Source organism: Spodoptera frugiperda, chromosome 25 (genome assembly GCF_023101765.2).
Source record: "Spodoptera frugiperda isolate SF20-4 chromosome 25, AGI-APGP_CSIRO_Sfru_2.0, whole genome shotgun sequence".
In the NCBI taxonomy this organism is placed as follows: Eukaryota; Metazoa; Arthropoda; class Insecta; order Lepidoptera; family Noctuidae; genus Spodoptera; species Spodoptera frugiperda.
In genome coordinates, this window is record NC_064236.1 from 10,111,465 (window position 1) to 10,167,863 (window position 56,399).

At 34.8% G+C, this 56,399-nt stretch overlaps 3 protein-coding genes and 1 long non-coding RNA gene across 7 annotated transcripts; 2 read left to right on the plus strand and 2 right to left on the minus strand.

Moving 5' to 3' along the window:
* Positions 1-588: 588 nt before the first annotated feature.
* LOC118262002 (sodium/potassium/calcium exchanger 4) lies at positions 589-19,646 on the minus strand. The gene is made up of 11 exons (XM_035573088.2): positions 19,247-19,646; positions 19,049-19,173; positions 17,332-17,434; positions 13,452-13,639; positions 9,788-9,935; positions 8,583-8,684; positions 7,330-7,434; positions 5,085-5,303; positions 4,295-4,396; positions 3,994-4,115; positions 589-3,516 (listed from the first exon to the last, which is right to left on the minus strand). The coding sequence occupies exons 1-11, from the start codon at positions 19,398-19,400 to the stop codon at positions 3,304-3,306; spliced, it is 1,581 nt and encodes a 526-aa protein (XP_035428981.2). The 5' UTR covers positions 19,401-19,646; the 3' UTR covers positions 589-3,303.
* Positions 7,482-16,586, plus strand: LOC126912357 (uncharacterized). The gene is made up of 2 exons (XR_007706999.1): positions 7,482-8,000; positions 16,407-16,586. It is a non-coding gene; the product is annotated as an uncharacterized LOC126912357 (long non-coding RNA).
* A 5,091-nt stretch (positions 19,647-24,737) lies between the features above and the next one.
* Positions 24,738-32,829, plus strand: LOC118261974 (sodium/potassium/calcium exchanger 3). 4 transcript variants are annotated; one of them, XM_035573069.2, is made up of 10 exons: positions 24,738-24,960; positions 29,338-29,526; positions 29,722-29,909; positions 29,982-30,168; positions 30,228-30,317; positions 30,521-30,765; positions 30,855-31,017; positions 31,094-31,195; positions 31,339-31,460; positions 31,709-32,829. In XM_035573069.2, the coding sequence occupies exons 1-10, from the start codon at positions 24,942-24,944 to the stop codon at positions 31,934-31,936; spliced, it is 1,533 nt and encodes a 510-aa protein (XP_035428962.1). In that variant the 5' UTR covers positions 24,738-24,941; the 3' UTR covers positions 31,937-32,829. The 4 variants fall into 4 exon arrangements, with proteins under 4 accessions (XP_035428962.1, XP_035428970.1, XP_035428947.1 ...); XM_035573077.2 differs by having other exon boundaries at positions 30,246-30,317; XM_035573054.2 differs by having other exon boundaries at positions 24,739-24,960; positions 30,416-30,765.
* A 406-nt stretch (positions 32,830-33,235) lies between these two features.
* On the minus strand, positions 33,236-45,838 carry LOC118266425 (sodium-coupled monocarboxylate transporter 2). The gene is made up of 13 exons (XM_035579882.2): positions 45,357-45,838; positions 45,114-45,273; positions 44,849-44,966; positions 44,702-44,769; positions 44,354-44,508; positions 44,143-44,283; positions 43,734-43,952; positions 42,998-43,125; positions 36,422-36,564; positions 35,623-35,804; positions 34,534-34,654; positions 33,792-33,935; positions 33,236-33,381 (listed from the first exon to the last, which is right to left on the minus strand). The coding sequence occupies exons 1-13, from the start codon at positions 45,536-45,538 to the stop codon at positions 33,319-33,321; spliced, it is 1,824 nt and encodes a 607-aa protein (XP_035435775.1). The 5' UTR covers positions 45,539-45,838; the 3' UTR covers positions 33,236-33,318.
* Between the last annotated feature and the right edge of the window lie 10,561 nt (positions 45,839-56,399).

Sequence of the window (56,399 nt, forward strand, 5' to 3'; positions counted from 1 at the left end):
AGAGGCACGGAGGGCTCAGTTACGTAATTGAATAGTCCCAATCTTATTTACTGAGTATGAAGATACTTTTTCGAATTGGGAATCAACTTAAGGATCCTCTGGCTCTAGTTCTATTTATAACCACTTGAATTTGATAAAAGTTGGTATCGAAATTAGGCTTATCTTCTATTGTTTAGATGAGAACGATGCGTTTCTGTTTCTCCAAATGACTATGTAAATGAATGAGAGAGGGATGAGATAAACACTATGGACTTTTTATCTCACCCTAGAAAAGGGTGTGGTCCCTGTTTGAGTCCATGCAGACGAAACGAAGGGCGTTGCAAGCACCTACTCAGTTATAGGTACTAAGTCTGACTCGGTAAACGAAATGGACTGGTTCAATAACATTAATATAAAATATAGAGTTAAATAATATGTGACTCTTTATGTGTTGTAAGTTTCCATATTCGGAAACGGCTTTGTCTATACACACAAAATGATAAGTACCTACGTATATAAGCATTTAACTATTTCTCTAATTGAATCTTAGTAATCTACTACAAAACATTTTTATGTTGATATTTAATTTTAAAACCAAATAAAACACAATTGTTAGACGCAACAATGCTCATTAAAAAGTATTTTTAATTAACATCAATAAATCAATAAGAAAAATACATCAGTACTTATACAATATCTATATACCAACGCACTAAAAACAAGCAAACTTACGAGTAAGAATAAATCAGAACCTAGGTATTTAGTAGACAATATAATCTTCTATTATATAAAAATAAGTCGGGTTTTCCTTCCTGACGCTATAACTCCAGAACGCACGAACCGATTTCCATGGTTTTGCATTTGTTGGAAAGGTCTAGGGTTCCGTGAGGTTTATAGCAAAAAAAAAAATTTAGGAAAGAAGACATGGTGGCGAAACGGAGTTCGCCAGGTTTGCTAGTATATTATATATATGACATCAAATACATGCACTCATGATTTTTCTGCTTAAGCAGGTAACTACACGGTAACTACACGGAAACACATTTAATTTATCTGAATAAATGTTTCGTGCTGAAATGATTAGACAAATAATAATACAGATTTGATTACAAATTATACAATGATAGGTAAGTTCAAATTCTAAGGAGTGTCATGTGTTATTGTAACCTTCTAACCTACTTACTCGTATTATTTGCCTTGAATAATGATAATTTTTGCCGATAAACTTTATTATTTATTATTACACCTACATCTTACTCTCTATAATACACTGGCACATAATCAATAATTATTAAATTTATATAATTATTTCTACAACCGCACCTTAAATACACTTGGGAGCAAACAACAAGATAAATATTATCTGATACAAGTACTTTATTAATAGGTAGCGTATGTCGCATAAAAGGCAATTTCATTATCTTTAAAAAGAGTGTTTTGTTGTTATACGAATATATTATTTAAAGTTACAGAGGGTTCTTTAAAATTATCAAAAATGCTATGGCTCCGTTGCTCCGCTCCTAAGTGTATAATGTAGGTAAATATTTATTACATTTTCTAATTATTCTTACCTACTTAAAACTAAACAGATTTCTTAACTATTGTGATATTCAGTTCCTTTAACAAAATTAATGAAGTTTTCTGTATATTTTTGTAAATAAATAGATAAGTGTAGAGTTGCTGGATTACAAGTACCTACTTAACAAATAACATTGGACCTTATGACATTTGATTATTTTCATATTTAAATTGCTAGAATGTCACAAGAATTTTAAGGTAGGTTATTGATTGTACCCACCTGTAGATGGCTATCGATTTCCAACATCTGATCCCTGTTCACAGTTGAGAGAACACAAAAGGGTGATCCTCACGGAAGGTGCTTGAAAAACAAGTCACCAAGCTTACACGCTCCAATAAACCTTAACAAAGGTTCAAGGCCATTGAGCCTGAATTCTATTTTTATGAACATTTCAACTATTTTTACCGACTTCACAAAAAGGAGGAGGTACTATGTTCGGCTGTTTGTATGTTTTTTTTTTTTTGTATGTTTGTTCATCGAATACTCCGTCAATTGTCGACGGATTTTCAAAATTCTTTTTTTGTTCGAAAGTAGATAGTTCTGAGGTGGTCCCATTGTCACCAAGTTAGGATCTGATGATGGGATCTTAGAGAAATCGAGGGAACTCCTCAAATATTATAGGGAACTATATAGTGATTTTGGTATATTCATCTAGAATTGAAGCATTTACAGTCAAAAAGTAACCTTTGAAGAGGTGGAACTGATGAAGAAGACCAGAAATGGCCAATGGAACTTCATACTCACATAGAAATCACAATAAAGTTAATTAATACTCCGTTAATTGTCGACGGATTTTCAAAATTCTTTTTTTGTTCGAAAGTAGACAGTTCTGAGGTGGTCCCATTGTCACCAAGTTAAGATCTGATGATGGAATCTTAAAGAAATCGAGGGAACTCCTCAAATATTATAGGGAACTATATAGTGATTTTGGTATATTCATCTAGAATTAAAGCATTTACAGTCAAAAAGTAACCTTTGAAGAGGTGGAGAGACTTTTTTAGTTGCGATACTGAGTATCGCAACTAAAAAGTGTGAAATAAAATACTTTTTACAAAAAAATAAACCGACTTCACTAAAAAAGTTAAAAATAACTTTAATTTCGGAAGTCGGTGTAGCAAACAAATAATACGGTACCGAGAAACACCGACTTCCGAAATTAAAGTTATTTTTAACTTTTTTAGTGAAGTCGGTTTATTTTTTAGTATAAGTACTTACTGTACGATTTTAGTTGTAAACTAAGCAATGATTGGTAGGTAGATTAAATATATTATTTCTGTATCATTATATTATTCAAGATTTAATTCTGTCTAGTAAAATTATATATATATATATATACATACCAATATTATTAAATATAAGTTACATAGAAGCGGTTTATTTTTCCTGCAATTTATAGCAACAGCCCCAATAAGACAAATAAATTATACAATCACGTTAAAAAATCATTATTAACGATTTAAATAAATATTTTCATAAAATTCTTTAAAACATTTTTGATACATCACAATAGATATTCGAGAAACTTATAAGTACATTATAAAATATCAAATATCTGCCATCGCATGCTTGATACACAATAATAAAAAAACTAAATAGTTTAAGTACAAGAAATACAGTAAAACCCTCGTACAGGATATCAGGATCACTTCCATAGCTAAAGTTTTTTTTGCACCTTCAAAAATAGTATCCTTCGACATTAGAGGAAGGGAATTTACTCATAACATAATCAGATATTTGTTGTGATTCTAATGAGGGCAAATTGGTAAGTTGACAGTGAAGAATACATTCATTTCTATAAGCGCTGCTAAGATTAAATAGCCGATGTATATGAGTCCACACGTGATACCGATCTTCCAATCCAGCTGGAATTTATTGAGGAACAGGCATCCATATAGTGTGAAGAGTGTGGATAGAAGAGATATAGCGCTGTACGATAAACCACTGGAGTTTATTGATACCTGCAAATTAATAGAACGAACGTTTTATTACAACAAAAGAAAAGGAAAGATAGAAATATACCGATGTAGATGCTACATTTTTTTTTGTAAGATACCTCAACGATTATTTACGGTACTACTATATTTGACACCTTACATTTCTCACCAATTCGCTATGTAAGTACATCTATATGTGACAAACAGCAAATTGTTTAAAAAATATAAGTGTATATAGCGATAGCACTTGCAGATTAAAAAAAAACTCATAATCGTGGAAGAAACGAAGAAGGAATCTTTTAAACCTGTAATGTGTCTTTGGAGGGGTAAGGTTATAAAGTACCACTTGTTCAAAAGGCCGGCAACGTACTTGTAACACCTCTGGTGCTGCGGGTATCCGTGAGTGTTGCTGATTCTAATCACTGGTGAGGTGAGGTGACTCGTCTGATGCAAAGTTTTGTTAAAAAAAGTATTGCGTGAAGTACTGTATGTTAGACTTACGTAATGATGACCAGGAACACTGGGGTAAGCGAGCGACTTTATCAACCAGGGTAAACCCAGGCATAGTAGGATGTCGAAAGTATTTGATCCGATGGAATTACTCAAACCCATAGTGCCGTGACCTGAAACATAATGTATTATAGACACTGAAAAACATTAGCTAGAGTAGGACTACTTTCGTATAATGTAATATTATTTTAATAACTATCGTGGGTCTTACTAAATTAACTAAAAACAACGATTTATACACGAAAATGTATAGAGAAAACATAGAAAAATACATTTCTTCATAATATTTTACCTTGTACTGTGACTAGGACGCTGGAGACTGCTTCTGGAAGACTGGTGCCTGCTGCTAGTATTGTCAGTCCTGTGATGCTGTCTGGTACATTGAGGGTGTCACCTATAGACATGCATTGTATTATTGTAGTGTATCCAGAAAACAGTAATAAAACTATAAAGTAATACAATGTAAGTAATTATTGCCATTGGGCCACAAATCTTGGCTACAAACGTAGGTAATTAAAAAAAAATGCGGTTTCTGTAGCTTGAATTTACATTAAAATTATTTATAATATTGTATAAAAATCTCTTGGTTATAGTCAGAAAGTAATGCTTGTAGCCAAGGTAAATATCTAGCAGGTTTGAAATTCATATTCGTATGGTACGAATAATTACGAGTTATTTTAACAGCATAGCGATAAAATAAACTCAAACATAGCAGTAGCATTTACATATCAATAAACAAATATTTAGAATTTAACTTTAATTTCCTTACGTATGTATGCTACAACTTGATAACGAATGTATCAAATTAGTTAGAACCTAGATGTTTTTGTTACTTTCTGTGAAGTTAAACCAAGATGTTTATAAAAGATATATTTTAAGAACAGCAGCTAGGCTATTCTGTACCTACATTGTAATGTAACTTGAGTAATTGTAACCACTTACCGCCGTACTCAGACTGATTTATTGATTACTTAACCCAGTTTTTATCAATTGTTTTTGGTACAAAATCGTTATTAAGGAATAGTTTAAGTATTCATTAAATGTCTGTGAGAGCGGTAGTTAAATATGTAAAAGTAGATTACCTAGGACGGTGATCATCCAGGCGACCAAGTAGGAGACACATCCTATCCACGTGACACACATCGCGAAGGTCAGTGGGTACAGGTTGGGTCGACGCTGGCAGTCAGGGATGGTCAGCCAAAGTACCAAGTTGATGGGCCAGGAAAAGATCCATAGCAGTTTCTTCATAAACGACACTTTTTCTCCAGGCCATGACCACATCGAGTATGTGCTGAGTTCATCTATAAAATTATCGGTGTAAGAAATCTTTAAATGTCTTTTATAAACAACTAACTTTTACAACATTATAATACAACCTCTTTTAGGTTAAAATATGAGTCTTCTGGGTACCCGCGTATGGTATTCGAGATTCTGAGTATCCTTACTGAGAATGTTGAATCCCGGAATACTAAAACTACGTTTTTAATATAGAAATAAAGTCAACCGAAAGCTACTAGAAATATTATTGCTTTTGGTTCTACAGGAATCAGGAATTGACATATTTTTCTGTTCCACTATACGTCTCTACAAATGATATTGCTCCTTGAAATACAGAGGGGCTCACTGGAAGAAATAAATAATCGAATCTATTCAACGTTCTCAATCATGATATGGGTTATGGGTCTTGCCCTCATTGATGGGTCTCGTTCGGTAATAGTTTTTAAACTACCATCGTAACCTTTTACTCATTCATAATTTAATTTTGATTGTACCAATTAAACATTGTTCCTAATTGAATACGTGAACTTGTATCCATTAAACCTACTATACAAATATTTTTTTTTATGTTAACTCCAGAACTTTCGCCTTTATACAAAGCAGTTCTAATATTGTTTTAATTATTTGCTTGTCACTACCAATGTACCCGTGAGAAAATTCCAAATATCGTAGCGAATAAATACTTGGTGGTTTGAGAAAACAGTGAAAATTCCCGCGTATTGAGCGTCATCGTCATTGTTTCAAAATAGATCGGTAATTAATTGAGTGACATACTCGGTTCTTCATTGCGCGCAGGGATGTATGGCAAACAATGTGAAGTCATTGTCTTCGTAAAATTATATGGTACTACGTGGTAGCCACTGGTATGCATAATAAATTATATATATATATATATATATATATAATTTATATATATATTGTAAATATATATATATATATATATATATATATATATATATATATATATAATTTATATATATATTGTAATATATATATATATATATATATATATATATATATATATATATATATATATATATATATATATATATATATATATATATATATATATATATATATATATATATATATTGTATTATTGGTTAGCAACAATGGCTCGCGATAGTCCACTGCTAGACTTTAGGCCTTTTCTAGTTAAGAGGGCTTGCCATAATCTCCTCGCGCATAAGTGAGTTTAAGATAGTACCATGATGATGTTTGTTGTTTTGTTGCCCAGTATCTTCAATTAATTAATGAATGAATACTTTCAAGAAAATCAAATGGGTACGGTAACGTTTGTGTTCGAACAAATTAAGTTATTCAACACGTTCTTTGAATTTAAGTCAATTGTAAATATATTCGTTTCGTAATTTTCATTTAAACTGTGTATTTTCTTTCTTTTTCATTTACTTCTGACCAGCTAAACAAGTGAGATTTTACTTGAAATTCTTGTGATTGATATTATGATTAATTAGCCATTATCAATCAAGTTTCATTGCAACTGTATACGAGTTCTCATGACAAAGCGTTTGTAGGCAGGCGAGCGGTCAATTGAGCAAGTGGTAAGCGATAATTTCCGCTGTTTTTCTTGAAAATTCACTAAGGTCTAGGCAACGATATGGTTAAACTACAGGGGTTTGTAACCGGAAGAAAACAAGCGGCCGCACAACTGATTATTCCCGCGACTAGTTTTAAGCCGAAGTATCACAAAATGGTTCCCCGCGTGACGATATAGTACGCATCTGTGAGGCTCATATTGTGGAAAATCGTTTGGATTTCCATGTAAACTGTTTTATATAGCAGTGTGATCGATGTACAATTTAAACATTTATATATATAGTTCTGTTATTTGGCATTTTATGTCTTTTCATATCTGCATACCTAGTGTCCATTTGATTTGTAATTTTATTACTCTGTACCTTATAAGTGAGGGCTTGTTATTGGCTGACAGTCCAACTTTCTGTTCCTAATTTGTCGTCTTTCAGCTGAAAGTCCTCCATGTAACCTTGTGTAAAATGTTAAATAAATAAATATTAGTTGACAAATTACCTGAGTCGGTGGAGTCGTGTCTCTTGGACTGCACTGCTGCTTCCACGTCTGTTGATTGAACACTGAGGCTGATGCGTCGAGCGGACATTAATGAGTTATTTTTTTCTAGAACAAATATTGTTGGTTAAAATTGTGTTTTTCTTTTACGCCACACTAAATGTAATCCAAATCCATTTTAGCATTTTAAACGATACTGATCGTATAAGTTTAAAATATTGAGTTCAGTAAAATAACATTTGACACGTGAATCGAACCCACAACATATATGTATAGATATGAGAATTGTTTTTGCACCCAAAATTATCATATCGGCCACCAGAATACTCCTGCTTAACGTAATCCTGCAATCAACGACTTAAAGATCATCCATGACTGAAGTATAATAGGAGAGTATACTTTTTACCCGACTGCGCCAGAAGGAGGGTTATGTTTTTCGAGTGTATGTATGTATGTATGTATGTATGTATGTATGTATAATTGTTTGGCACGCTCTGCAGCCTAAACGGCTTGATGGATTTTGGCTTGAGAGGTGTCGTTGGATTCGTATTTACTGTGAGAGTGACACTGGATATATCAAAATAATAAAAAAACAAAATGGCGGATTTTTGGCGCCAAATTCGAATATTTCTCACTCTCTAGCCTAAACGGCTTGATGGATTTTGACTTGAGAGGTGTCGTTAGATTCATATTTACTGTGAGAGTGACACTGGATATATCAAAATAATAAAAAAACTAAATGGCGGATTTTTGGCGCCAAATTCGAATATTTCTCACTCTCTAGCCTAAACGGCTTGATGGATTTTGAGTTGAGAGGTGTCGTTTGATTCGTATTTACTGTGAGAGTGACACTAGATATATCATAATACAAAAATAATAAAACTAAAAAAAAATAAAATAAAAAAAGGTAATTTAAAAAACTAAAAAACCCGACTGCGTTTCTTTATAATATTAAAATGAAAAAACCCTAAAACAAGAAAGTAATCGTAAAATTTAAGCAGTCGGGACCCATTCTAAATATAAAGACTTTGTGACATACGGCTTGCTTTCTAGAATGGGTCCCGACTGCTTAAATTTTACGATTACTTTCTTGTTTTAGGGTTTTTTCATTTTAATATTATAAAGAAACGCAGTCGGGTTTTTTAGTTTTTTAAATTACCTTTTTTTTGAAATCCATTTAATTCAAGTAGTACCTTCTACAAACTCTAACTCCGACTTAGTAACGTTAATTATGTGAGTGAGTTCACTATACTGACCACTATTCAGAAGAGGTGTTATTTCAGTGTACGCTTTAGGTTTCTTGAAAGTACAGCATCCGCTCCTGAAAAATGTTCCCAGACAGCCGTTGAACGCCATCGCTGAAACATAGACCAACAACTTTAAGAAATCTCAACATCATCATCATCAACAGTCATAGTTCACAGCCGGACGATGGGCTTCCTCTCTAACGAGGATTTTGTCTTAATCTTAAGTTTGACAACCGGGTTGGAGATCACAGTTTTAAAACAACTTGAGATAATGTAGGAAAATCATCCAATAACTTCTGTTGCCTTGGGTGGGGCGAGAGGGAATGTCTTACTGAGAGGCTGCTGCCGGGTCTCTGTTCAAAAACTCTCTTAGTTGACGCTTTCGACACCCGGGCGAAGAACAGGAGTGGTCTTACCGAATTAAAACATTGCATCAATTTCCTTGATTACCAATAAGTGTTTTTTTTTAAGTGATGTTGTTATCGCCCACAGTAAATTAAATGTAAGGAATTTGCCGTCATGAACGTGTCATTCAAGCATACAACTGTAAATCAAATGTTACAATTTGTAGTTTTTACCGTAATGCAAATGTTTACTTGTCTACCAGTAACCCAGTGAGTAAGTATGCAAATAAACGTTATTGATATCAGATATGATACTTTTTTTCTTATCAAACAAATAAGCGGTTAGAGATTGCGTCAGAGAATCACATTTTTTATCCCCCCCCAGGATGAGACAAGAGATAATATAGGAATAGTTTAATGGCTCTTGAATTTTTAAAAATAAAATTCAATGAATGTGAAGCCAACCATCTCTCATGTAAAACATCAAAGATTTTACAAAATATTGCTATTACTCATAAATAATTGATATAAAAGTATGTAAAAAACTTCACGCTGTTTGCCATTACAATTCAATACATGTACCAGTTGAAGCGACAGATAGTTTTCCAAATAAGTATAATATATTTTATCGTATGCAAATTCAGACACTTCTTGAAGTGAATAGCAGTAAATTGCAGATATACTATCAACTGAGGACATCATGAGATTTTACATAAATACACATCAAGGAAAAAACATGTTTAACGCATGTAACAACACGTCAACTAGGTACATTTCGAATTCATACGTTCATTGTTGACTAAACTTGATTAACTAGTTCATAATGAACTGATACATATATTCATAATTAGTGCATTCCACATAATTTACCTAATATGTAGAAAATGTACATGAGCACAAGTAGCAGTGCTTCGTGCCAGTAAATAACGTCGTCGAGTAGCGTGAGGATGAGTGCCACTACCGCCACGGCGTACATCACGCAATCCCGCGACACTGACCACCAATCCAAGTCCACCACCTGCGAATTAGCGAGCATTTATCAATATATCAATCTACTAAATTGTGCAAGTCTAATGTCTGTAACATATCAGTTCCTTTCTAAATAATAATGCAGTTTATACACATCAGGATATAATAAGCATAAGAATGTTTATTTGTACGAAGCATGGTAATTATAAAATATCGCATTATACATCTATACTAATATTATAAAGCTGAAGAGTTTGCTTGTTTGATTATTTGTTTGTTTGAACGCGCTAATCTCAGGAACTACTGGTCTCAATTGAATAATTATTTTTGTGTTGGATAGTGCATTTATCGGGGAAGGCTATAAAACATCACGCTATGGCCAATAGGAGCCGAGCAGAGCGGGTGAAACCGCGCGGAAGCAGCTAGTTCATATATAAAATACAGCTCACATTGGATATATCTGAAACAGGTTCACAAAGTCGAATATACTTTTATTTTTAACATTTTACTCCAACTATGCGTCTATTTCATTACCTTCATTTAGGTAAGTCCCCGATAAACTTCTGTAGCAGATAGTTCATACAAATAACATTTTTACATAACTAGTGGTCGCCTAGTGGTCGAAATTCGACCATATACGATTTAATTTGCAATACCACTTAACATACGTTCAAGGATAATTTTTATTTAACGAATTGCTATTAGTTTTGTGAAATTCAAATTAATATATTCCGGCGCATCATGAATAACCAAACCTCCTTCAATGAGAAACCTCTTTCCATATGAGACGTGAGAATGTCATCGCAATGTCTGTCAATTTTGACGTTTTGTCAAAAACATACTACACAGATACTATGCATGTAATGTTTTATTTATTGATTTAATGTACTTTATAAGCATTATTTTTGAAAAATATTAGCGTTCTGCACTTCTCCTACACATAAACTATAAGCGTACCAAATTTTATGCTCCTACGTCCGCGCAATTTTCGTAAAAAATGGTCCAAAGTTTTTGCATCACGTATTAATATATAGATAAAAAATCTGGTACATAGCGGCTATAGGAAAACAGGTCCTAATGCGACATATTATAATGAAGGAGTCTTCAACACAGTGATACAGTTTCTTGTTACAATATTACTATCATAACATAGTTTCCACATTTTATGTAATCTGTGTACATATGTGGAGATGTTCCTTTGTTTCGTTGCTGTTGCTCCCACGGTTCAAAGATCTACATATTTGTCACGTCCCAGTATCTAATTACGCAGTAAGTCAACAACAATAGGTAGCATATAGCGTTCGTAAGTTAAATTAAACTAAAGTTCGTTAAATATCGTGGGTAACCCCTAATTTGTCAAGTTATATTACGCCAGAAAAACATGAAAAATCTAATACAGGGTATATAAAATAATAAAATTAAACAAATACTAAAGTGTATCCTAAAAGTAACTGTTGTAATGTATTTTCAACAAAACTAATTTCTTAACAAACAGAAATCAATATTAATTCATAAGTATAATACGTGAAAATAACGCAGATACCTGGCCGCTTTTGACCAAAGCGCCTTCTCACACGGAGAAGGTTTGAGTATTAATCACCACGCTTGCTCAATGCAGGTTGGCCATTTTAAAGTTATAATTAAAAATTATGAGCCTAGGTTTACTTACAATGGTTTCCTTCACCGTTTGGCAGTGGTGTCTAAATAATCTTACAAAATACATATAACTTGGAAAAAGTCACATTGGTGCTTGCCGTTGGTAGGTTTCGAACCCGCACTCACAAATTCTCGATGTCTTTAATTTTTATTGTCATAGCATATCTAGTATCTGATACAATAAAACTAGTGTTTATTTCTAATTAGCTTTTCCGTGGTTGGTTTCTTACATTGTTAGTATACAAGTGAATGTATGTATTAAGGTAGATACATAATGTGTTCACACAGTTCATATCAGGAGGCGAACAATTTGCTTAGATTCACTTCCGAATGTAAAACGTGTGTTGTAGCCATAAAAGACATCTTTGAGAGTTGACAAAGGTTGCGTACCACATAGTTTGTAAGATATAATGTTGTTAATAGAATATAAGCATATTTTTATTTATATAGAAGTATATTTTAAGTTGTTACTTTGTTAAATTAATCCTACTATCTGTAATATGTGAAATAAAATGAAATATGTGAAATAAATAAATCTTGAATTTTAATTGATAGCAGTGCAAATATAAAAATATATGTTTTTGTATTCTCAGGTTAGGTCGTAACAGCATAAATTGTATTTTTAGATTTTTAATGGCTGGATTTATATTACATCGATACAAATTAAGAAAATTTATCTTTTTTAAAATATTATGCTATTATAATCTCTCAAATCCGATTATGCGCTAGTAATTTCCTTGTTGGCTGATTGCTTATCATACATCAGGTGACTTGTCACTCGTCTGCTTTTCCCCATCACAAACAAAAGTGAGTTTCAAACACTCACTTTTACAACCTAGGAAAACAACTACATCGTTTACACTAGATTTGTGAAACACGTGAATAGTGAATTACTCGTAATAATGACATCATCACGTGTGAATAAATACAATATTTAGATGATACGTAGAAAGTGTAAAAACCTTAGAATCCCCTGAATGCAAATATGTGAAGCATATTGTTTCCTTGTGCCAAGACTTTGTTGTTTACCTGCCATGGTTTGTTATCAAATAGATAATTATATTAATTGTCTAACTCACGCACTCGTGTCACTTAAAGATTAAACAGATAAAATGATAAGACATGGTATTCTGACGATTTTATACGACAATGCATTTCAAATGAAATATATTTGCGTGCACATAATTATGTTTTGTTATGCGACGTCCTGCGCGAGTGATCTAGACGCGATGGCGTTGCGGTGCGGCGCGGTGCGGCGCGAAAACAACAAGCTGTCAAAATCTATTGACGTGGCCTACGTGACCAACCGCACGTCGGTTGCGGTGAGGCGCGGTGCGGCAACGGCGTCTAGAACGCGGTGCCGTCAAGTTTTTGTCTTAATGTCGGAAATAAAAGCAAAACGAAACGATTCACATGCATGTAGGACGTACGCCTCACGTTGCGCCGTGTCATACCGCATCGCATTGAAATCGCATGGTACCGCACCGTTTCGCGTTCACTTCTAGATTGCTCACGTATGACATCACGTTAGTCCAGTTGTAGAGAATGTAAATGGAGAGCGTAAAGACCAACTAATATTCTGTAACTCCTTTGGTTTTGCATGTCTATAGGCGGCACCGCATGCCATTAAAATAATAATTAATCGAACTTAAGGTACTAAATAAATTTCATATAATAATCAATAATCCCGACTCGATGCTTGTTAGTTGTAGGTATATAATTATTTACCTGTTTTATAACTTATCTATTTATCGAAACGAATGAATATTTCATCATGCAAAAATAAATAATACTCCTTTAGGGGCGACTACAAAATTTACAAAAATATATCGGAAAAAAATTAAAATGATCATTTTCAAATTTTTATACCTTATTATCTAGGATCTTGTAATACAATACATGCACTTACTTTGCCTGCAATGAGAGCGCAGAATGCCGGTACAGCCAGTACATTGAACACTGCTGATCCCACCACGGTTCCTACTCCAATATCGCCTTCAGTGACAAATGTACCGACACAGTTGATGAACAGCTCAGGGCTTGAACTCGCTGCAGCCATAAAAGTAGCCCCAGCTACGTCCATACCTATATTTAAACCTAAAACAAATAAAATGAAATTGTAAGAAAAGTTAGGTAAGTTTTCTTCATTACAAAAAATGTCGTAGGCTTTCGTAGCGCTTTCTACGCCGTAGCCAAGGCTGTAGCAATTGGCTACGAAGCCTTTCAAAGTAAGTTTAAAATTTAAAAGTTTTATTTTGTTGAAGTTTGTTTTGTAGAAATGCCAATTAAACTGAAATTGGGTCAAGAAAGGAATGTATAGGCGTAATTACAATATGGATGAATTTCATAGCAATAACTGCAAAGTCTTATTGTAACTTTCGTGAGACATACTAAATTAATTATTATGTTATCGGCTTACTCACGTACTGTTTTGACGAGGAACTCGACTAGTTTCAAGCCATGCTAGAGGCTCATATTCATGAGCAGCATTCCGCGACACTAGTCGAGTTCCTCGTCAAAACAGTACGTGAGTAAGCCGATAACATAATAATTAACTGCAAAGTCGTAATTTCAATTTTCGAATGATCTAGAAAACTCTGGCATGAGACCGTCTATCGCTTTTTATTGCTCAAATCCAATCGTAATCCCATCGTAATTTTTTTAGATTCGTAGACGAGTTAAAGGCACATAAATAAACAAACGAATGAATTTTCACCCTCGAGACTGGAGTAGACGTCTAGTGAAACCGCAATCAGTATAACTAGTATAGGTACTTGTACCTGAGTTCCTAATGGAAAATAAATCCGTCTGGGTACCGGAGTTACAGTGAGATGTACCTCGGAAGGAGAATTTCGTGCCGACGAAAACTAATTTAACTTGTTAAGCTCGACGCTTTCACTGGGGTTAGGTCTGATTATCATTGCACAATATTATGCGTGTAAAATCTTAAGACACATATTATGAAAATCATTGAGCATCAAATAAATTATAAGTTTAAAAGAAAGGAAGTTTTAAGTGAAGTTACAGAAGACATTTTAGATATGTGTATAATAATATTTTCGCGTTAGGAAATCCGTCATTGATTGTATTATAGCTTATTGTGCCTATGAGTTTGTATATATTTAGTAATGATTTCTGCTATTAGTATCAGGGTGCTTTCTATTAGAGATGTGCTATGTAGCTAAGCTACGAAGATGTAATAGTTAAGCTGTGAAACTATGTGACCGTGTTGCACATCCAGGGTCTAAAAACACTGTTAAGTTATTCAGTACCTGTTGGGGTACCAAACATTTTGTACTAAAACTACTAAAAATAAATTACCGAAGTCTTTGTACTCATAATGGGTATTTAACTAATCCTGGGTATGGTCGTTGGTAGACATTATTTTCCTCCTATAGATTATTTTATTTCGAATTATTTCGTCCCCTATCAGATCTGTCCAGGCATCAATCGTGGGATGTTCGTGCCGATACATTCAAAAACAAATGTATAGAATGTTGATTCATATTTAATTTTGTGAGGGGACATGGGCGAGAGTAGTCTAGACAGAGTCCCGTCGTATCGATCTGTATTGCTGATTGTATAAACATTTATTATACATTGGTACAGATGACAGCAGGTACACCTTCTCCTATCTGTCTCATTTCTTTATTCAATTTTCAACTTTATAGTTATGATTTATAAAGTCCAAAATCCAATGAAATAGTCGATAGATTGGCGTAGGTTGATATACTGGCTACTGTACATTGCACGTCCTGCTCTAACTTTAATTTTATGCTGGCGTGGACAGGGGAAAGAGTCGATAGCGGATTTTCATGTCTGCTACCAATATATTTTGCTCCATACCCATCGGTTTTATTTAATATTTAGTATATGGGTATATTATGAGACATATATGTAGAAAACACATTGCGTCTTGCGGAGATCTGCACTCCAGCTTTCTATGGGTTAAGAGATTGTTACGATGAAAGAGATATTTACATTGAATTGTAGAAAAACGTTGTGATAGCGTTAAGTAAAAAGGATTAGATCATATTTCGTTGATTTTTATTCACTTTATAGATAGTATACGGCTAAATGCAGTACGCATCTGAAAATTAAAGTTCAGAAGCAAATCGTAAAACAGTGCTTTTAAGCAAATCCGTATCTGTGGACCAGTTCTATATAGAATAAAACTAACTAAAACTTTGACAGTTAACAAAGTGCATTCGGTGACAGCAGTAAAACCGCGGATGCAATTTAGTCTTATTACGTCTTAGTCTCAGTCTTATTACCGTGTCAGAAACAAAGATGGTGACGGTACTAAGGTAGATCCGTCGTACGCACCTTGACCTGAGCCGTCAATGAAAAGATTGACACCGGCTTGTACCGACGATTTGACTTATAATTCTATTTGGCACGTTAAGGCGGCTCGTTTCGCCGGCTGATTAACCTCCTTCCTCTCTAATTGATCTGGAAGCTACGTGATAATATTAAGCACGCGAGGAAACATCGGATGGATTGACCTGTGGCGTGTGATACCTACGGTAACGTGAACATTGTTAGCTCTTAGTTAAGAACTGCATGGAATTGTGTAAGTAGGTGCACATTGCACATACCTACTCGTTGATGAGACGTTTAATAGGGCAGGTGTGACAGCACTCAAGGGTGTGGAGGTAGCTTAATATTATTAAAGAATTTTGCGAATCTCTAATAATTTACTATTTATTACCCGACTGCGCCAGAAGGAGGGTAGTTCGAGAGTATGTATATATGTATGTATGTATGTATGTATGTATGTATGTATGTATGTATGTATGTATGTATGTATAATTGTTTGGCACGCCCTGCAGCCTAAACGGCTTGATGGATTTTGGCTTGAGAGGTGTCGTTAGATTCGTATTTACTGTGAGAGTGACACTGGATATATCAAAATAATAAAAAAACAAAATGGCGGATTTTTGGCGCCAAATTTGAATATTTCTCACTCTCTAGCCTGAACGACTCGATGGATTTCCGCTTGATAGGGGTCGTTTGATTCGTATTTACTGTGAGAGTGACACTAGATATATATCAAAATATAAAAATAATAAAACTAAAAGAGCATAAAATAAAAAAGGTAATTTAAAAAACTAAAAAACCCGACTGCGTTTCTTTATTTATAATATTTAAATGAAAAATCCCTAAAACAAGAAAGTCATCGTAAAATTGAAGCAGTCGGGACCCATTCTAAAAAGTCAGCCGTAAATATGTGCCCGAACTAAGTCTTCATATTTAGAATGGGTCCCGACTGCTTCAATTTTACGATGACTTTCTTGTTTTAGGGATTTTTCATTTAAATATTATAAATAAAGAAACGCAGTCGGGTTTTTTAGTTTTTTAAATTATTTGGTTTAAGATAACTTAATTATTTGAATTATCTGGTTTAAGATAACTTAATTATTTGAAAAATTGGCTGGGTAGGCAGAGAGGTGCTCATACTAAATAATACAACAAGTCTTCACCGCTTATATTAATCCCGCGTGACAGGTAAGTTGATTGCTATAAAATGGGCACAATTTCGGATGCCGAAAACTTACAATTATCCAAAAAAATTATTAAGTAAAACAAAGAAAATCAAAGACAAGCCTGAAACGTAATTTCCGTCGCACTGAACATTAAAACTTTCGACAAAAATGTAGTGTGTTATTAGCACGTCAAATTACGTTTCAAGACAACGTTTATAATTGAGAACCTGTATGCATTACGAGTAGCATTAGCATGCATATATCATAAACTCATTATCATTTACAATAGAAATGTACACTTACGTTCGCATATCATCTCGATAGCCGGCACGAAGTACTGCTCACACACCGTCCCCAGCAGAAAGAAGCAGTATATAGCTAATACACAGTGTATTGCTATGTAACCCTGCAATATATAAAAACAATGTAACTACGTATTATTTTTAAACTTTACCTATACAATATAATAGGTCGATGAGGACTCAGTAATCAGTACTAAAGTAGGTACAGAAAAAGAAAAAATATATATCTTATAGTCAAGAATGAAGTTGGGAGCAGAGGTTAATTAAAAAAAAGTATAAATAATTGTGTAAGTGTAGGAAACTTCAAACGATATTAAATTGCAAATTAGCACGGAAATTATTTTCAGTTAAGCGCAATTTAATGGTCTATTCTAACCAACAGCTTTGGTCAGATCAACCACATCATAATATTATAACATCAGTCCTAATTAAAAAGATGGAAAAGTGGCATAGCATAATTTTATTATTATTAATCTTCGATCAACTTACTTAAGTTATTTATAGTAACTATACAACGTATCACTAATAAAAACACGTCAAAAGTATTGAGACACTCACACACCAAAATATTGTGTGTACAACATTTTGATATTTGAAAAATATTTCAGTAAACCATTATAATAAGATTAGTTTATTATAAACCTTTTCTATAAAGAAACAAAGTCGTATTATAATCTGGTTTTAAGTGACGACTACGACGTTTATCATCGTGTAATATATAAAGAATTGTCAGTAGAAAAAACTAATTATTATTGCGTCTAAAGAAAAAATATTTATTCAATAATTTCTCTTACGGCATGTGAAATAATGGATTAACATTACTGTGTCAACCTAAATGGTATTGTAATTAGTTATTTTTGAAGTTTGTTTATATAGAACAGGGATAGCCATGGAATTGTATACCTAATTGATTTAGTAATATTTATTTGGTACCTGGCTTGTGAAATAATAGGACACGTGTGAATGAATACGAATATATATGTATTAATTCAATTTAATTCTGTAATTATTATCCTGGCACTATACGTAAATTAAATCATGATCTTGTTATTCTGTGATCAAATAAAAATAAAATCCCTAAAGATAAAGACAAAACAAACAATATTCTCTGCGTGAGTCGTGGTATAAAAAAATCATCAAAAATCAAGTCGTCATCAAACGTTGTTCGCGCATTCAAATAAGCACCTGCGTATTATTTTAGTTAGTACGTTTTTTGTCGCCGATAGTCTAGTTAGTTATAGTAGATCGAAGTTATTAAGTAGGTATTCAATTTTCACCGGATAAAAAAGGCACCGGTTGATCTCGTTTTATAAATCCTTAAACTCTAAAATTGAACGATTCTTTATAACAAAAATTAATTGGTTACCATTTTCTATTGCAATATTTATATATGTACTCATAAATCAGAAAATTAATTAGACAAAGGCGTTTTTGCATTAAAATTAATTTATAATTGAATAGTATGTGCAGATAATGAATATGTACTAAATCTCTTATTCCATCATTTTTCTTATTAAGATTTTCATGTCACTTGAAGGTATAATCATTATGAATTATATGGCAATGCATGCATAATTATAAAAAGGAAAATAACAATAAAAACTTCGCCAAAACATTTGCAGCAAGAATGTGTGATTCAAGGTAAAAAGTCGCTGTCTGACTTTATTACATGTTACTTGCATAAAAGCAAAATTAAATATTTACAGATTCGACCTTACATGTTGCCGTTGGTACCGGCTGAGGCCGTCAGAGGGGAACTCCAAAATTGCTGCGGGCGTGCAGTTCCTCTCTTCCCTTTCAACGATGCTCAGCAACCTACGTTGAGATACAGCTCCATCAAAACCTGAATACCACAAACGAATTTTATAGAACACTTATCAACACAAAATTCACTAACACCCTGTCTAGTAGATTACCTGAATTAAACGTGGATTTTAACATTTCCTCCTCTGAACGTGTATTACCAAACATTAAGTAAACTAAAGGTATCCCCAAAACTAATAGCACTCTGATTACAGTAGCAATCCTGTAGCACTTGTACCGTCTAGTCCTTATTAACATGTTTGCCATTTAGACAATCAATCAACTGAAGGGTATTATAAAAAAAACTTAGAAGTTAGCGCGCGACAATTGGTGGAGTTTACTACCGATGTGATAGAAACGTTTAGTTAGGTTGTACTTAGACTTGTAATAATTTAAAGTATATTGTTATGAATAAACATAGACGTGCAGTTGCACCAGTAGTCGGGAAGTTACTGCTCACTGTGGTTTCTTACGATCCTTGATGAAAATAAAATGATTTATCAATAAATATTATTATTAGTAATATTGTACCGTGTACACATTCGTATCACTGTTATCGAAGGTAATGTCAATAAAATAGGTTCTTTTGATGACTGTAGCTAATCTTGAGTGAGATTATTTTAAATTTCTTTGCTCACATGTGGAAATGATTATTAGATAACTTTTTATATGTACATAGATAGTGTTGCAAATAGAAGTACAATGTCAATATTTGAGGAGACGGCAGCGGCACTACGTACGTTGTGGTGCTACAATGTAACAAACAAGGTCCAATCGAAGGGTATACAGGTACATGAAGTGCTGTTTCACACATTAACATAATTAATTCATGAAATAATTGTTTATTGTCATTTATCTAATAATAGGAATTCCGTGTTGATACATAAGAATGTATACAATTTTGACATATTGTGTGGAAATTAACAGACAAATTTATTTAGATGAATAAACAGTTATAAGTTTATTATGTAATAGGGTATATCAATGACAATACTTCTTAATTAATAATTTCTACGAATCACTGGAAATAAAAATATTTATTTATAAAACCAGTTTCCTCCAGATTTTATTTACTAATATTGCAGCATTTCGTACCTATATTAAAACTCAACTCACTTCTAGAAAGGTCTGAACTGATACATGTATTGACCATCTAAATTTCGACTATAAACACAAGAACATAAGGTTAAAAATTCTACACATATAAAATTAAAAATATACCATTAGTACGTACACCAAAGTGTACACACGTTTGTAAATATGAGTATTTATCTAAATCAATATAATAAGCCAAGTAAAAGTAGGACTTGCGAACGAATGGTTCTGTACCATTAACAATAAATTCAAGTTTTGATAGCTTACTATAGTATCTATATAGTTCACGAGGTACTTGGACTGTTTTCAAGTCACAATAGGGGCTCATATTTAGTTGATGTGGTTGCGCGATGTTAGCTGCAACGTATGTCGAGCAATACTGTTCTTGATTATAAGTTGTCTTGAATATAAGATGAAGATGAATATTATTAAGCAAAAATCACGTTTCTTAAGGCATCCTTTGCCTTTTGACTTTATCAACTTTGATACTATAATAAAATAATCTAATAGGTAATCTTACATGTAGAAACTCGAATACTATTATTTCGAGATATTATCAAATTGTTTTAGTGTTTAGTATTTAGGTACCGTACTGTATGTCAACGGGAATGCAAAAAGCATATCAGCAGAAGATCTAAAAATCTTGAACAATCTTTATATTTTATGGTATAAGCCGGTAAAAGAGCAGACGGATCACCTGCTGGTAAGCAACCACCGCCGCCCTGGAAATCCGAAACACAAGTGCGTTGCCGGCCTTTTGGGGGTTAGTAATTTAAGGGTTGTTGAGGAATCGGGGTTTAGGAAGATTGAGAAAGGGGGTAATTGGGCCTCCGGTAACCTCACTCACACAGCGAAACACTACGCAACCGTTGCTTCACGTCGGTTTTCTGAAAGCCCGTGGTACCAGCTCAGTTAAGCCGACCCATGCGTGCCAAAGCATGGCTCTCCAACACTTATATATTATTATGAAAGCGATTTATTCATTACATATAAGTGGAAAACTTGGCTTACTTCAAGTGACTTTCCAACGCACTAGAGATTACCGGACACTTTCTTACGATAGATAAATCAGATAAAATAATCTACGGAAAGTTATAACCAAAAATAAACATGCAATTACGATTCTAAAATAGACAAACATAAGTAGGTACCGTACTAAAACAAATTTTTCCTTAATGTAATCAGTACATTCAGTAACATTGTACGAAAGATAAACACTTTGAAACTAACAATAACAAAGTAACGTGTCCTAGATACTCGTATTTTCTAGATGCATACGTTGATAAATAGAATAATCTCTTTCAAGGCTGAACGGGTGTTGTTAACAAACAATAGGACTAAGACCTATTCGCTGTGTCTCGAAAATATTCCATTAAAATCATAATCCGGGGATTAAAGGGCCACTCGAGGTAATAAGTAACTTTCCACTGTTTGTGTGCGACAGAAACATCGTGTAATACAAGCAGAGGCCTATCAATAACAAATATTATCGATAATTTGATAGAATACTCGCGAGACGGGTGTCAGGTAGTCACTATGTTTATTTATACGAAGCTACTACTATTGGGCACCTACCGATAATGCTCACTACTTAATTTATTTCCTTTTTACGTGGATCACAATTTTTTGATAGAAGTTACAACGTTTTCTCGCGTTTGTTTAAATGTTAGTGACAACTTACATTGTATTGTTTGTTTTGGCCGATCCTATATTGGTGTTGAGTAAGCCATAATTTGTATAAAAATAATTATATAATATAATTCTTATACTTGTATAAATCATCTTATTAAAAATTTGCTAAAATGTTGTTAGAGAATACTACATGCGAACCTATACTCATCGTGATACTCTTTTACGCATTTCTTAGTTCTGTCGCTTCGTTGTTAGGTACGCATATGTTGCCGTCCTACTACTGAACTCAATTAAAAGTTTGATTACATTTGCAACTTCATTCCGTTGTGCCAACAGAACCTAACTTTTATTTTAGCTGTAAATATGCAACAATGTAATTCTCTATTTAGATTTGAAACTGTAACATTGTTGTGTAACTCTATTTCACGCTGGATATTTCCCCAAGGGTTGGGCAAAGTGCATCATGTTTTTAGATCATGTATCTTATAGGATTGTTGATGGTGTGAGTTGTGAACGGGGTATGTTTTTTAATATTTGCTGGGTCGACGTTTGGCCGCTATCTCGCCTGGTAGTAAGTGATGATGCAACCTACGATGGATCACGTTTGCCCATGAGCAACTAATTCACTCGGGCCTTGAAGACACCCAGATTATACCCATCAGGAAACAGGCTCCGGCAAAGAATTCATTTCACTCCTCAACAGTTCGCACAAGGAAGCTTGAAGCGAAGCGCTTCGTGCAAGTGGGTGAAACATCTACCTTGAAGTGCTTCGCCGATTGTCTTGTGGTTCGATGATGGAGAGGATAATTTACTGTTGAAATTAATATACGATTTTAATTTAAAATATTCCTTTGTAATACTTTTGACAGAAATCCAACGGATCTAAGGTCAAAAATCGAGCGTTGGTTGATGAGATACCTATTAAAAATATAAATGATGATAACGAAACGTAGAAAGTCAAAGAAAACATATACACAGGTTATGCAAAGAGTTGTATCAAAATAAACAAATGAAAGTTTGCATTAGTGTAACGTCTGATACAGAAGAAGACAACGTGACTCGCTGGGCACGTTTTATTGATACACGTAACTTGGGATAATAACAAAGAGAATAAAAAAGGAGTAGAGAACAAAAAGTGTAAAAAGGTAGTTCAACTTCACTAACTTCATTTGAACTATTAACGGCTAATTCCAATAACCTGTCCATAGATTTGTTTAGAGATAAAAGTTTGACACATTTTGTATGGAGCTAATGTTAAAATTGTATCTCAAGTAAACAAATCTTTGTTATTGAAATTGGTATTTAGAGTTCTTAGTTAGGTTGATAAGCATCACACATAGTTTCTCTAGCGTCCACCTGGATAGCATAAATGATATATTGCGGGACAAAGCGAGATGATCAGTGGCACAGTGTTTGTCGATATTTTTGAAATAATTTGTCAAACGAAAGGTTGTCAAATAATCAATCAGACAGGCAGTACTCAGTATCTACTGAATCGAGTCCAAACCGAGAGTACTGCTGAAAGATGAATGTAGATATGTATGATGTACGGTAGTGTATGTCTAATACATAAAGTCTACCAAGAGGATCTTCTGCTGATTTTTCGAGAGTAGGCGTGATCGCGATCGTGATCGATTTTGTTAAAATTTCGATTAAAACTATCCCTAATTTTAATGGTCTAACAACCATAGAAAAGAGTTTTGGTGTAGAAATTTGAACAGTAGGCAGAAGTAATTTCATGCGATTTTATATTAAAACTACTTATTAAATGATTTCATTTCAAAGACAATCTGAATACTTAGAACTGGCACTCACTGCCAGCACGGGGCGGCTTTGGCATGACAAAGAATTTTAACACTAATCAAGTTATCATGAACGTTATTTCAATAAGTTTAGAACTCATATTAATTTATTTGGAGACCACGATGCCACAGCGTGCCATGCCGCCAACAATGAGCGCGGGATCTAACGTGATGCACTGTCTTATTGTAATATGTATGTTATCGCATTAATAATTGAATACTAAACTATTTATGTTGCTCGTCACAAGAAACTTAATTAAATTTTACCTTTTTGAAGTTATCTTTAACCGCAAACAGTAAACTATTGACACAAAGAACTAAGTCTGATGTTGCTCCCATTGTATTGGCGCATGAACAACAATTGAACACACACTCGATATGCTCCTTTAGATTATATTTACTTTCCCTCTAAACCATACGAGACTTTGATACCGTGTATCACGACTACGTACTTCTGTGGATGGGTAGCACTACTAGCGCTAGCATGTAAATTGTTGTACAGCGTTGATCTATTTTTTAACGATCTTGGTTTCCTTTACACCTACATAGGTGCAATATTGTCTTGTGAGTCACATCCATGATACTTGCTTTACTACAAATGTTCGTGCTCAAATCTTTTAATTAAGTCTAATTGTAAAAGTCGCGTGCCGACCGCGCCAAGTCGGGAAGGGCCTGTAAATTGACGTTTGACCTCACGGATTATTAAAATCAGAGCTCAATGTGCCCGGGCACTTCCTAAATGCTGTCGGTGTACGGTTTCTTTGTTCTAAATAAATGTGTCCCGATTAAGTCATTGCTCGCTTCAAAAATATTTTACATTGTTTATACCTAATGCGATTCTTAAGGCATCGCTTACTATATACGTATTGGCTGCCCTTCGTATTGACCTCTCTTTATAAAAATAACCAAGTTGGGATTCAGACGAAAAAAAAAGTTACAACAAGATAGTGAAAGAGAGCAGAGTGCATAGGCAATCAAATTTTGGCATAATATGATTCATTAAAAACAACATATGTAGGTGAGCGTGTGTAAGAGTAGTGATCGCGTGGAGACGACGCCTGGGCACGATGCTCGCGCTGGGAGTCACTCCCGCACTGCGCCCGAGCGCCGGCCGACGTACGTGTATTGTATGGAAATAAATAATTGGCCCCCGTATTCTTCTTTTGACGAGCTCTCCGGCGGGTCCATTATGTCCGTTTGAGCGTGAGCGGCGGCATTCGGACGCCAGTGGCGACGTCCTCGGTCGCCTGCGTCGCGCTCTACACGAAACTACTCCACTATGAATACCTCCGATCGAGGTACGAGTTCCATGTCTTTCTTTTATCTGGGTCTGGATCGAGGGGTTCCAAGTATTTCCAGCATCCTGGAGATTCATCCAAAGGGCCTGGGATTCCGGTTAAGTGCGCGTACCAACTCAGCAAGGTTATGTAGAAGGAGGTCGGAAGTGCGTCCAATTCTTGTTCAGCGGCTAGGTCACTCATGAAGTGAATCAAATGGCGAAGAAGTCCATCGATTCAAGTGTTGAGTGAATAGTGTCGGTGGAAGCAACTTCAGTAAGCCGGGAAGGCCGAGCCGGCACCGTGTGTTGCAGTAAGTATGGAAGACTGAGCTGTCCTGTCAAGGCCACTTCATCACCAGGTACGAACATTCCGTTTCTAGTCAATAACTTACAAAGACTGGTAGTAACCCGGTTGTTTAAAGCGTTTATACGTGGGCGTTACATTGTAAATAAAAACAAACTGTTGTTACAGAGTACAAAGATCAGTGAAATAGGATTTTCAGGTGCATATAAATGAATATGGCGGTAAAACAAGATATTGCTATAAATAGGACTATTGCTACTAAACATTTAACGGAAGTCATTGACGAAATTGTCGAAACACGGGCGTGGCTCGATGCTCACCCGATGGCTATTAGTCTTTCTATAAACGAATTAGTGTTGATTATAGCTCAACAAGTCGGCAGTACCTAGCAACCGCACCTTGTTTTACGAGTTGTCAGCGCCCATTGTAACGGCTTCATTAAATGAGGACTGACCTGCCTCACTGAATACTACGATAAATCATTATAAACAAATAAGCACTCCAAGAGCCTAAAAAAGTTTGCGCTGGTGATCTCAACCTACTGATTACACAAATTTTGTAACAGCACTGATTCAAGGACGTGAGTGTCTGATCATGTTTGGATCATTTTACGGTCTGGAATCAGGATACGATGATCATTGCAAGAACTAATCAAGAGTGGGCGGTAATTAATTGGTACTGATCGATATCTATTTTTAGATGTTCGTTTTAGTGCTTGTTCTTGGAATGATGATAATTGCCATAGAAGTTACCCACTTGTCACAATATGGGTGCTAATAGAGCAACTCTAACAAGAGGCTTGTTTATCGTGATGATGAATGATATAAAACGAACTATTCTATCGCGTCGTATGGCCTGATTAGGTAAATTTGATATTATAGCTATTTGCCGCAGTTAGGCCATCGTTCTTAAAGTTAGAAGGGGGAGGCAGAGCTCCGACTCGGCGCCTCATCCGGTCGCTCCTCGCGCAAATTGTCAATTGGCCGTCGTCCACTCAGGGCTGTCAGCTTGCAAGGTTGAGCTCTAGCTGTCTTCACGTGATCTTTTCTTGCAACTTCAAAATCAATTGTTTTAACTCTGGTTACTTCTATACTTCCACAAATTAAAACATTCCACTTTCACACTTATAACACATAACGACATGCAACACTTTGTTTCGCCCAAAATGAAGGTATTGCATATGTTCAGTTCTAGTCCTTTTATATGGACCAAATGAGAAACTTGATAGCTGAACATGAACATAAAAAAGATCTGCATTTAAAAATATATTATTGTATCCCTTACATTGTTGAGCAATAGAAAGAGCAGTGGATCGAAAGACGACTTATGCGTCGCTAATGCGGACTTCCTGCCATCTTTGATCTGTCAATTTCCTTCATAGTGCAGTCGCTGATGCGAGTGTCTAAACTATAATAACGGGTGGTAACATGCACAATTTGGCACAGACAAACACGATTCTGTCACAGGTAGGGACGTAACGAGCAAACAACACGTATTTTCTAAAATCAGTTAATTCGGTTAAACAAGTTAGTGCAGCAGTAATTTGAGACAATTTGCTCACGATTGGCTTGTTGACTTTGCTATTTGAAGGAGCCGTTTTTAGAGCAGCACAGGATGTGCGTTTGTTAATCAAGCACGCCATAGCACGCCGCCGGCACACCGGCCGGGACACGGCCGTGTCGCCTCAATGCTAACTACTCTGGTGATGACTATTGAATTGGTTCTGGGAAGACTGACCACTTTAGCAAAACTTCAAGTGATTTTGGTGACCTACTTTGTAAATATTACACAAACTGACTGTGCTATTATAAAGATTTAGTCATCAAAATCTTACTGCAATAGAAAAAGGCGGAGTGAAGATCTACTAATTAAAATCAAGTAGGCATGTTTTCAGTTTAACAAAAATACCATTTGTGAGTCCTTTGCGACTTGGAGTAGTCAAAATGAAGACTTTAAAGATAAATGAAATTAACGACAATCAATGCTATCGTACTACTCAATCTAAAGAGGAAGCACTTTGGCGAACGCACTCGAAGTACCGACCAGGGACTTGAGTTTAAGGACAAGGCGTTATTTAAATGATATTGAATATTCTTTCAAAGCCAAATTCTCTTAACTAAAGGTTTTTTTGTTTTTATACCTACAACTCAATTGATCTTAAACCATCAACTAAGAAAAGGACATTATGTGAAACTAGCATCGGTGCCTTGGAGTAAATCTAATAAAAGGATATCAAAGAGGTTTTCAAATTACCTCCGCAACCACATCAAAAGTCCATCAAGCTGTTTGTTAATGCGGGAAAAATATTATCTTATACGCTTATCATCGTAAGATTTAATTTAAGAATGACTGAACGGATCTCTCGTTTTAACTCTACGAAGATTGTATAAGTGCAAGTTATGACATGAAAGAGATGATGGAGATTTCTGCAAATGCCTAGGACGACATGGCCACGAAATTTATAATTTAATATAATTAAATGCTCCTGATCTATTTCCAACGAGTTTTGATTTCGTCTATGTTTCAACAAAGAATTGGTAGTAGACAGCAATAGCATTTGAACGGAACATCTAGTGGTGGGGTGACGGGAGGGTAGAATAGATAAAATTCTAAATAGTTTTTTTTATCGTCACGCCTTTAATCCCTGAAGGGTTAGGCAGAGGGGCACATTATGGCATGTAAAGCCACTGTACAATGTACACTCATTTTATGTTCTAAGTCCTATGTAATAAGTGGTGAGTTTCTTGCCATATACCGGGCACATTTCCAGACTTCGTCCTACTACTAAGAAATTTTCGAAAAACCGAAAAAAGCCCAGTAATTCTTCGCTCGACCCGGAAATCGAACCCCTTGCCGATAGGTCAACGAGCCAGTAAAATCTTAGTTATATCTATTACTGAGATTAGTTTAGTGAATTTTTGGTAAGCGGCTGCCTATAGCTTGAAAGAAATCGTGTGGATATGTTCACTATTTAAAAACCGAGCTTGATATTTTAATTTTTTATACCTTAATTTGTGAGTTGTGGATGTTGAATGATCTTTCACACTTCACTTTTACATTAAAATAAGGATTTTCCATAAATGACAATAAGTAGTTATTTATGAAAAATCTGGACCTGGACTGACTAAGACCTGGATGGAATAACTACTGTATTTATTGAAGATTTTTTTATAGGAAAGTTCCATACATGGATTGTACGATGATATATAGTGACAGCACTCATGACCTGAGAAACTTGACCTTACCAATTGCCGCCTATACCTAGGGAAAGAAGAGTATTTTAACAGGTGCTAGTATTTCAATCGAAGGTAGACGAACTGTAATTGTTTCAGTAATATAAAATCAATCATTGGTGACGCAGGGGATTATGACGAAATCCTTAGTCTTTCCCATTCCAGCTGTCTGATCGTGAAGTCGTCGGACTGGTCTGCAAACAAAATCACTTCAATGGGTTCGTACTTATTTTAATTACTCATTTGTATCGGTTCGCCTAGAGGACTTACCAACACAACAACAAAAATCAACATGAGCAGTAAAAGGTACGCAAATGTTTGATTTCCTATTTTCGCCGTGTTATTGATTTTAATTATTTATAGAAGGATGCGAGGGAAGTCCGGACGTTGACCTGATCGCGCTCGGCGATGAAAGAAATTTAATTGGCATGGGTTTCTTTGCAGCTTCAACTTACTAAGTTTAATGTTAAGTTAGCATTGGAACAATAAAATTAGGATGTTTGTAGTAGACAGTGGCTTGATTTAATTGATAATATAGGCATTAATAAGTAAAAGATTCGACGCTTTTTTATTATAATGTTGTGATTTTACATGTGGGTATATGGTTTCAAACCTAGCAAGTTCCTACTGTGTCATTTACAAAGTTATAATATGTACTTTCTAAGATTATTTAGACACCACTAATAAATTTATAATTTTGTAATTACAATTTTTTTATCGGTTACCCGCATTGAGCAAGCGTAGTCAGTTAAAGTCCGTTGATGTTTAATTATTTTAATTGTATTCACGCAAAAACAGACGTATGTGTGTAGCTGTACGATTTATTAACTGTACTTGATTACAATTTGGTCCCCATTAGTTTCAGAGGTGTACCTCCGCAACTGCACGCCGCCGGCTATCGATGACTTCCCGGCGGGTCTGTTCACGGAGCAGCAGCGGCAGCATGGCGCCATCGTGCTGCATGCCTTCATATCTATATACCTGTTCCTGGCCCTCGCCGTCGTCTGCGATAAGTTCTTCGTGCCGGCTGTTGAGAGAATATGCCACGGTGGGTATTTTGTGAGACTGTGTACCTTACTGTATTGAAAGATAGTAAATAGGTGTATAACGTGATTACTATTATGATAGAGCCGTCATTTCGAATGAGAAAAAGTGTGCTAACCATAGTCCAAAACAGCTTCAAGTAAACTATGCACAAACACCCGATTATTAAAAAAGACGTAATTAAATGACTTTGTTACAGCACTGAACATGACCAATGACGTAGCTGGCGCCACGTTCATGGCTGCAGCCACATCAGCTCCGGAACTGTTTGTAAACGTTATTGGAACTTTTATCACCGAGGGTGACATCGGAGTTGGTACAATCGTAGGCTCAGCAGTCTTCAATATTCTCGCTGTAGCTGCATGCTGCGGTATAGGAGCAGGAATGGTATGCTACTAACAGTTGTTATATCATTTTTGTAATGGGAACGTTATGTATTCATTACCCTGTTCTTTCTAGGTTGTACCTCTAGACTGGTGGCCATTAACCAGAGATTGCCTGGCCTACGGAATCACAGTATCTATACTCATTTGTATAATGCACGACGAGTACGTGCAGTGGTACGAGGCGTTCCTGCTTGTCATGCTGTACGGGGTCTATATTTGCATCATGTACTACGACAAATCTATTCAGAACTTCGCTAAAGGTTGGTACTTTTATCACCGATTATTCATAAAAAATGATTCATGCGTAATTTTATCACAGAAAGGTGTTGTTACACAGGTAACTGGAACTGTGTGTCGGACATGCTGAAGAAGAATGAAAAGCACGACAATGCGGTCACTGCCGATAGTGGTATGTACTTCTGTTTTACTTCACTATCCTCACTCAATATTGTTAGTCCTCTAACAGCAGCAGTAAGATATTTTCTGTGCTCTTGTTTAAATTTCCAGAACTTAAAGATGATAAAGAAACTCCACCCGTAAACAAAAATGATCTATCATTAGAACGTCACCAACACAATGGGAATATAAAAAGTGCATTATCTCTTTGCCCAGATAAAAATGAAAAGAATACTGAAAATGACTCTTCACAATCTGTGAGCTTACCTGCCGCTGACGGTGATGGTGACAAAGCTAAAAATATCTGTATTGATATGGAAAACAAGGACAATGACGTGGAAGTTGAAAATTCAGAGGAAAATCAATCTGTTGTGAACGTCGATGAAAATAACAAAGAAGGAGAGGACAAATATGTGCACTCACTCTGGAAGTGGCCCACTGGACGCAGCTGGCTAACTAAGGTACGATACGTCACTCTTGTGAATGCGTTTGACTATCGAATAGAACTTTCACATAACTATTTACAATATAATACCTCATTCTCTTACAGAGTACCTGGGTAGTGACTTGGCCTATCCATTTGGTCTTCTTGTTTACCATCCCAGACTGCGAGAAACCTCGATTCAAGAATTGGTTCCCCCTGACCTTCATCATGTGTATTGTCTGGATAGGTTCATTGTCATACATCGTTGCTTGGATGATCACTATCATTGGTAAGGAGAGAGTTGGTTGGCAAAGTATGATTTCTTGGAAAATATGTGTGGTATTAATAAATGTGTTATTTTGCAGGGGACACGTTAATGATACCGGATTCAGTGATGGGTATAACTTTCCTTGCCGCTGGTACGTCAGTGCCAGAGGCTGTTTCCAGTGTAATAGTAGCAAAACAAGGTGCAGTGGAATTTATCTTTGTCATTTTATTTTTAGTTTTTATATGTTACGTTTGTTTCAGGAGGAGGTTAGAAGAAACTTATTTTCTTTCTGATAAGTACTTGTAAAGTTACCACTAAAATTTTTTTTTTTTTTGCACACAGGGCATGGTTCCATGGGCATCAGTAACTCCATCGGATCAAACACGTTTGACATCCTACTATGCCTCGGGCTACCGTGGCTCATCAAAGCTTCGCTGACCCCAGCCGAGGCGGGTCATTACTGGGTTAGAATTCTACTATTTTAGAAATATCCTTGTGATTAAAGTTATTATTTGCTTGTGACTATAATATGAGAAATAATATCATTTGTTTGTATTATTCTATGCTGGTAACTCATTTGCACATTGCGAATGAAGCTCTTTGAAAATGCTTTAGCACTGCGAATTTGCGTACCATAATTTGCTTAGCGACTAAATATATTGTTGTGACTAGTCTGCGGACGGCCAAGATAAATGTATTGGAATGTCACCAGGTGAAGATCAATTCGATGGGCTTGGAGTACTCTGCCATATCGTTGCTGTCGACGCTGCTGCTGTTATACTTGACGTTTTGGTTCAATAAGTTCAAGCTGGACGCGGCGGTGGGCCGCGCTTGCCTCGCCATGTACGCCATGTTCCTGGTGCTCGCCACGCTAATTGAACTGAACGTATTCTTCCCTGTCAACGTGCGCACGTGCAAGAGAAGTGAACTAAAGTCTTAGGCTAGCCTAGTGTTTTGGACGTAATCACAAGACGAAGTGTTAAATAGTAGTCGTGAGGTCTCTTGCAACTGTTTCATGCTCATGTGTGCTGAAACCTTTACGTGTACTTTATATAAGCATTCGGTTACATTTTTTAGAAAATATCTCCGACTATGTCTAAATTACACAATTTCTCTGATGACGACAGCGTAGCATAAGCGTTTTTGCCATTTTTTTTTGTTTGAATTTTTTATTTAATGTTATTTATGTAGTTTAGAAAATATGAGACGCGTGTTTGCGCAAGGTGGAATTTATCTTGATACATTGTAGTTTCCGTTGCGGTACGATATTTATTGATTAAATAAATGATAGGTAGTCTTGAAGTATACCTCCAACAAGTGTCAAGAGCATTAGTATCCACTTGACTAGCTGCCGTTGTCCAAATAGTATTATTAAACAATTACGTTGTTATGTGTCACTCGTTTATTGGAAAAGCAGGGCAAAATGGAGATAAACATTAATTTTAGTAAATCTGCTGCCATTTTTATTCTAATAGGATTGCTTTAAAGCTATTGTTTTAATAATGGATTAATTTATTACTTTAGATTTAACCTATCCAGATAAACGGATAGGTTGAACACAGTATGTTAATATATTAATTTGTATTTTATAATTCAGTTTTGTTTGTGAAATATTGTTTCATCTTTAAGCACATCATGTCGTATGTTGCCCAAATTTTTGTTAAAAAATATTTTACTTTAGGAGTAACATGGTATATTGAGTGTTTGGGACGAAACACACGTACAGACAACGTTCGCTCTCTGACAGTAATCTTGATACAGATAAGTTGATGTAAATACATAATATACGATGTAATGTAACTGTCTTAATCTAATTAAATATATCTATAGATTTTTACTTCTTTTATTGTGTCTATTTAAGGGGTTGGAAACCACAACAAAGGGTCTGATAGGGCGCCATGAATAATTTAAAGTGACAGGATAAATGCAAGTTTCGAGCTTTGAAAGACATTTTCATGTATTTTTAAGTATGTCTGAGCACTTTTCTTGAGCCTCATGATTGGAGCCCTTTAAATGTTACAGGTCATATAAACGGTTAGATATAATTGATTCACGAAGTCGACAGCGTTTCATTGTAACTGCGCAGCGCAGGTCTAAATTGGTCCGTGCAGCGGGCACCTGATCGATATTCCCCGGCAACACCCTCGCATAAATGTTGACTATAAATATGTACTGCACTATCTGTAACTATATTCTCCAAGAGCTGAGCTTAGTGTCCAAATACAATACCAAAACAAAATTGAGTATTCATCCAATTTATTATACTTTTTAATTACTAATAACAATTAATACTATAAAACATCATAACATAAAAACGATTGATCAGAAATTGTCATTTACGTTGTTGTTGTTTTTTCGCACAAATTCAGGAGTATCACCCATTTTCTGAAATAAAAAAACGAATATGAATAATTATGTTATTTATCCTAATGAATTTTCTCAATATTATTGTACATACGAGTACTTAATGATTCTGGTGCTAAAGACTGTGTCAAGCCAGTCAATAGAAAAGATAAAGATGACTACAATGCTTAATAATATTAGACAAGAATGGGCTTTTGAAGAATCTTTCAAGTTTGTATAATTACCTACTTAAAACTTTAATTAACACCACAATAGATCATACAGAAACAAAACGAAAATATAATTTTGAATTGAAACTTCATGAAAGTGAACAAATATCATCCAATTAACTAAGGTACTTATACCTCTAGATGTCGTCTAATCCCTGCATGTGGTGTGACCTGAATAACTTGATTATTCCCAGTATTGAAAAGTAAATTGAGACAACATACGTCATAAGAAGAATGGGCCCTCAATTGGTCGAGTTCTCGCACGTGGACCTCTATGTCATGCTGTGTGAGTCGCGGCCGACGGCAGTGCGGATGTTGGGCAGGCAGCCACCGATGCACAATAGGCGTCAGCAAGTCCCGATGCACCTGACCATTGACCCAGATAAGGATAATTGGCATATGATTGGCAATCTGTTGGCTCACACGCCTTGACCACCAATTTGGCTAATCGCCTGTCAAGGGACGAATGGCAATCTTGAACGTTAGATCTTTATAGGCACCTCGACGCGTCCAACGGAACATGCAATAGAAGTATCGTACTTTGTATGCGAAGTTGGTAGGTCATGTTTATTAGAAGTCGTTGCTTCTTTCTTGGCTCCATATTGAAGGAATAGAATATTTATGGAGGTAGGTCCTCTGGATCTACTGGGAGTTATGATGAGTCTGTATATCTGTAAAACTAGGTCAACCTAGTTTTTCAACCTAAGTTTCAGATTACATGAGTGGAGGTACCTTGATACATTGTACATCATGTACTTGTGATTGCTTTGCCATAGGTCATTGCAAGGCGATACTTATCGAATAAGTGATACCTACATCGATGCTAATTTTATCGTCAACATTTGGATTACACACTCCTTACAAACAAAAGTAACATAATATGAGTTAGTTATTTTAGTGAAATGTGCGTGTTGTTAAGTGACGTTGATAGAATGGGTTGTTTCAAAACGTTTAGACCACTTACCATAGCAGGATCGTTGGGCTCGGTGAAATATGAGACGACGGAGCCGACGATGATGCAGACTATCATGCCGACCAGCGTGTAGTACAGGTAACTCAGCCGGTACAGGAAGAAAGTGCCTGACCTGTCGGGAAATAACCTGTTGAATGTTGCTTACATTTTACATGTATAACTCACGCTAATGTCATATGGGGGTAAGAAAAAATCAGAGAGTGCCAGTTACTATAATAGGGTAGATGACTAATTTTTATTTTAATGTCCGTCTTGTAGATTATTTTAAAACATTACACGCGTATTTTTAATTTTCTTACGGAAACAAATACTTTCGAAGATATATCGATTTGAAATATCGCGTGACGTCACTTTAGAGTACGTTTTATACTGAAAAGTGACGTAGTTAGCTCCCACTCCTAAACTTTGATTCGTTTTATCTAAGTATTGTTATCATATATAACAAAATAAAAAAATATGTGTCTAATATTTTTTCATTACCTAACTGATGGACTAATTAGATTTTTAATTTTTATACCCCGTCATTATCCCTATTCCTTACACAGGTTACGGTAAGTAATTTGGTTGTTATTAATTATTATGTGCATTGCCCTAAAGTAGGTACTTAGCAGTGCCTTTTTCTATCTTTGCAGGAATAGTCTCCAATTGCATGCATTGATATTTACATTTCGGTACGTAAAAGCACACATACAGTCAAATTGATAATTTACTCAATTTTTTAAGTCAATTAATAATCTTCACAACTCGAAGAAGTTAGAACAGATTCATGATATTTAGCCAACTATATACAATATATGTATATCAATCGTGCGATTCAAAAATATAATAATTTAGCAAAAAAATCTTGACTTGTTTGAAAGCCCTTGTTACTGGGTGGGTAAATCCCAAATTGAATAATATTCAAATTGGTGTAATGAGAATCATGTTGAAAATATTGTATTCTAGTTTTCAATGAAAAGTATTTATTCAAAGTTTATAGGCATGATTTCTAAAAATAATTTATTATTTACCAAATTTTTTTGTAGTAAAACCAAGAACATTTCAAGACACATAAATACTAACACTACATGAGTAACTTACCTGTCGAACTCCACGGCATGAATAGGTGTAGATTGAGTGGAGTAGGTGTGGTTCCCTGGGCATCCAGCCACTGACACAGGTTTGGGAGTGACGATGATATCACCTCTCATCATTGCCGCCTGCGTACCTAACGAGATCCAACCTACCAGCATTGTGGAAGTCAGGCCTCCTGTTAAGGCACCCTGTGAAAAGGTAAAACCTTTTAAAGGGCACCGCTCTCTCTAAGCTTTTAACTTGTCTTTGAACATTAAATAATATTAAGTAAAATTTTGACAAAAGCGCCTTAATTAATCGCGTCTTTAGTAAGCCTTACAAGAAAATTCGGGTATCAAAATTGACAAAGTGGGGCACTTCATAAATCCAACATAAAATAACTAGAGGAAATAATCTTTGTCATTTGTATGTGTATTGTATCTATAGGTTGATTTATTGACGTGACGTACCTATGAAAATATTAAAAACAAAATTGTTACTTAGGTAATTTTTTATATAAGTAAACTAAAAGATATTTTTTAATATAAGTAAATAGCTGGTAAAATAGTCCATTGATATGTGACTTTCACATTGGGGTTTAATTGTTCTGCTATCCTAGCTAAATGAGGCAATGTGACGATACACGACACATACTTTTTTCGTGAAGAGTTTACTTTGTTACGAATTTACAATAACTCTCAACATCTTTAGCCTACAGCTGTCACCGTCCGGTACGTAGCAATATTGAAGGATATTCTACGACTTTTATCCAACAGTTGCATCTCGTGGTATAGTAAATAATAAACATATTTCTAAACGAATTTACCGTAGAGTTCACCCAAGGGAGGAATAGTCCCATTGAAAATAGGCCCAACAGACTTCCAGCGGTGATGCCTGCGAGGCTCTTTCCAGCTTGGATCAGGGCACCCATGTGCTCCACTAAGAACACCAAGGCTACACATGCGAATCCTGCAAAAATAAAATATGTTAACACTAGCTTTTGAATTTCGATTGTTGAAAGTCTTTAGTTCTTTACCAAAGTTTATTCTATGGCTGTAGAAAATACCTTCAGAATCGATTCAGTACTTAAGTTATATCTGTTCAACATTATATAAATTATTCCGTGGTTTAAAAAAAATAAACAATGTTACTGGGGTTTCACCTGCACAATGCCCGTTCCCATCAGGTTTTAGCGATAAAAACTAGCCTTTGTCCTTTCCCGAGTCTCAACCATCTTTGTGCTGAGTTTCAATCAAGTATAATAGGTACAGTGGTTTAAAATATAGAGAGCCCCGGAATTTGAACGCATAGTTCCCGTTTCCGTGGGATTTCCGGGGTAAAAACTAGTGCACGTCCTTTTCCGGGTCTCAATCTACTGTTGTACCGAATGTCACTCAAATAGTTTCAGTAGTTTAAGAGATAGAGATTTTTGAGATTTTAACGCATCTTTCCATTCCCGTGGGTTTTCGGAGATAAAATTTAATCTATGTCTTTTATCGAGTCTCAAATAGATTCTGTGGTTTAACAACTGGAAAGTTACACTTTACAATTGGAGTGATTTAATAACGGCTGTCTAGTTCAGAAGCCTTTCAAAAGAAAACAAATCACCCGGTCCCTTTTATTACAGCATAACATGCAAGAGAAAGTTTCAGCTATTTTATGAGAGTACCTCAAATTATTAAATTACAAATCGGGGAATACATTGTCCAAACACAACCATGTGTTCGTTTGTACATGATTTATTCATGAGATACGGAACGAAGCAGTTTTACGGTTATTGGCTGTTGAACGACATGTGTACATGTTTATTAAATACTGAATGCTTAAACAACTGATCAAGCAGATAAATGGACTATATTTACGGAAAATAGAAGTTACTCCCGCGGGCCGGTTCACGAATTTCTATGCAAATACTTACAATAGGGATGATGAACTATATAGTATGATGATTAAAAATCTATTTAGTTCGTCGGTTAAGTATGAGTAAGAATAAGTAATGAAAAAATATTAGACATGTATTTTTTATTTTGTCTTGTAATAAAGATAAAAATACTTAAATAAAACTAATAAAAGTTTGGGAGTGAGAGCAAATACGTCATTTCTACGTACAAAACGTACATGTCATAGAAGTAACGTCATGCGACATTTCAAATCTATTTATCTTCGAAAGTATTTTGGTTCCGTAAGAAAAAAAAAACATGTCTAACATTTTAAAATAATCTACAAGACGGACATGAAAATAAAAATTAGTCATTGCATGTGCATGTATTACGTGACATGTATTTCGGAATTAAAATAAACCTGTTAGAAAACTATCGATATAATTAAGCCCATTTCTTTCAGGTGAAATGAACAAACTGCATGCCACATATTTTAGTAGTATTAGTAGATAGTGTTAAATGGTAATAAATATCCAGCCGTCACGTTGTTAGTGCGAGTGAGTACTTAATAGTTATTGACGTGTTAAGGTTTTTATTTCCTGAAATTAAATGGTTTTATGTTCAGATGTTGTTAGTTATGCTATTTATATTTCCGGACAGATACCCCTACTGAGAATTTCGAACAAGTTTTTTTTTTAAAAGGGGGAAAATCATCCAATGTATTTTCCCGCCTTGGGCCAGGCAAGAGGGAGGGTCAGACTCTTAGTGACTAAAAACCACCCCGTTCCTACTCCTGCTCCTCGAGCCGGAGCCCCGGTAAATCCGCTAGGTACCTAGTCCGCAGCTCCGGAACACTCGAACGTTGGCGTTTGTTAAACTACTACTATATTAGAAGTTGCAATATAATAAAAATAGCAATAATCGATGAGGAAATGGCAACTAATAATATTACGATTGGGAAGAAGTAGTTGGTACTTGTTTTATTACACAAAGGAACAGGTTTAAATCGAATTAAAGTTTTTTTTATGATTAGCAAATAAATATTGACAAGTACACTATGTAAGTTGCTTGCAATACTTGTTTTTTTAAGTTAATTTTATGTTTGACGAATGTCTGCGTTTTTTCCTACGGATTTTCCTATCGTGACTATCAACTTGGACAATCTAAATTACTGGTACACGACGTGAAATTAGTGTTTGTGATACGGTTGTTACGAGTACAATGTAATTTTTTTGTCCTTATTAGTTTCTAGTGTACCAAGGGTGTGTTGAGGGAGCAATTACTTTATTTACAATTAATTTTTTAGAGTGTTCTTTCTGCCATATTGTCCATTTCCTGATCACCACGATACACTACGGTATTACAATCATCGTTTTGTTCTTTTTTTTATCAAGTATAACTAAGTATGTCTAAGGTTTTACGAGTATGAATTTTGTTACACCTTGGAATGAAGAACTATTTTATTTAAATTATTTTTTTTCGATAAAATCCTCTCATGAACCCTACTCGGCGGATAATTTGCGATTCAAAGAGTATTTAATGTAGTCTAATAAATTCTGAATTGTAATAGTAAAAATGGATTCGTGACATAATCCAACTAACGGTTAGGTTTTTAAAATCAATACCGTTGTAGTGGAGAGCTCGCTAGTTAAAGGTCAGATTGGAAAACCAAGTGCATCCGGAGCTAATCTTCTATTTTTGCCCTCAGTGTGACTTTGAAAGGACAGGATACATTAATTGAACGGGTAGAAGACAATAGATTTGACTCTGATGGAGATTTCTGAAGCTACTACAATAGACAGCAGTTATGTTCAACTCTTTGTGTTTCTTTTAAATTGAATGGTAATTGAATCTTGTGACTACGTACAAGCTAAAGAATATAATGATCATGGTTTGCATCTTTACAGGGTTTGGTGGGTTACTTTTACTTTATCCTTTCACACGCACGAGGGTTAACAGGAGAATGGAGTACGAGAATAAAAGAAGTCGCTTTGGAAATCGGTTGCGAACAAGGATACAAAACAAAAAGCCGTTTTGCAAACCAGTTACGAAACTCGCTGGTTTCCTACACGACCGAAGCGGTTCTCGGTTCTCGCGCCCTCTTGACCACACGTGAGATGGAACACCTGGCTTGTTTTTGCTCAACAACAATCTGGCACTCCCCTTCTTCCAGTCTTAAGCAACGGAAAATTTATAAAATGAAAACAATGGTTGCTTAGCGCTGCCAGGGGGAAACTGTGACGCATAAACTGTAACTTTTAATTGGTAGGATTTTATACGTATTCCTTTTGATGAATGTTAACAAAACCTTCGACATTTCAAAACTCTGGAGAAGTGAAGCCGCATAAAACAATAGCAGGAAAAGGGCGTTGTTAACAGTTTCATGTTACGTAAAGTACTCTGTACCTAACTGGGACGTATTCTGAAGTACCTAGTTGACTTAATTTTTCTCGTTAAAGTTTAAAAAACTAACAAAGAAGGTACCTACCATTATTAAATACATAACCACATTACGTTTTTATAAGTTCAACGGGGTTTATTTGATTACGTCACAAAGGATATCTGAGTCAAAAGACTAAGGACTGGTGATGTATCAAAAGAGGTGTGTAAGATTCGTAGCAACAGGCGGTTCATTGTCTCTGCCTGGGAGACAGGCGTGAAGTTAATGACATTAAGGAGTTAAAATCGACATCATGTAATTGTAGAGCATAATTATCTATTACTAACTAATGACATGAACTTAATAAATAATCGAAATTGTATACTACCTTCATAGTGAAACAAGCGCAATGGTATATCGGCTCACCTGGTGTATGAAAGGGTAGTTAGTTATGGAATTGGAAGCGTAGCGCGGTCCGGATGTCATTGCCCTATCGATTTTATTGCTGTCTGCCTGTAGTTTATATTAATATCTATAATATTCAACTCCTCTGGAGACACACACACACGCATACAGATACCGGGTTATTCGGGAATGTTCGGCGTGAGGTATTGACTACTATTGTAATTCCTTCATGGTCCATACATATGTGATCATAAAAGTATTTCGATGTCACTACCTGCCATGCCTTTAAACATACGTTATTTTCAAGATTTGAGCTTAAATTTTTTAAGATAAAGTCTTATAGTCGACGGAATCTTGCTCGAAAATACCTTTCATAGCAACAGTATTGATGATTTTGGAAAAAAGGAAGCCATAATATGCCTATTTTATTTGAAAGACGAGGAGGAAGTATACCTTCTCTGTTTACAAGATCTAATAAAATAATTATTAAATAATCTCAAATAACAGCCGAATGCCGAAACTTCGTGTTCTCTGAAAATCGTAAAACAGAAACGTGGGCAGCATTTTGTCCGGAGGAATTTTATTTAATTTTCAATGACACAGGAACAACATAACGGTCATTGTTGCTTGAATTACCCTAGTTTTAAGAGTTGCGTGTCTGCGGAGATAGTAAGTAGTTGGTGCAATCTCTAGTGTTCATCAGTAATCGTCTTGAAAGTAGGTCGACAGGGATCGCATTATTACCTGACTACGAGATTATCCAATGTCGGATTTTTAGAAACGTTGAATATTTTTATCGTAATAAAATGCAAGTTTCAAATATTAGTACAAAATTTCTGAGCGAGTGTTTTTACTTAACACTATTCTAATTCATATTAAGTTACGTAAAGTTTTAGTCACATTTTTACACTATTACTACGAGTACTATTCTACCAAAATCTTAAAATAAATTAGTTACTAAAATAACAAAGGGATAAGTTGTGATCTACCAAGATGAATACTTATAGAGAGAAAATCCGAAATTGACAGTAATCCTTTAAAATAATTCTGAAATTATTTACTCGCTAAATTCTATTACCGTACGTAAATAAAAGACAACCCGTTGATATTAAACGTCTAACCACGTCATCATCGAATGGGTAAATGTTATTAACCAGTATACAATAGCTTCAACAGTAAACAACAAATTAACGATGTGTAGATTTGTATAGAACAAGGAAATAAAAAACAATGTGCGTGGGTGAAAATGTAATAACAACTTAGCTGTCTAGTTAGTAGGTAATTCGTATGCCATTCATCAACTTAAGTACTTAACTTTAAACATCTAACTGGCATCGGAAACTTCCTTGTAATTCATAACGGCAATGAATTAATGCCCGTGCCTGGATAAAGAAGTTATCGTACTAGGTATAGTTTTAATAATCAAATAGTTGGCAAGCCGCCTGACTCTTACTAGTTAAAACAACCGCAATGTTTTTTACCTATGGCCGTGACCCGGGTCACAGTTGTGGGATCACCGTGCCCTGGCAGGCCTCGACCCATCGCCTTATTTGCCGCAGGTCTCCCCAAGCAAAGCCGCGTTTAATAAGTTCTTTTCTACATCGAGTACCGTACTAATAACTGTTTCGCCCACTACTTCTCGTTCTAATATGAGTTTTGCGAAACCGTTTTTGATTTTCTTTGTGACCTTCAATGAATTGTTGTATGTGAATGAGCTTAGCGGAGGCCCTATTACCTCCCATTCCCAATCCTCGATTCCCCAACAATCCTTAAATTCTAAGCCTCAAAAGGCCCAACGCCTCTGGTGTTTGTGTTGTCCATGAGCGACCATCAGGTGATCCGGCAGATAGTTTACCGGCTTATACTATTAAAAAAATTTACTTAATCAATGCTCCGAGTTTACACAGATTTGCAGTACTTGGTCGGAACGTCAAGCAAAATACATGATGTGAAGAAAATTCGTGTTAATTACCGTTAAAAATGCAAGCGAAAGTTTAATTAAAGTATGCACGTTGTCTGTCTGTCAATCAGCCAGCAGTAACGGAAGAGTTTTACATACGGGTACCAGTTTTAATAACAATATTTTAATGACATATTAACATCACGCCTTTCAATTCTCTCAAGGACAGCTCCCATTTTCCACTAGTTCTGTTATAATTGTGATTTGATTTTGATTTAAAATCCTGCAAATTAATCTACAATCATGCTTTCGCGTATATATTTCACTTTAGCGAGTATATGTATATGATAGGATTTTTTTATAAAAACATTTAGCCTTTATACTTTACAAGCTCATTTTACTAGTTCGACTAGCATTTGAATATCATATGTTTTGGGGGACTGGTTTCCCGCAGAGCTGTGGACTGCCTAGCGGGTTACCAGAGCTCCGGCTCAAAAATCAGTAATAGGAAGGGGGTAGTTTTTAGTCAGTAAGAGTCGGACACTCCTTTTCGCTTCGCCCAAGGCGGGAGAGGGACAATTTTCTACGTCAAAAAATAATAATAAAACAAGTGGGACTGAATTGTGGTTTAGAGGAATGTTAACTATTTTTCGTATTTCTCACCATTTTGATACGAATTTCTTTTTGCCTTTAATTTAATTCAATCCGCTATAGGAAGGGGCTGCTTAATTTTAAACCCCATTTATAGTATGCTTAAATAATGCTTTCGGTTATACATGTAAGTGACCATAGATAGATTTTATATTCACGACACATATACAAATAGTGAATACGCACCGATTACCACGACAATAATCTTCATAATAAAACTAGCGGCTCTTTCCGAAATAGGTTTATTGTAGGCCGGCCGGATGAGATCTTCGAAAATCACACCGCACATCGAGTTCAATCCGGTTGACATAGAACTAAAACGTGACAAACCACAAGTAAATATACAAATAACAAGAAATATCAGTTTCTAAATACAGATAATAGATACTTATTCCCGTGAACTAAGTTATGCAATTAGTATTTGATATAAGTCAATGCCAATGTACCTTAATATGCAATGATTTCGATGGCTCATGCTTGTGTTAACTTGTTGCCATGATTGCGGAGATATTTATTCATACTACGATACCATACGAGTATAGGTACATATAATGACTCGAAATTTGCACACGGTGGCAAAAAAATTCGAATCCGAGAAAACAGAACGCTAAATAAAAAAAATTATTATTAGCATTCAAAATATTTATTTTGATTTGTAGGTAGCAGAATGAAATTGCCATCGTTTAAAATTCAAAATGCATATATTGTGCTCTTATAAGGCATAACTTATCCATTTGCTTTTCTATTAGTTATCCACTATAAACCTAATTAAAACCTACAACTCAAAGAGTGCTAACAATCCCCTTATTATTCGTTTATTTACGTTAGATATTCCAACACAGACCATATATATGTGTGCAGAATATATTCTGCTATTACATTATTAGTAACACAACTGCGGCGTTTCTCACCGGAACTATACCTCAGAGCTGCACTAAAAACTCCACTCATGAAGATGCCAGGTAACGCTGGTATAGCGCCAGTGATTGTCATCACAAAGTAGGGTAGCAACTGGTCACTCTTCCTTATAGACCCAGTCGTCAGAGGGTCGCAGTCAGCAAAGGTCGCGTAGATGACCAGCCCAGTGTAGCAACACAAAGATACTATGATGAATATTCCCGCCGCCATAATGAATATTGTGCTAGAAGAAAATTTAAATGGTGTGAAAAAAGTAGTTACGTTCTGAGGCAAATGATTCAGAACATTGTACCTACAATGTGTACATGCAGTACTAAAGTATCCCCCTATCGTAAGAACTGAATTCTGAGTCTGATATTCCCCTTACTATCTAATTCATCATAAATGCTCTGTGATTCATAAAAAATACTTACATTCGAGCTCGTTTCAATGAAGACAAAGCGAGACATCTCTGTACCATAGCCTGATTGACTGAACACGAAGCCAGCCAGCTAAAGTAATTTCCAAACACGGTCGACCAGAATGTATGACGAATTGTTGGATCCACATCCATGCTGGAATCGAGCAAATAATAAACAAAAACATACTTTAAACATAAATAACGACATCAGGTAACCTACTCACTTAAAAAATTCAAGACGATCTCCTTTTTCGTTTATAGATATTACATTCGATATGCCTCCCAGGCGCCAAGTTCCGTAAGCAAGCACAAATATTACACCGAAATACATAAGAACCGTTTGTAAAGTATCTGTCCATACTACAGCTTTAAGCCCTCCCTGTGAAAGAAAACAGTGTTCGCCTATTAAAACTATTACATAATATCCCTGCGTTTAACACAACAGGCACAAAGATGTCTACGTGCATAGCTGACCTCGTTACCAAGCGGTTCTAGAACATAGTCAATTATTTGTTACTAGCGGGGGATAAAATAGGGTCACTATGACCTACACTACAAATCAATGTACTTACTAGAGTCGTATAGAATATACACACGACGCACACGATCGGTGTGATTAAATGTAAATTAATACCAGTCACTGAAAGAAAGGATATACGTCAATAATATAAATTGCGCGGAAGGTAACATGCTCGTAAGATGTCTATGAAACATAATACCTTGACTGAATGCCAGTGCAGGCACGTAAATGACGATAGGTATATAGAGCATCATTTTGATGATAAATATTATTGAACCCAACAGTCGCACCTTTTGATTAAATCTCAATCGTAAATACTGAAAATATCAATAAAAGTGTAGTGTACAAACGATTAGATGATAATGTTATGTTTTCTGAGAAATAAACAAGTCCACTAAGTACACAAGTTTTCTCTGATAGTACAATTACAGCACAAACATGTTAAAACTACTTAAAGTAGATACCTCATAAGTTGAAGTGATCTGCAAATTATAAAATACAGGCAGGTAAACAATTGCAATGGTGAGCGATACTGCCCATTCCGAGAGCACTACCATCCACAGCTGAGTTCCGTACGTGTACATTTCAGCTGGCAGGCCCAGCAACGAGATACCCGAAATATAACTAGAAATAACAATAACATTTGTTAACTACATTCGCTTGGTTACTTGTAGACGTGCAAGGCAAGTAGCGAAAATATTAGGTACCTGGCAATCAGCGACATGGATATGGGGAACATCCCCATGGTCTTTCCTCCCATGAGATACTCAGACGTAGTATTCTGCTTTTTCGAGGCAAAGAACGCGAAGTACACCCCTATGAGGGCGGAGCAGAGAAGCATCCCCCCGAAGACGAGGTAGTCCAGCCAGTCGAAATATATTACGGTCATGATTTGGTTTGTATATGGAGCACTGTGTGTGATCGCGCGTCCGTTCACTATGACACTTAAACTCCATCTCGGTATATAATAGGCATTTACCGAGCGGAACTTGCAGCTGGAACGGTTCTATATTTATCCTTGGAAGGATCCCGGTCTGACCCATTGGAGGGATGAGCTTGGTTAATTGACTAGTTACCGGTGTAGTCGCATCTTGTGTTATCCACGTACGAATTGCCCACACGGTATGTTAATAGCTGACTACGTCACTGGCTTATAAAAATGACTGCACTGGAAGCAAACTTCTGATTCACGCTGACATTTCAATAAGTGTTCAAGCAGGGTCAACAACACAAGTAGATACTCTTGTACGAAGTGGTTAGTTCAGACTTGTTGTAAGTGATGGGATGTTTAATTTCCAGATCATGTACTCAACTGAAAATAGGGTAAAGTTTAATTTTTATATAATTATGAATGTCCATTCGATAACTGTTCATATAACTGAACTGATTTTGAAATAAAACGTGCATACTTTTTGTATTGCACCATACCTACCACGTATTACGTGTAAAAGACGTCTTAAGTGGGAACGAAGGTATCAATGTCAACGTAAATAGCTGTATACTCAGTGTCCTATTTTTTTTCTTAGTCTTTCCGCATCTTGTGTGACCATGATCTTTATTTTCTTAATTACTTAGGTTCCGGCTTGAAAAGCAACAGTTGGAAAGTGGTGGTTTTTAGTCAGTAAGAGTGTGACACTCCCTCTCGCCTCGCCCAAGGCAGAAGCAGTAATTGGATGATTTCCCCCCATAAAAAAAACTCTTGGGGTTCACTTGAACTTGTTGAATGATAATTTGGAACCCCGTTTTTATCTTTTAAGAGTACTTGACCTATAATTCTTTTATCGTTTCGTTGTTCAAAGGGTCTTTTATCATGACTTCCATGTTGGAGTTATACTGTTTTTAGATAATAGCTCGGAGCTTGAGTTTACGATTGCACTGATTTATTATGAGACTCGTAAGATATTTATTTGGTAAGCAGAAGGTAGAAATGCATTTGCAATATGACTGAAAATACCTGTACTAATCTTTTTTATTGGGGCAAGCCCGCCACAGCCTTCTATACCGCTGCAACTCCTGTAAGGATCCAGGATCTACAGTAGATAAAGACATGAAAACACCGGAACACTGAAGTCCGGCGCGTCCCAGGGAAATGAATGACTGTCTTGAATCCCGCAACGAAACAAATCAGAAGATGTTATTAGAGGACAGGAAACAGAAAAACCTTTACTAATCTATGTACCTATATGTGAAAGCTGAAGGGGCTTTTCCAATTTGGACGTTTCGTAACGCATGTAAACATCCTGTAGCAAACGTGGCCTCTTGTAGCAAACGGTTAAGTAAAGATAATAACAATGAATTATGAAATGGTGCCCATCCGTCTCCGTCAACATTTAGTCCGTCAGTTTTATTAAGAGATATTTTATTATGGTTTTTCATTCAAATGCACATTTTTGGTTAATTTGACGAATGATTACAGCCTTTACATACCTTACTTGCATTGTCAAAAATAAAATATCTACATACTTACAGAAGTACAAAGCAGTGATGTGCTTTAAATATTCCTCCTACGACCATAATTTTATTTTGAAGACATTTTTTGTTTAATTTAAGCCACCCACGCTTATATTTTGCGCCACTTGACCTTTTTAGCCTGATAATACTTCTTACTCATCGCAATCTTTTGTCGAAGACTTAGTTGGTTGAGTGTTGAGTGCGACTTTAAGCTAAAATATAGGCTAGTCCATTAATTGGAATTTGTGGGCTACATCACTAGAAATCAGAAAAGACACAACAGGAATGGTAACTACGAGTTAAGATGGATCTACTAATCCGTTGGTCGAGTGGTCGTAAGTGCGACTGCCGAACAAGGGGTCTCGGGTTCGATTCCCGGGTCGGGCAAAGTATTACTGGGCTTTTTTCGGATTTTCGAAAAATTTCTCGGTAGTAGCACGGAGTCTGGAATTGTGTCCAGGATATGGCAATAGGCTCACCCCCTATTACATGGGACTTTAACACAAAAATGGTGAAAAAGTGGGTGTACATTGTATAGCGGCATTACGTGCCGTAATGTGCACCTCTGCCTACCCCTTCGGGGATAAAAGGCGTGAAGTTGTGTGTGTGTGTGTAAAATCGGCTTGATAAACTTACCATAACCAGTTATGTTGGACCCTGTTATGTCCAAACTGCAGCCAGGCACGGAAAGACGCGCAGTAGCAGCTTCGAGAGGTTCAGTTACCTGCTGTGAACTAAGTTTGTCTAAGCTACCAGTTAAGCTTGAGAATTATGGCAAACCCCTCTTCCATGCACGGAGACCTTTTTCAACACAGGGCACATTCTAGCTGACGATGCTTTTTTTTTTTTTTTGATGGGGGAAAATCATCCAATGACTTCTCCCGCCTTGGGCGAAGCGAGAGGAAGTGTCAGAGTCTTACTGACTAAAAACCACCCCGTTCCTTCTCTTGCTTTTCGAGCCCCGGTAAACCCGCTAGGTAGTCCGCAGCTCCGGAGCTGACGATGCTAAGGTAAACGTTATAGTTCCATGTGCTGTATAATACTGGGGTGACTCGTGCGGTCACCTTGTGCGATCCACAAATTGTTGTTTCGGATCTGGGTTTTACCGTGTATGTTTGTAAACGCATCCACGACACAGGATAAAATTGTAGTATATGACAAAGTTTTTTTTTTAAACTACAAAACAGTAAAACTAACTATACACTGGGCAAAATTTCGCACATCGTTCTTTTGCTCAGAATTTTTAATAAATAAAACAGTAAAACTAACTATACACTGGGCAAAATTTCGCACATCGTTCTTTTGCTCAGAATTTTTAATAAATACTCATTAATAAGTTACTCAGCCAGGGAATCGAACTCTAGACCATTTGATCGGTAGTCGCATTTGCCACCACTCTACCAACAGCAGTTTCACAGCTTGATTTTAAAGTAATAAGAAGAAATACATTCTTCTGGTCAGATTCCCCTATAACACTGATATGAAGATCTTAGTTAAGTTTTCTTCCCAACGCAAAGAGTGTCAGTTTCATTTCATTACTTGACCAATTTTGGTCTAGCTTTTTTGTAAGATGTATTTGTTACGAGTTCAGCTTTCTACAGTACCTTTTTTAATCTTTAAACGAGTAATACAAACCTTCATAGATTTTCTTTATTTTATTTTGTATCCAGAAAAACCCTGCCCTTATGATACTACTAGAAGTATCGTGTGTAAGCAGACTTTGGCCGCCTCCACACTGCCCGCGTTGGGGCACATGTCGCGCTGGCACTGGAACGGGACCAGGTCATCTAGACACGTGGGGCTCCGGAGCAGGTCTACTAAGAGGACCCGGTGCCCCTTACGGGTATTGAGGGTGGCCACTGGGGTGGTTTTAGTGAGGCAAAAATCCCACATCCCTAGTCTTTTATCCCCAAAAAGCTAGACGACTTTTGAAGGGTTCCTCCGTCAACAAAAAAAAAACATAACTATAATGCACTCGTAGATTGATTCTCATTTTATGAGGTTTAATCTGAAGTTCTTTTTTCATAGCTTATGCTATTTCTACCTATGTAGTACATTATGTGGAGTTACTACATACTCTTGTTTAGAGCAAATAGAGAATTTATATCAGCTTAGAGCGAGTATTACGTTTTAATATTTTAACGATAAATCGTGGTCAAAGCTAACTATGCAGTTTAGACTAAGTATTTAAAATAAGACTTCAATTTTGTGAATAACTGAAATAATAGAGCTCAAATTCTCTACTCTTTCTTAATGTGCATCGGCATCACGCCGTTTTAGTGTAAATTAAATTCTGTTTTTATGAAAATCTATAGATGAGTAAATGTGTTCGCGTTAGTGTTGTTTCATAACAGGAAAGGGAAACATTGAAATAAAAAACCAAATTACGTACATTGAGATTTTATTGGATTAAATGGTGATTACAAGTTGCTGGCTTAAACATTTTAAACAATTATATAATTCAAAAGTAGCTGTGCTCTAGATGTTGACGTGAGCTTTTAATGAGTACAGTGCCGGCGTGATGGGCCGATGGCCCTGGGCGACAAATTCTGGGGGGCGCCGATGCCGCCGTCGATGGGATTCGCAAAAAACTAACACTTGATATTGCTTCCCTCAAGTGGGCGCCACAATATTTTCGCCCGGGGTATCAGTGACCCTTACACCGGCACTGAATGAGTAATTGTTGTAGTTTATAGTATGAATATTATAAATATGAACATCGATCCAAGTGACTACTGACCTACCAAACTACATACATTGGCTACATATATTATACACACCTACGACGCGTTATGGAGTATACGAACTCGGTCATTTATATATGACAAATACATTTCTTAACAATGATTAAACACTTGTTACCAATGGTTATATACTTGTAAACAATAGTTAAATACTTGTTACCAATGGTTATACATTTGATAACAGTGGTTATACATTAGACAGATATATATCTACAACATTCAGAGATTAGTAATAGGTACATTCAGTAACGTTCGAGCACAGATGTTATAATACACAATTATTTCCACCTACTTACTTTTCTAGATTATATACGACATTAATAATATTTGAAAAACGTGGCGTGCAAATATACATATATCGACGGTCAATATTTTTACAATACTTTTGCTTTCAAATAAGTGTAGGTATGTATGAGAGAATAGTGCATTGGAAATCTTAAAGTGTAATTTATAATTTTGAAGATTATAGAATTAACTTTTGTTGATTACAATTTTTATTTACGAAAATGGTATACAGTTGTGAATTTTTTATGTTCTAAAATGGTTTTTCCGAAAAGTTTTGTTTTGCTATATGGAATGACATTGATATTAATGATTATTAAAGAAAGTGAAATTATTCACGTGCAGTACGTGTTATCGACCGTCGATACCTGACAAGATGTTTTGTCTCATTAGTATTTATAAATAAGTATAATAAATATATAATTATGTTTAAATCTATTAAACATCAATGATTACATATGAATACACTGTTAGACAAATATTATAAGTACCAGAAAACCATTCATTTATACAGTAATTTGGCTCCTTATTACATAAATATAATATCAAAAAGCAAATTACCTTTTAATATTATATTTATGATGTACTACGTATATTAATGATTAAATATTAAAATACATCTTATAATAGGTAACTTATATCTAGGACAAATTAGAATTATAAACTATCATAAGCTAACATTCTTACAGAAACCTACTCAAATACACTTAGGATGACATGCGCATGATGTACTGTGATTTGAATTTGGTCTTTGTTATTTTGATATTATTTTGACTTTGGTCTTTGTTATTTTGACATTGGTTTTATATAATTTGATATTATTTTGACTGTGGTCTTTGTTATTTTGACATTGTTCGTTTATATTTTAATATTATTTTGACATTGGTCTTTTATATTTTAATATTATTTTGACTTTGGTCTTTTTTATTTTGACATTGATCTTTTTTTATTTTGACTTACGTCATTATTATTCTGAGTTTAGTGTACTGTTATTTAATCATTTATCGTGAAAGTGGGTCATGATTTAAAGTTCACTGAGATAATCGTCAAGATATACTTTATTTGATTAATGTATAATTATAATGCTCAATTGTGAGACATTAATCGGCGGACATCAATATAATAGCCAAAATCAAACAACTTTTTATATTGTATTCATGAAACAATGTTACGAATTATATTAGACCTACTAATGGTTAAATACAAGTTACCTTTTAAACTTATATCTACTGCTATTACTAATGACGCTTTATCATCCTTGCGCTTATTTACCAGAATATCATGTTTTGACCAGGACCTACATTTATGTTTTTTTTCATACTTAAAACTAATTATATTAATTTATAGTATAAGTTACATATCCAATTAATATGTTCTTGGTAATATAAAAATATGAATCTTATATTAAAAAGAACATAGATATGTATATTAATAAATTATAATCATTATAATTTACCAGAATACAATACCAATACCAATGAGCTGGTCATTTTTATAAAATAATGACAACTTAAAAGTATATATATATCTCTATATATAAAAATCAATTGCTGTTCGTTAGTCTCACTAAAACTCGAGAACGGGTGGACCGATTTGGCTAATTTTGATCTTGAATTATTTGTGCAAGTCCAGGGCAGGTATAAAAGGTGAAAAAAAAATGTTTGAGGCGGTACGAAGTTTGCCGGGTCAGCTAGTATATATATATATATTATTATTTATATATATATATATATATAGTAATAATGATTTCGTATAATCTATTAATATAGCTAGATGTATATATACAGTCAACACAGTTATTTGGTACCCAGGTAAGATAAAACAGATTGATACAGTGGAGATGTTAGTTATTGTTAAACTAAATGAAATAGGTAGCTTTTAAAGAAGTCACATCTTTTGTAGCCATTGGACGGCCCAACCATTATTTACTGTTTATGTATTTAATCAATCTTTGTATTCTTATCTGTGTACAAAACAACTGTGTAGACTATGCATATTAAATTACTTTTAATACTCCTTTTATGGCATTTTATTTATAAACTACGACTCAGCTGTGATATATAGCTATATGTACAAATCAGCGAGTGTTTACCACAATCCTATAATAAAGTATATATTTATATATATATATATATATATATATATACTCTTAATAATTTCGTATAATCTATTAATATAGCTAGATGTATATATACAGTCAACACAGTTATTTGGTACCCAGGTAAGATAAAACAGATTGATACAGTGGAGATGTTAGTTATTGTTAAACTAAATGAAATAGGTAGCTTTTAAAGAAGTCACATCTTTTGTAGCCATTGGACGGCCCAACCATTATTTACTGTTTATGTATTTAATCAATCTTTGTATTCTTATCTGTGTACAAAACAACTGTGTAGACTATGCATATTAAATTACTTTTAATACTCCTTTTATGGCATTTTATTTATAAACTACGACTCAGCTGTGATATATAGCTATATGTACAAATCAGCGAGTGTTTACCACAATCCTATAATAAAGTATATATATATATATATATATATATATATATATATATATATATATATATATATATATACTCTTAATAATTTCGTATAATCTATTAATATAGCTAGATGTATATATACAGTCAACACAGTTATTTGGTACCCAGGTAAGATAAAACAGATTGATACAGTGGAGATGTTAGTTATTGTTAAACTAAATGAAATAGGTAGCTTTTAAAGAAGTCACATCTTTTGTAGCCATTGGACGGCCCAACCATTATTTACTGTTTATGTATTTAATCAATCTTTGTATTCTTATCTGTGTACAAAACAACTGTGTAGACTATGCATATTAAATTACTTTTAATACTCCTTTTATGGCATTATATTTATAAACTACGACTCAGCTGTGATATATAGCTATATGTACAAATCAGCGAGTGTTTACCACAATCCTATAATAAAGTATATATTTATATATATATACTCTTAATAATTTCGTATAATCTATTAATATAGCTAGATGTATATATACAGTCAACACAGTTATTTGGTACCCAGGTAAGATAAAACAGATTGATACAGTGGAGATGTTAGTTATTGTTAAACTAAATGAAATAGGTAGCTTTTAAAGAAGTCACATCTTTTGTAGCCATTGGACGGCCCAACCATTATTTACTGTTTATGTATTTAATCAATCTTTGTATTCTTATCTGTATACAAAACAACTGTGTAGACTATGCATATTAAATTACTTTTAATACTCCTTTTATGGCATTATATTTATAAACTACGACTCAGCTGTGATATATAGCTATATGTACAAATCAGCGAGTGTTTACCAGAATCCTCCTTTTGAACTGAAACTTACATAGTAGACAATTATTATATTACTTACGACTACGACTCTGCTGATATATATCACATATATGTACAAATCAGCGAGTATCTGTATCTTAATCCCTATCTTAATCCAATATCTTTCTTTGTCATGTCGGCATTACTTATATACTATACAACTATATTACTTATATACTATGACTATGACTCTGCTGTGATGTGTAGGTATATACAAATCATACAATCATCAGCGAGTGTCTACACTATTACCAATCTATTGCATGTTTGCGGAAATTACTTAATTAATAATGATTAAATTAATTTACGCCTAAACTACACGTAATTATAATGGTTAAATGTATTTTATATATTATATTACTGATAATTCAAAAGTAAACTACACCGTGCTGTGTTTTTTTAATATCAGTATTTAAAATTTTTGGAAAGTTATTACGTGATTGGTTATTTTTTTTACTGTTAGAACTACGTATATTTAATTTTAATCCAGATTTTAATATTAGTGTCATATTTTGAGATTCTATGTTTTATATGATAAGTGATTGATATTTTGTCATTTTATGAGATAAAGTTTTGATTGATGACAAACTTTTTAATAGACACAGAATCTGAAACAAAATGAATAGAAACGCCGAAGAAAAGAAAAGTAATTAAAGTTAGAAGTAATTAAAAAGACATATATACTTTTTAACAAAACATACGTTTTTTTGGATTTTTGGTCAATGTTTTATTTTTATTGTTTTTTTTTTACTTTTTACGATTTTGTTATATTTTTTTATTCATGTTTTATAGTTTTTTTTTGTATTTTTACTCTTACCTAATACCTAACCAACGTCACTAGATACTACTTAATGGTTATTTTATTTTTAAATAATTTATTTTATATGGTTAAATCTGCTTATCCTACTACTTACGAAAATATACCTATCGTTTATTATCTACAGTATTCTTAACAATTTGCCTTAATTTATTTTTAATTTATGGAAGAACTGTCTGCAAATCTTTGTGTATGTATCTAGTAATTTTTGGTTTTTATTTTTTTAAGAAAATAAATACATATTTTTAATGGTTTCTCAACATCAGAACTCTATGTCTACTAAATGCCTCATTTATATGCGTATCTAAAAGTACCTTATAATAATTTACCTAAGGTGTGCTGGAAAATCTTAATTTATATACTAACGCCATTGGGTATTATAGATATGACGCCGTTTGAACTTCTGTGTCGTTGAGGTTTACTTTACAATACGAGAAAGTGGTTAATTTTGTAAATGTTAAAATTCAAATTTTGCTAGTTAAAATCTCAGTTCAAAACTCAAAATCTCGAGAACTTCCGAACAACTACCTATGGATGAATGTTAATATGTCATAAATAGGTAAAAATAATGAGTATTATGCTCCGATATTTTGTTACTTATCTTTCCCAGATGGTACCAACTATGCGTACAGCATTCGCTAACAGATGCCCTTTCAGCTTATTTCGTGCCAACGTTATCGGCTATTGAGGTATATGGGTTGCCTGACAGGTACAAGACTCTGAAGGTTTGCCGGCTTACGAGTATATAGAGCAGTGACTGTTGCGTACAAGCTACTAATCTCTCAATAAAGTCATATGTTATGTCTAATAAAAATATACCTTTAGACGACATCTGTTCTATTTAGTTTACAAACAATGCTACTACATCAACTGTATGTACATCTTCGGAGGTATCTCTGGTGTATCTCATGAAATTTTACACTATTAAGACTAAATAATGTTTAAGGAGAGCGTGGGGTACTACACACATCATTTCGATGCCATCTACTCTGAAGCACACCTATAAGGACTCTAGCGGCACCATAGACGACACACAAGTTGTAAAACTAAAAATACATATTTCCCATTTTAATATATTTAATTTTTTTTATTGTTTTTTTATTTTATGTGTTTTTTTTTCGATTTTCTATATTTTTATAGGTTTTTATTGTTTTTTTTAATTTTATATTTTTTTTCTCAGATTTTTCGTTTTTTGATTTTTTTTTAGTTTTTATGTAATTTTATGTATGTTTTTAATTTTTACTTATCTTTTGTTATAAAAAGTAGAAATATAAACTCTATATTATAATACGTTATCTTATCTTACTATTAATTTTATTCTATTATTTATGAATAATATACAATAATTAACCTATTTTTTTTTGGTGGGAAATATTTTAGAATTGAACTTTAATAAAGAGAGTCGAATACATAAAATTAAAACTATTTAATAGATAAATCATTCTTGCCTTGTCAATTAATAAAACACTCTTTAGGGTGAGCAAAAAGAAGAATGTACTCGTACAATCTGAATTGTATTTTCACGTATCGTATTTATACCTATTTATTTTCTGCATTTGTGAACATTATTTTGTACGAGAAGAGAAGTAATAAATGAACAAAATATCGAACCACAACTTGTATACCGTGGTGCCATTACTGAGGTAACATACACAATGCACAGATTATTCATTTCGGTGTCATCGGTTGAGACTGCAGATTTTGATAAACGAATCTGACATACCTAATAAATTGTTTTTAAGGTTTTACATGGGATTTAGTTTTGAATTTTTGATTAAGTGAGTTTAGTAAATCACTTAACTAGATTTGGAATAACGGAATGCATCGCTTAAATTGTATTTGGCCTTTAACATATCCCTTGGACATGATTAAGACCCGTTTGCAGTGTGTAATGTGAATATTACCTCACCTTAACTAGTAAAAAATATCTTAACTATTAACACTGTAGTATAATTACCGTCTTTGAAGCATATTACGCATAAAGGCCTTTCGAACTGAATTAAAGAAGAACTATAAACAACGCTCTGGTTACGCCACAATAATTGGCCGACATGGTTCATCGAAATAGGCGGCCATGGTAGTTATTTATTATTATAGTATCATCTAAAACTA

Coding starts and splice junctions, on each gene's coding strand:
- LOC118266425 (XM_035579882.2), bottom strand. CDS start 45,538: ATGACCGTAATATATTTCGACTGGCTGGACTACCTCGTCTTCGGGGGG. Junction 45,274..45,356: donor TCCATGTCGCTGATTGCCAG/GTACCTAATATT, acceptor TGTTATTTCTAG/TTATATTTCGGGTATCTCGT. Junction 33,936..34,533: donor AGCCCAACGATCCTGCTATG/GTAAGTGGTCTA, acceptor GTCAATGGTCAG/GTGCATCGGGACTTGCTGAC.
- LOC118262002 (XM_035573088.2), bottom strand. CDS start 19,400: ATGGCAAACATGTTAATAAGGACTAGACGGTACAAGTGCTACAGGATT. Junction 13,640..17,331: donor TATCGAGATGATATGCGAAC/GTAAGTGTACAT, acceptor TATTTGTTTTAG/GTTTAAATATAGGTATGGAC. Junction 9,936..13,451: donor GCGCTCTCATTGCAGGCAAA/GTAAGTGCATGT, acceptor GCTAATTCGCAG/GTGGTGGACTTGGATTGGTG.
- LOC118261974 (XM_035573054.2), top strand. Junction 30,318..30,415: donor TGCGGTCACTGCCGATAGTG/GTATGTACTTCT, acceptor TTAAATTTCCAG/AACTTAAAGATGATAAAGAA. Junction 31,461..31,708: donor CCGAGGCGGGTCATTACTGG/GTTAGAATTCTA, acceptor GAATGTCACCAG/GTGAAGATCAATTCGATGGG.